The 71,897-nt window shown below is 38.8% G+C and overlaps 5 protein-coding genes across 7 annotated transcripts; 4 read left to right on the top strand and 1 right to left on the bottom strand.

Moving 5' to 3' along the window:
• The first annotated feature begins 22,954 nt into the window (after positions 1-22,954).
• Positions 22,955-29,667, top strand: LOC110884551 (NLR family CARD domain-containing protein 3). 2 transcript variants are annotated; one of them, XM_022132269.2, is made up of 17 exons: positions 22,955-23,362; positions 24,162-24,371; positions 24,475-24,533; positions 24,682-24,819; positions 24,948-25,022; positions 25,557-25,640; positions 25,725-25,786; positions 25,862-25,931; positions 26,042-26,117; positions 26,220-26,350; positions 26,469-26,528; positions 27,036-27,110; positions 27,285-27,389; positions 27,657-27,752; positions 28,484-28,564; positions 28,676-28,777; positions 29,359-29,667. In XM_022132269.2, the coding sequence occupies exons 1-17, from the start codon at positions 23,053-23,055 to the stop codon at positions 29,425-29,427; spliced, it is 1,803 nt and encodes a 600-aa protein (XP_021987961.1). In that variant the 5' UTR covers positions 22,955-23,052; the 3' UTR covers positions 29,428-29,667. The 2 variants fall into 2 exon arrangements, with proteins under 2 accessions (XP_021987961.1, XP_035842707.1); XM_035986814.1 differs by having other exon boundaries at positions 22,999-23,362; positions 24,155-24,371.
• Positions 29,668-42,392: 12,725 nt separating this feature from the next.
• LOC118489157 (protein PLASTID REDOX INSENSITIVE 2, chloroplastic-like) lies at positions 42,393-43,506 on the top strand. Its single transcript, XM_035986813.1, has 3 exons — positions 42,393-42,680; positions 42,816-42,911; positions 43,050-43,506. Exons 1-3 carry the CDS (start codon positions 42,447-42,449, stop codon positions 43,233-43,235), a joined length of 516 nt encoding a protein of 171 aa, XP_035842706.1. The 5' UTR covers positions 42,393-42,446; the 3' UTR covers positions 43,236-43,506.
• Positions 43,507-44,559: 1,053 nt separating this feature from the next.
• LOC110889306 lies at positions 44,560-48,450 on the top strand. 2 transcript variants are annotated; one of them, XM_035986812.1, is made up of 10 exons: positions 44,560-44,781; positions 45,798-46,185; positions 46,337-46,495; positions 46,694-46,777; positions 46,917-47,006; positions 47,154-47,246; positions 47,322-47,465; positions 47,556-47,663; positions 47,972-48,023; positions 48,140-48,450. In XM_035986812.1, exons 2-10 carry the CDS (start codon positions 45,835-45,837, stop codon positions 48,166-48,168), a joined length of 1,110 nt encoding a protein of 369 aa, XP_035842705.1. In that variant the 5' UTR covers positions 44,560-44,781; positions 45,798-45,834; the 3' UTR covers positions 48,169-48,450. The 2 variants fall into 2 exon arrangements, with proteins under 2 accessions (XP_035842705.1, XP_035842704.1); XM_035986811.1 differs by having other exon boundaries at positions 44,561-44,781; positions 45,755-46,185.
• A 2,415-nt stretch (positions 48,451-50,865) lies between these two features.
• Positions 50,866-53,811, top strand: LOC110889304 (nucleolar GTP-binding protein 1). Its single transcript, XM_022136809.2, has 3 exons — positions 50,866-50,959; positions 51,472-53,538; positions 53,625-53,811. Exon 2 carries the CDS (start codon positions 51,495-51,497, stop codon positions 53,508-53,510), a length of 2,016 nt encoding a protein of 671 aa, XP_021992501.1. The 5' UTR covers positions 50,866-50,959; positions 51,472-51,494; the 3' UTR covers positions 53,511-53,538; positions 53,625-53,811.
• Positions 53,812-55,060: 1,249 nt separating this feature from the next.
• Positions 55,061-56,129, bottom strand: LOC110889303. The gene is made up of 3 exons (XM_022136808.2): positions 55,677-56,129; positions 55,497-55,594; positions 55,061-55,395 (listed from the first exon to the last, which is right to left on the bottom strand). The coding sequence occupies exons 1-3, from the start codon at positions 55,942-55,944 to the stop codon at positions 55,288-55,290; spliced, it is 474 nt and encodes a 157-aa protein (XP_021992500.1). The 5' UTR covers positions 55,945-56,129; the 3' UTR covers positions 55,061-55,287.
• Between the last annotated feature and the right edge of the window lie 15,768 nt (positions 56,130-71,897).

Raw genomic sequence — 71,897 nt, 5'->3', positions numbered from 1 at the left:
ATAACTTAATAATGTATGGAAACAAGTTACATGAGTTAAAACAACAAAATTCAAACAATTTTCGGAATTTAGGGGCGTCGTGCTATGCTACGGGGTGTCGCGCGACGCCACGCCCCATTTTCGACAGAATGTTGCTTGTTTGCTGCTGCAGTTTCCCAGCTCCAACTTTTTATCAAATCCTAACTTAGAACCACCATAACTTTTGATTCGTAAGTCCGTTTTGTGTGGTTCTTTTTCCTACGCGTCCATAATAAAATTACGGATCTAACCATGTAAATTTCACATAACGAAACCCGGTTTATGAACGAATGCTTCACAAAATCCTTGTTTCGATTATACGACCCATTAGCTATGTGTGCATATTTTTCATCATTCAGTTCTTTGGCATACTAGATTTAATTACCCATTCACCGGGCTTGTAAATCTTGGCGTATCCGCGCCATTACATGGCTTTACGCTCGCATTAGAATTTCATGCTTGTTTTCTCAAAATTCAAGCATGCCGCTTCATGCAACTCTTGCAATTGATTTCTACCGTTCGACCCGATATCACGGATTCATAAACTTAACTTAGTATAACCAATCCACTGGCTTATTGCTATCTAACACTAGCACGATATGAGACTTTCGAGTCTCTACACACATGATCGTTTTAAAGACATAGTTTTGACCCGTTTGGTTGTCGAGTGAAAAACATCACTTTAATAACAAACCAAACTATTTCCAACCGTTATTTTGACCCGTTTAATTGTCGAGTGAGCTTCGCCACTTCAATGACACACCAAACGCATATACTACACTATGACACCATTAACAAACTAAATCCAAACATTTATGCATAATGTAACGGGACTAAAATCACGTACCCTTAATGCACTCCTTTCAAATGCGTATCCCATCCGGCTTGTCCACTTGACGATCCAGATTCCTTGCCTATAGAGTTCAACCAAGTATTGTTTAGAACTCTTTTCACAATATATCACGCATAATTTGCCATATCGTACAAACATGCGTTTTTATCTCAAATTCACTATGTTAGCTTTCTTTTAAGCATTTTAACAAACACTTTAAGAGCATGGTTTTTAAATAACCATTACCAAGTTCATGTCTCAACTATTTTAGCCGAGTGTTTATACTTTTTGCAAGTTCTTTGCTCCTAGCATGTATATCAATATCAAATTCGCTTCATGCAAACCGTTTAACATAAATTTTCTGATTACTTATTTGGTTTCCTTTTTATTCACAAACCTATTTAACACTTAGATAGGTAAACATGAATATTCATAATTTGGACATCAATTTCACAGATTATTGGCTAGGGTTTTACATCAGAACATGTCTCCAACCCTAATTTCATCTAAACATCAACATATCAAGCTCAGATTTTGATTTCACAATTTATCAAGAATCTGAGATGGGACTAAAATGATGGAATTTAGCATACCTTATGATCACTTCGCTGAGATGATCACTAATCTATGCTTGGAATTCGATTTGGAAAACTTTAGAGCCTTCAATTTGATCAAAAAGTTGAAACTAGGGTTTGAGGGTGAACTTGGTCGCCCCCTGCGTTCTTGATCGTTCCAGACACACTCAAACGTGTGTTTGGATTTTTTTTTGTTTTATTAAAACTAGTTTGATTTTTAACATATTTGGCCCCTCAACTAAATCCAAGTTAAACTTTACATGTTTTAATCAAGTTTCTTTGTTTTTACTAGGCTCATGACTAACTGGGTTATTTATTCCTAGTTAGTTTATTCTTGTTTATTTTATACTTTCTAATTCTAATATAAAGTTTTATATTTTCGGGGTGTTACATTTGTAATCCGAGACTTTGATCGTAATGGAATTCTAATTGATACTTATACATGTTACATACTTATGTTAAACGTTACAACCTTGAATACTTGTTTATATGCAAAAACCAACACTTGAAATGCTTGAATCCTCAATTATACGTGCTCTATGTTCATACATTACACTCTTATGCTAGAAATACTTAAAACTGATACTTATTATACGTGCAAATACTCATACATGCATTCACGATATTCGAATTATACTTCCATACGTTTTATATGCTTGAAAACATGTTAATTATGGAAGTTATTGAATAAAAAGATAAGAATGGAAGTCTAGGGGCCAAAATGTGAAAAACAAAACTTGAGACAGACAAAGAAGTGCCGCGCTATGCGACGCCCTTTCCTCTCCTGGTCGCGCGACGCGAGCCCCCTTAATTCGCAGCGAGTTGTTTCTCAGCTGCAGATTAGCCAACTTCCACTCTCTCATCTTTTCTCCAATCAACTTACAACCTTCATAAACACCAAACCCTACCTCCCCTCTATATAAACAAGCCTCCATTCACCAATTTTCACTTTCCAAACTCCTCTACACTCTCAAAACTCTCTCAAATCAGTTGCAAACATCAGAAAAGTCAGATTGTTCTAAGTGCCAAAGTGAGCACTTTTCTTCACCTCTTCTTCCCCATGAAAGCTTGGAACACCTCTAGGAGTGTTTCCACAAGATTACCATGGTAATCTAAGGTGGAACATCACCATTTTGAGGTCCAACTTTCTGCTTTGAAGAAGAACTTTACTTAAACTTGTTTATATTCAACTTTCTTGTAAGAATCTTGCACCTAGCTTATCTCTAATCTTATCTATGATTATGGGATTTGTTTATAGTAGATTCTCATCAGTTTAGAGGTCCAAGAACCTCATAAACTTTCTGTTTTGTTAGGGTTTAAACAACCCACAAGTGATGAAACCATCCAAGCTTGCCATAGTTCTTATGGCAAGACTTGTGTTTTGGTAAAGGTGTGAAACATGGAGGCCTTAGCTATCCAAACTCGTTCCACCACCTCGCTTGATGATTTATTTCATATCCACTAAGTAGTTTGCTAACCCTAAAGTAAGTTGACCCCGCCTCGCCTCCAACATTTGCCATGTTGGGTATGACACGCCCGGGTTGTCCTTATTTGGCTACTTAGCATGTTAATAGATTAGCATAGTTTTTCATTCTTGTTATTCATGACCAACCGGGTTACCAACTAAGTTGGTAAACTTTGTGCTTTGGTGAATCATACAATGTGGTGTTCCCACCTCCATGCATGACTTATATGAACTCTATATGTAACACCCCGTGTTTTCGAAAGTCAAAGTCAAAGTCAAGATTGAAGTCAAAGGAAGAAAAGATTGCTAATTGCAATCTGTCTCTCCCTGACCAAACCCTGTTTTGACTTCTTTGACTGTAATTAGTCTATTTTGATTTGTACGTTAGTTGTATTATGTGGAGTAAGTTGCTAAAATCGAAGTAATCGAATTAATTATCAGTACGAACCGCATTTCGACATTGAATAGCAGGAAGTAACAATGCGATAAAGACAATTGATCAATAAACAAACTACACTAATCAACATCGAACTCGAAACTCGAATGTCGCAATGATTGGTTATTGTTATATGTGTGTGTGCCTTATGTGTTACCTGTGCGTGTTTACTTTATGTTATGTGTGGTAATCAATCGAAACTCGACTCGAAATCGAAACTTAATCGAACTCAATCGAAATCGAATCATGACAATTGGTGGAGAAGAGACAGCGCGAGATATAGATGATTGTATGTTAGATATAGTGGTTGGGATTAAAAGTAATTTGAATAGGAAACTCTATCGTACTCGCCTCATCCTCAATCGAAATCGAAATATCAAAAATCGTTGCATCGAACACTCGAATCGTGCAGCTGAACGATCAGGCTACCAGCCGATAGAACAGCCAGCCGATCGGACTGCTGTCCGATCGAACATGCTGTCCGATCATGCTGCCCGACCGATCGGCCAGCACTTTCCTCTTATGGCATCCTATAAATACCCCTTGTCACTCTCAAACTTTCTACTTTTGGAAAACTCTGACCGACCACCTCGTGCTGCCCTCTTTTTCTCAGATTCCTCCCGATTCCGGTAAGATTTCATCCTAAATCTTGTACTTTCTTGATCTACACGCACTCCTACACTTTTATATCTTTCAAATCTTGATTTCTAACCGTGAAATCATCAAGATTCAAGTGTTCTAGGATGATGTCATCATGGTGTTCTTTAAGAACTTCATGTTTTGGCCTCAATCCACCAAGAATAACTTGAATCTAGCCGATTTCCACATAAACAAACAAAGATCTGTTATAGATCTAAACATATACACGGTGAAAAGGATTGAAAGAAGGTTTTTCCAACTTTCTTTCAACTCTTTTACACTCAATGCCTTCAAACCGATAGAAACAAAGCTTGAGCCAACTTACTAATCATCCTAGTAGCTGTGTGGCTCAGGATTTAGGTTCTATCCACGAGGTTCGTCGATTTCGGGTTAAACGTTAAACACTGTTCTGAACAGTTCACCGGCCGGATTTGGGTGATTCCTGTCCGAGTAGGAGGAACCAGTAAAAATGAGGGTTCTATGGTTCGACATGTTGTCAAAATACCTCGATATAACGACAAACAAACCAAAACAGCCAAGTGTTAGACGAACAGGCCGACCAGGTCAGGATGCTGACCGATCGGACTGTTGTCCGAACGGACAGCCAGCCGATCGGACAGTCAGCCGATCGACCAGGTCAGCCGATCGGCTAGCACATGGTCCCACACTTGAACAATCCATTGAAGTCTAGTATTGAACGAACTGCTGTTCGATCGGACTACCGTCCGATTGGATTACTCTTCGGATCATTAGATACTATGCTTCAACACTTAGTCGATTTTCAACATGTTAAACGCGTTTGGAGTGCCACTCGATCAGATAGCTGTCCGATCAGGTGACATTCTGCTGAGAACCTATTTATTGAAGTACCTAACCGATCGGATAGCCGGCCGATCGAACGACCGTTCGATCGACCGACCTGAAAGGTAAAGATACTTCAATGTTTTCAAAAGCTACAACGAAAACTTCAAAAGTCAAACCATCATACATAAACACATCCTACTCAAAGGAAGAAACAATCCACTCGAACAGCCATCCGATCGGACTCCCGTCCGACCGGACAACTGTCTGAATGGACTGTCAATCGAACGGACAGCCGTTCGATCGGACTGCTATCCGATCGACCCACTGTCCGATCCTTCGACACCTGTTTCCCGTCTTACGTATTGCTTATCGTTATGCTATCGAACTATTCAGACTAACCCTACTCTCAAGTGCTCCCTTCAATCCATCTATCACTGTGAGTATACTCGAACCTTTTTTGCTTTGGCACTTTTGGGTGTTACATACGTTACTTATTCTAAATCACAATCGAACACACTACTCAGTTACTTTAAACGCTAACCGTTACCGCATGTATTACGTGACTAAATGAATGCTTGTTGTTATGTTTACACGTGGAATGTTGTCTACCTGCCTTAACGACGATAGTACTATAGTTTGGACTCAGCACCCGTTCACACGGGGGTTGTTAAGGACAATTACTTGCATGGATTACGGTGGTAATCATGTATTGCGAACTGCCTCGGGCAGTCAACCCGCAGTCATTGGTATCGATAGATCCATGTCGATAATTAACATGCTTTGTTTTCCTCTGTGTACGTGCTGGTTATGCGTAAACTATTTCGAACTCTATATGCTATTATCAAACTTGTATGCTCACCTTTACATTTTATGTATTGACTTTATTTTAACGTATGTGACAGGTGTTTAAGATGCTTATCTGCTAGGAAGGCGAAGCTAGAATAAGAGTCTAGAGCATAGTTGTCTGTAGATCTTGCAGCTTGAGTCTCTAGACATAGATAAACAATATTTATATTTAAATCTGAGTTGTCGGAACAGAATATTTGACTAGATTTTATCTGTAATAATTTGTTTGCTATTTGAGGTACGGTATGGGACGTATTATATAAATTGAATAGTAATGATAGTTGTTATGGAAACTTCTAGACAATCTGTTTCGCTCAATGCCATGCCCCGATGTTTCCGCTATCGGTTGGGGTGTGACAGGTTGGTATCAGAGCCATAACTATAGGGAATTAGGCAGATTCGACCTAGTCCGGGTCGATGTCTTAGAGACTTAGACTATAGTTAGGAACCAACAGACCAAGTGAGAAATAGCAGGACTCGCTTACACTACACTATCACTGCACTCGAATTTTTGACTAAATGACGAGCGATTTAGTCGGGATTAGGTGTGAAAACCGCAAAATTCTCGACAAAATTTGCTTGATCCACCCGCATTTTTACTTATCAACGGGGAGAATTAAACCAAATCAGGAGTGAAATCCATATTTTGATAAATAATCTCCTCTATTTTACTAAAAACCAGGGAAAGTTGGCAAGACAGGGGTGAAACCCTAACCTTGACGACTTGTTCATGGATTTTGCCAAAACTCTCACCAAAGTCTCAACGGACTCCAACGATCTGAACTCACAGTACGATTAAAGGGATTTGCACCGGATGCCCAAGACTCGAGGCAGAGGCCTTATCCTGAAAGTCAACATGTGTACGACGGATTCTTGTGAATAGTCGTATCGCTTTGGGTAGTCAATGTCTAGTAGCCGAAGACAATCTATCTCTCGATTTTTATGTGCTTTCGATTCTGAGCCCGCAACTGCCGACTCTGATGACTCGTTGATTTCATGTGTTATGTGTGTTTAGCTGTTTATATGTTTAAAATTTTGAGATTTATTCGATTTTTACACCTATTTCAATCGACACACATGACCCGCAATGCTCTTCTATCTCAAAACGTTAACAAATCGTTACTACTAAGAGGAAACGCAGTACGCTAGGATACTCGCCATACTAATACGCATATACCATACTAATCGCTACGATAGACGAGATCGCTGTATTTGAGCAATCGCAGACTTTGAATGATAGGTTTATGTATTCTGACTACCTCTATGATTAAATGTGTATGTGTTTCTGTGCTTCTATGTCTCTGTGTTTCTGTGACCTACGTGCTTATGTGCTTATGTGATTACGTGAATCCGTGGTTATATACTTATGTGTTGATAAGAATACATGCTCCAACGTGTTCATACATGCTCCAACGTGTTCCTAAACTCTAGTAAGTAGTAGATGTGTGAGGTGAGATTCGATTACGATGTGTCTGAGACCGACGACAATGTCTGTTGCAGACAATGTCGTCATCTGGACACCGAACCCCACTTACCCGCCAAGAAAAGAGAGACAAGCATCTTGCTGCTATCATCGCCAAACAAGTGGCAAAGGCGGTAAGTGAAGTGTATGAGAACGTCAGCAAATCATCTGAGAAATCAAGGACTGAAGCTCCCGAAGATGCTACCAAGACTGTTTTCAGCTACAAACAGTTCAAGGCATGCGAACCAAAGGAATTAACCGGAGAAGATGGCCCAACAGCTATGTTTCAATGGTTCGATTCCCTCGAAGTCACTCTGCGCCAAAGCGGCTGTCCAGAAAATCTCCGTACCCTAAACGAAACCGGCGTCTTCCAGTCCAGAGCTCTAGACTGGTGGACGGCCGAACGAAACAAACGCGGGAAAGATGCAGCTTATGAGCTGACTTGGGAAGAGCTGAAAGCCATTATGATGGACGAATTCTGCCCTCCCCACGAACGCCAAAAGCTGGAGGACGAGTTTTGGAATATCAAACAGAAGGATGGAGACAACGCTGCCCTGACTGCTCGCTTTAAGCATCTCAGCATTATCTGTCCCGACCAAGTCAAGACGCCAGAGATAGCAATCAAGAAGTACATTCGAGCTTTACCCGATTGTGTTGCCGATTTTGTTCACGCCGCGAAGAACTCATCAATTGAAGAGACTTACTTGCTTGCTGCCGAAATCAATGACAAGCGAGTAAAAGCTGGTTTCTGGGATAAGCCCTCCAAGTCTCTGCATCAAGCCACCACTGCATCGACCGCCGTGCTCAACCATCCAAGTCATCACGCTGTAAGAAGAAGCACAACAACAGCAGCTCCAGCAACAAGAACTGTGCTGTCACTACCACTGCTGCTCCTCTGCAAGCCGTACCAGCTCAGCAGCAGTCTCATCACTGACCAGCACCAGTTACTCAAGCACCGCCAGCGAAGCGTGCTTACACAGGTCCCCACCCACTCTGCCCGACATGCTCATATCGTCATCCGGTGGGTCTTGCCTGTCGTTTCTGCGCTCATTGCAATCTGTACGGTCATTTCACTGCCAGTTGTCGCTACGGTCCCCGTAACCCCACAGCTCCTACCAATGCTCATCAAGCTCTACTCCCAGCCCCGCAAGGCCAACTAGCGGCTCAGGCACCCGCGATCAATGCTCGAGTCTGCTTTACATGTGGTGACCCTAACCACTTTGCAAACATGTGCCCGAACAGGGTTGTGAAGCAAGAGCCCCAGCAGCAGCAGCCTCAGCAGCAGCAACAAGCAGCACACGCCAGAACCTTCAACATCAATGCTTGTCAAGCCCAGGCTGACAACAACGTGGTTAATGGTACGTTCCTTGTGAATGGAATTTATGCATCGTGTTTGTTTGATACTGGAGCCGATAATTGCTTTGTGTCGTTCGAATTTGAAAAGCTCCTTAGTCGTAAACGCTCTTATCTCCCCTCGTCATTCGAAGTTGAAGTCGCTACTGGAAGAACTGTCACCGTTAATTCCGTTCTACGTGATTGTACACTCGAGCTCAACAATCACATCTTCCCAATCGACCTTATTCCGATGCAACTCAGAAGTTTTGACGTCATAGTAGGCATGGACTTTCTTCGTGAAAACTACGCTGAAGTTGTGTGTTTCGATAAGATGATTCGATTCTCGCTCGCGAATGGTGATTTACTATGTGTCTATGGCGAAACTGCTTCGAAAGGTCTCAAGCTCATGTCGTGTGTCCAAGCTAGCAAGTATCTCTGCAAGGAATACAGAGCTTTCTTGGCCAACATTGTAGTAGCGGAGAAGGAAAAGAAACGGAAGGCAGAAGTTAAAGACGTTCCCGTGGTCCGTGAATTTCCTCAGGTGTTCCCTGATGATATGCCCGGACTACCGCCAAGTCATGATATCGACTTCCGAATCGACCTCATTCCTAGAGCTAACCCTGTAGCCAAAGCCCCTTATCGACTCGCGCCATCCGAAATGCGAGAACTCTCGAACCAACTCCAGGAATTACTTGAAAAAGGCTTTATTCACCCGAGCACCTCTCCTTGGGGCGCGCCAGTCCTTTTCGTTAAAAAGAAGGATGGGTCGTTCAGGATGTGTATCGACTACCGGGAATTGAATAAGTTAACCATCAAGAATCGTTATCCCCTACCTCGCATCGACGATTTGTTTGACCAGCTACAAGGTGCTACGTGTTTCTCGAAGATCGATCTACGATCAGGTTACCATCAACTACGCATTCAAGAGGAAGATATACCCAAAACCGCGTTTCGAACTCGTTATGGCCATTATGAATTCGTTGTTATGCCTTTTGGCTAAACCAACGCACCCGCGGTCTTCATGGATCTGATGAATCGCGTGTGTAAACCATATCTCGACCGTTTCGTCATCGTATTCATCGACGATGTCTTGATCTATTCCAAATCGAAAGCCGAACACGCGCAACATCTACGTTTGGTTCTCGAACTACTCCAGGGGAATCAACTCTATGCCAAATTCTCCAAGTGCGAATTTTGGTTAGAGGAGGTTCAGTTCCTGGGTCACATAGTTAATAGTCAGGGTATTCATGTCGATCCTGCGAAGATTGAAGCCGTAAAGAGTTGGGTTACGCCAAAGAACCCGTCTGAAGTCCGTTCTTTTCTAGGATTAGCGGGCTATTATCGACGATTTATCGAGGGATTCTCCAAGATCGCTGTGCCACTTACCGCTCTCACGCATAAAGACAGACCTTTTGCTTGGGGGACTGAACAAGAGTCTGCTTTCCAAACTCTCAAGCACACGCTTTGCAATGCTCCTGTTCTCACGTTGCCCGATGGGAACGACGGTTTCATTGTCTATTGTGACGCTTCCAACCTTGGTCTTGGTTGTGTTCTCATGCAATGGGACAAGGTTATAGCTTACGCATCTCGTCAGCTCAAAATTCACGAGAAGAACTATACAACCCACGATCTCGAGCTAGGCGCAGTTGTTTTTGCGTTAAAGATTTGGCGACACTACCTATATGGTACCAAGTGTACGATCTTCACCGATCATAGGAGCCTACAACATATCTTTGATTAGAAAGAACTTAATATGCGTCAACGCCGATGGGTAGAACTTCTCAACGATTACGACTGCGAAATTCGTTATCACCCAGGCAAGGAAAACGTCGTTGCCGACGCACTCAGCAGGCGGGATACCCAAGCCCAATACAACCTCGAAACTCTAATTCGTGAAGCCCAGCATGCTTGTTTTAATGACCGCACCTTGAAGAGGGAACGAATCTATCACGATGGAGCTCAGCTTGTAAGCAAATCGAATGGAATCTTCTATTTTCTGGACCGAATTTGGATCCCGAAACGGACCAATTTACGACAAATTCTGATGGACGAAGCCCACAAATCCCGATATTCTATTCATCCCGGTGCCGATAAAATGTACCAGGATCTTCGTTACAAGTACTGGTGGCCGGGTATGAAAAGGGATATCGCTCTCTACGTTGGGAAGTGCCTGACTTGTGCAAGAGTCAAGGCTGAACATCAAAGGCCCTCTGGCTTACTCGAACAACCCCCAATCCCTATGTGGAAATGGGAGAGTATAGCTATGGATTTCATAACCAAACTTCCGCACACGTCATCAGGTCACGACATCATTTGGGTTGTCGTTGATCGTTTGACCAAATCAGCCCACTTTTTGCCAAACGGGAAGACTACAAGGTAGAACGATTAGCCCGAATCTACACCGACGAGATCATTTGTAATCATGGTACGCCTCATGACATCATTTCTGAACATGATGCTCGGTTTACCTCGCGATTGTGGGAAACGTTTCAAGCAGCTCTCGGTACGTTGCTTAACTTAAGTACCGCATTCCATCCTCAAACCGACGGACAGACTGAAAGAACGATCCGTACTCTTGAAGACATGCTCCGTGCGTGTGTCATAGACTTCGGTGGCAATTGGAATAAATACCTACCGCCATTCGAATTCTCGTACAACAACAGTTATCATACCAGCATCCAGATGGCACCATTCGAGGCTTTATATGGAAGAAGATGTCGATCGCCTATTGTGTGGTACGAGATCGGTCACTCGCAATTAACCGGTCCTGAGCTATTGCAAGAAACGACTGTCAAAGTCCTCCAAATTCGAGACAACTTGTTGAAAGCTCGATGTAGACAGAAAAGTTACGCCGGTAGACGACGCAAGCCCCTTGAATTTGACGTTGGCGACTACGTACTCCTAAAGGTATCACCTTGGAAGGGTGTGGTCAGATTCGGCAAGAAAGGGAAACTAGCGCCTCGATACGTTGGACCTTTTAAGATTCTGGAAAGGATCGGAAAAGTCGCCTACAGACTTGAACTACCGGAGGAACTTAGTAACATCCACCCGACTTTCCATGTGTCAAACCTCCGAAAGTGCCTGGCTGAGCATGATCTAATTGTACCACTCGACGACCTTCAAATAAATGAAACGCTACACTTCATGGAGAAGCCTGTCGAAATCATGGATCGCCAAACCAAGCAACTCAGGCGCTCACGCATTCCTATTGTGAAAGTCCGATGGGAAGGCAAACGAGGCGCAAAGTTCACTTGGGAACTCGAAAGCGACATGAAGGCGAAATACCCGCAGTTATTTAAGTGAAAGTCTAGAGAGAGAAAGTAGCAAAAAGGTGATTCACGGTGTTGTGCAGCTTTCAGCCTAATTTCGGGACGAAATTCCCTAAACAAGGGGAGGCTGTAACACCCCGTGTTTTCGAAAGTCAAAGTCAAAGTCAAGATTGAAGTCAAAGGAAGAAAAGATTTCTAATTGCAATCTGTCTCTCCCAGACCAAACCCTGTTTTGACTTCTTTGACTGTAATTAGTCTATTTTGATTTGTACGTTAGTTGTATTATGTGGAGTAAGTTGCTAAAATCAAAGTAATCGAATTAATTATCAGTACGAACCGCATTTCGACATTGAATAGCAGGAAGTAACAATGCGATAAAGACAATTGATCAATAAACAAACTACACTAATCAACATCGAACTCGAAACTCGAATGTCGCAATGATTGGTTATTGTTATACGTGTGTGTGTGCCTTATGTATTACCTATGCGTGTTTACTTTATGTTATGTGTGGTAATCAATTGAAACTCGACTCGAAAATCGAAACTCAATCGAACTCAATCGAAATCGAATCATGACAATTGGTGGAGAAGAGACAGCGCGAGATATAGATGATTGTATGTTAGATATAGTGGTTGGGATTAAAAGTAATTTGAATAGGAAACTCTGTCGTACTCGCCTCGTCCTCAATCGAAATCGAAATATCAAAAATCGTCGCATCGAACACTCGAATCGTGCAACTGAACAATCATGCTACCAGCTGATCGAACAGCCAGCCGATCGGACTGCTGTCCTATCGGATAGGCTGTCTGATCATGCTGCCCGACCGATCGGCCAGCACTTTCCTCTTATGGCATCCTATAAATACCCCTTGTCACTCTCAAACTTTCTACTTTTGGAAACCTCTGACCGACCAGCTCATGCTCCCCTCTTTTTCTTAGATTCCTCCCGATTCCGGTAAGATTTCATCCTAAATCTTGTACTTTCTTGATCTACACGCACTCCTACACCTTTCTATCTTTCAAATCTTGATTTCTAACCGTGAAATCATCAAGATTTAAGTGTTCTAGGATGATGTCATCATGGTGTTCTTGAAGAACTTCATGTTTTGGCCTCAATCCAACAAGAATAACTTGAATCTAGCTGATTTCCACATAAACAAACAAAGATCTGTTATAGATCTAAACATATACACGGTGAAAAGGATTCAAATATGGTTTTTCCAACTTTCTTTCAACTCTTTTACACTCAATGCCTTCAAACCGATAGAAACGAAGCTTGAGCCAACTTACTAATCATCCTAGTAGCTGTGCGGCTCAGGATTCAGGTTCTATCCACGAGGTTCGTCGATTTTGGGTTAAACATTAAACTCTGTTCTAAACAGTTCACCTACCGGATTTGGGTGATTCTTGTCCGATCAGGAGGAACCAGTAAAAACAAGGGTTCTATGGTTCGACTCGTTGTCAAAATACCTCAATATAACGATAAACAAACCAGAACAGCCAAGTGTTAGACGAACAGGCCGACCAGGTCAGGATGCTGAACGATCAGACTGCTGTCCGAACGGACAGCCAGCCGATCGGACAGTCAGCCGATCGGCAAGCACATGGTCCCACACTTGAACAATCCATTGAAGTCTAGTATTGAACGAACTGTTGTTCGATCGGACTACCGTCCGATTGGATTACTCTTCGGATCATTAGATACTATGCTTCAACACTTAGTCGATTTTCAACATGTTCAACGCGTTTGGAGTGCCACCCGATCGGACAGCCGTCCGATCAGGTGACATTCTGCTGAGAACCTATTTATTGAAGTACCTAACCGATCGGATAGCCGGCCGATCGAACGACCATTCGACCGACCGACCTGAAAGGTAAAGATACTTCAATGTTTTAAAAAGCTACAATGAAAACTTCAAAAGTCAAACCATCATACACAAACACATCCAACTCAAAGGAAGAAATAATCCACTCGAACAGCCATCCGATCGGACTCCCGTCCGACCGGACAACTGTCCGAATGGACTGTCAATCGAACGGACAGCCGTTCGATCGGACTGCCATCCGATCGACCCACTGTCCGATCCTTCGACACCTGTTTCCCGTCTTACGTATTGCTTATCGTTATGCTATCGAACTATTCAGGCTAACCCTACTCTCAAGTGCTCCCTTCAATCCATCTATCACTGTGAGTATACTCGAACCCTTTTTGCTTTGGCACTTTTGGGTGTTAGATACGTTACTTATTCTAAATCACAATCGAACACACTACTCAATTACTTTAAACGCTAACCGTTACCGCATGTATTACGTGACTAAATGAATGCTTGTTATGTTTACACGTGGAATGTTGTCTACCTGCCTTAACGACGATAGTACTATAGTTTGGACTCAACACCCGTTCACACGGGGGTTGTTAAGGATAATTACTTGCATGGATTACGGTGGTAATCATGTATTGCGAACTGCCTCGGGCAGTCAACCCGCAGTCATTGGTATCGATAGATCCATGTCGATAATTAACATGCTTCGTTTTCCTCTGTGTACGTGCTGGTTATGCGTAAACTATTTCGAACTCTATATGCTATTATCAAACTTGTATGCTCACCTTTACATTTTATGTATTGACTTTATTTTAACGTATGTGATAGGTGTTTAAGATGTTTACCTGCTAGGAAGGCGAAGCTAGAATAAGAGTCTAGAGCATAGTTGTCTGTAGATCTTGCAGCTTGAGTCTCTAGACATAGATAAACAATATTTATATTTAAATCTGAGTTGTCGGAACAGAATATTTGACTGATTTTATCTGTAATAATTTGTTTGCTATTTGAGGTACGGTATGGGATGTATTATATAAATTGAATAGTAATGATAGTTGTTATGGAAACTTCTGGACAATCTGTTTCGCTCAGTGCCATGCCCTGATGTTTCCGCCATCGGTTGGGGTGTGACACTATGATAATGCATGACAGACTTATTATTATTAGATGTACTATATAATATATATCTATATATATGTATGTATGTATAATCGGATTCTTGATGTTAATCGGATTATGATTACACTTCATGAATATAGGTTGTATTATCTAAGTTCTAAACCTCTCGTTACGATTCTAATGGGCAAGTTTCGACCCATGAAAACACATGAGAATTATAGTGTCAAAAACGAGTGTTTAAGACTAGATAATTAGTTTCGTATACATACTTTTGCATACTTAGAATTCCATATCCGAACCCTCCACAAATCCGAATACTCACACACATTCGTTTCCCCCATGTAGGGTGACTTCGGTGTTCCACCCTCCAAACTCAACGACTCGTGGATTGCTAGGAAACGCTTTGCAAAACCGTGAGTATACTCGACTCCCATTTTACTTTTAACACTTTTGGGTGCAATATGTATATGCTATCAAAATCACCAAATCACATACTTTATGCTTAATCACAAACAAAAAATCCTTTATACATGCTTAAAACGTCATACTTGCAAACTCGTATATGCTTGAATTCGTAAGCTTTATACTTTGTCATTAACTACGTACAATCCTCCCTTAATATGTATAGCGCTATAGGATTAACGCACCACCCGTATTCTTGAGGTCATGTTAAGTAAACAAAACGGTTTATTCATTGCTATGTTTAGATTACGCTAGCGGGAATCTTTGGGTTGACATGTATAGTTGCATGCTAGTATTGTATGATAGTTTTAAGTTAACGTTTATGCCATGTGGATTTGTTTAAACTTTTACATTATCTAGTATTCAAACTTGTATACTCGCCAATGCCTTGTATGTTGAACTATACTTTAATACGTATTGCAGGAAATTGATGATGATGAGGACGCATGGAATCTAGTAGGATGAACTAGAAACCCATTTTAATCTAGAACTCATGTTGTATTTTGTTTCTTTGATTACGTTGTTGTACTTTGTTTCCAAACGATGTATTTGATTCTAGAAATGAAATGAAACTTTGATTATTAAATACTTGTCGCAAATTAGTGTTATGAAGTCTCGAGCAATCTATTTCGTCCCGCCCCGATGATTCCGCCATAGGTTGGGGTGTGACACAATCGTCTAGCTTAATGATTATAGTGCTATAGGAGTAGCACCCGCCCTTATGTGGTAGTGTTACGTATTCAATCTTATATGGCCTGTTCCCTTATGTGGAAATGATATGCTAGTGGACACTTGATTTGATTGATAGTTTACACATGCTAGTAGTATACAAATTTCCATGTTAGATTGAGACCTTTTATTATATATTATGTAGACCAACTTGTATGCTCACCAACTATTTTGTTGACCTTTATTATTCATATATTGTAGGGAATTGATGATAATGTTTAAGAAATCTACAAGGTGGATTTAGAAACGCATGAATAAATTAGTTTTCTTTTGTTTAAATATTTGAATTGATGTAATTTCTTTTCTTTTAATAATGTACTAATTTGAGTTTATGAAATAAAAATGGTTTATTTAAATATTGTCATTTTCAATTGTTATAATGCTTTGAGCAATCATCCATTCGCTCATGCCCTGATGATTCCGCCATCGGTTGGGGTGTGACAGATTGGTATCAGAGCCATAACTATAGTGAATTAGGAAAAATTGCCATGATTGACCTAGTCTATAGTTAAGAACCGTATTTGACCATTCTTGATTATGATGTTAAAATTACCAATTTTCTTTTTAAATTGCTTCTATCTCTTCTTTTGTCTCGAGTTACATACCTTTCCTAAGGTACTCTACACAATGACATGGCTACATGAAGACACTCTTATTCCACAATCGAAATGACTCACCAAAATAGGGGTGATTCCCACATTTGGTGACGACTTTCAATTTGCCTTACATGTTATTTTCACAAAATTATACCATCAAGTTAGGAGTGATTTCTTTACCTTGATTGAAATTTCCCATTCTCACTCTAGTGGACCTTGCCAACGAGCCGAAATTCCCTTCTCATTGGTAAGAACTAACCACACTTAGGAACGACATCGTCAAGCTAGGGGTGAAATCCACATCTTGACAATTAGTTCCATTCCTTGATTTTCAATCTCACCAAAGTCTTGAATTTTCGATTGACTAGGGATACGTAGTAAGTGGAATGGTGAATGTCGTTAACCGATTTTTAGGCGAAAGTATCCTACCTATTAGGCCAAAGCGTATTCCCGAACTCAGGAGAACTTTCGAATACTTCGGCTTAGTCATAGTTTTGTTCCGAGACTCTCCATGTTTTACAAATCGAAATCTTTTTTTATGTTACATCAATTTCAATGTGTTTTACATTTGATCATTACTCGCTTAAAATTCGATTACACGAATCACGCCTCCCGCAATTTAAAACACTTAATAAAAATCAAGAACAAACTAAATTTATACTCCTTCATGTCCCATTATTTATGTCAACATGACTATATCATTCATTATGTGAAACTATTTGAAATCACATGTGCCTACATGCAATATTTAAATAACTACATGCTTATGTGAAACATGCAAACATATGTTATACACACCATTATGTCACAAATTGAATAAATCTTAATAAAACCCATTTGATCAAAGTCTTATCACCCTTTTATGTCCTATTGTAGATGTCTCTTCGTTCTAACGAACTTAACCTCCAATTTTCAATCTCTATCTCAAGCAAACTCAATCTTATCACCCCTCAATGGCAACACGTTCGATTCTCCAACTTCACCCTACTTTATTCTAAACTTTTTATGATCATGACATTCGATGCATTCAAACATTACATATTAGTCTTACATATGATTATTATTACACATACTTGAACTTATACATTCGTCATTGCATGTTATTTTTACACATGTTTATCATTATTCATACTTAAACTCATACATTTGACAATACATGATAGTCCTACATATACTTGTCCCTACTCATACTCGAACTTATGCATTTGATGTTACACGATTAGTTTTGTCCTTACGCATACTTTAATACAATCACATATACACGCGCTCGGTACTTCCATGTATTCATACGCAAATCCACGACAAATCACACTATGGGTCTTACCTAAAATAATCTCATATCCATATTTTCGATATTCTCATGCTTTGCGTTCAAATACCTTCATGGCCAAAACTTTTAATACTATACATTTTATTCACCAATTTTAGAAGCATGTCATCACAACTATCATATGTGTACTGTTTACTGTATTACCTTATCTGTTTACCATTTGACCCATACACCACTAGTACAGCCTGTGCGGATCATGCAATGATCGAAATAACTATGGATGCACACGTAATTATAACGGCAGGCGCATGAAAATCATAGCGAAGTTCTAGTATGTCGTGACGTGGAACGTAACATGACATCAAGTAACGAAACAGATGTGACATGGTTAGAACATGGTGGATACGCTGCTGGTACTTCTAATATATAAGTGTTCCTACCATGTTAACAAAAGTAACGTAAAATATGCCATGTGAAGTTCGATGTTATTTGGACCCTGCTTTTACTAAACAATATTATCAATCAAACAAAACTTCTTATTTGATGATCCTATCCCTTTTGTTTTACGTCACAAGTATTCTCGGTAACACGACATTTTTCCTTTTGTCTTATGACCTCCAATACTACGTTCCATCGTAACCAAGCATTGAGATTTTACTCAATATTCAAACCTTGATCAACCTTAGAAGTACGTTTTATACATATTACCATTTTAATAATAGGTTTTCCAATAACAAAACCTCACCCTCGAATCCATTAGCCGTTTGTGCTACAATCACCTTCAAAATTCTTCAACGATCTATTCCTTTTGGTCTAACACCCTCATTATTTTTGCCTCATGCGTTTGGTAAATCATTGTTGACTAGAAACCTTTTGACAAACCGTATCTACACACCCACTTAAACCGCAAAATTTTCTTACCAACGAAAATCGATTAACAATCTTCGACCATTTATTTAATTATACACATAGCTACCCAATTAACAACTTTCAAAACGTGTAGTCAGTCATCTTTATGCTAGAATTTGTTTCCAACTATTTGATCAAAATTTCATTTCAACCTTATCTAATGAACTTTCAGCCTAATTATCTATTGGAATAATTGCATATTTACCCTTAAAAAAAGCTTTCAATTGCATATTTACCCAAGCTCAAATTATAATTGCATATTTCCCCTTCTTTGGTAAAATGACTAATTTATCCCTTTCAAAACTAAAAGATTCATTTAGTTGTTGATATTCTTTTTCTAAATGCGAGCCAGATAAAGATGATAAATCAAACGGTCACCGGAAGTCCAACAAACGCGAAGCATCACTAGCCGGGAGCGTAGCAATGGGATTGTTATTCTCGCTATTTTGCATATTTGGAGTGATTGTAATCTTGGTGGAGATGAGGAAAAGGAGGCGGAAGATGAGAAGGTTGCCGCCGCCCCTGAAGCGTACACCGATGGTGGTGGCAATTCGTACTCCGGCGGTGACCGTGCTAACGCTAGCACTGCTTGGAAACTAACTACGACTCGCGAGGCGTTAAGCATAAACTTAGCCGCTTTTGAAAAGCCGTTAAAAAAACTCACATTCGCGGATCTGCTCGAAGCAACGAACGGGTTCGACAACAACAATCTAATCGGATCAAGCGGGTTCAGCGATGTTTACCGAGCTCAGCTAAAAGATAACACCGTTGCCGCGATCAAGAAACTAATTCAAGTTAGCGGGCAGGGTGATCGCGAATTCACAGCCGAAATGGAAACCATTGGGAAGATCAAGCATCGAAACCTCGTCCGGTTGCTTGGATACTGCAAGGTTGGAGACGAACGAGTACACCTGATTTTGATTTAATAGTTGTTTTTGTTTTGTCTCTTTATGCAAATTTGATAGATATACAAGCTGATATGTTCATGTTCTTAATCTATTAATTGTTCTAGATGATGATTTTGTGTCTTATTCTCTGTATCTTAGTAAAAACGCACGAAATGGAAAAAATAACTAGTAAAAAAATTCAAAAAAGTTGTTGTAAAGACAAAATCTAATAAAAAAATGGATAAATACTTAATTTATTAAGTTTTAGAAAAGTTAAGGGTAAAATAGTCATTATATAATTTGTTTTTAATAAAATAAATTAAAATGGGCAAATTTGCAATTTTATTAGTTAAGGGAGGGGATATATGCAATTTTAATTTGAAATTGGGTAAATATGCAATTAAGAAGTTTTATAGGGGGAAATATGCAATTGACCCTTATCTATTTTGTTTAAGTACTCATTCTCGCAAACTCAACTTAGTCGAGAGATTTTAAAATTTCTTTTTCTTTGTTTTTTTCACAATTAGACTCCAACTAATCAACCTATTTACCCGATAAAAATCTCTCCCTATAATTACAATTTTTTTACCATCTCATTTTAAACCGATAACATTTTATTTCCTACAATTGTAAATGGTTACCACTTGTTTTTAAACCAATAAAACCTTCTCTTACAATTGTAATTTTTACCAACTCATCCTAACTGATAGAACCCTTTCTCACAATTTTAAACCATCTTATTCAAACACTCAATCTTTACCACTTGCAAACAGTGAGTATACTTGAACCCTTTTTCTTTTAAATACACTTTGGGTTGCAATATATGAAATTATAAGAACTTAAATACACACAATCAATCATATTATTCAAACACTCAATCTATGAATATATGTTATTTGTCATACATACATGCTAGAAGTCAATCTTGTGTACTCAATCGCCTAGCTTAACAATTATAGCGCTATAGGAGTAGCACACCACCCTTATGTGGTATTGTTACGTATTCAATCTTATACAGCCTGTTCCCTTATGTGGAAAGGATATGTTAGTGGACACTTGGTTTGATTGATAGTTTACACATGCTAGTAGTATATAAATTGCCATGTTAGATTGAGACCTTTTATTCTATATTATGTAGGCCAAACTTGTGTGCTCACCAACTATTTTGTTGACCTTTATTATTCATACATATATTGCAGTGAATTGATGATAATGTTCAAGAAATCTACTAGGTGGATTTAGAAACGCACGAATAAATTAGTTTTCTTTTGTTTGAATATTTGAATTGATGTAATTTCTTTTCTTTTGACAATGTATGAATTTGAGTGTATGAAATAAAAATGGTTTATTTAAATTGTCATTTTCAATTGTTATGATGATTTGAGCAATCATCCATTTGCTCATGTCCCGATGATTCCGCCATCGGTTGGGGTGTGACATTAATCGGCATCTAGTCGGGTTTTTTTTTGCAACCATGGTTCCAATAATAACGATACCGATACTGATATTGTTCAATTTGAACCACCATGGTACCAATATTGCAATATCCCAATATGGTACCATAACATTGGTTAGAACAATCATGACACCAATATCGTAATTTCCCAACATGGTACCATAAAAGTAACCTTTTTAGTGTAGATGTGGATTCTAGTACTTTACATTTGGCTGCCTCATCTATCAAATGCAAAGTGAGTAACTTTTCATTTTCATACTTAGGCCTCTCCCAGTCAGTGCTAATATAAATCTTGCGAAAAATTGTTATCACACACATTCTTAGTCACGGTTAGCAATTTGGAAGGCTAGATCACTTTCCATTGGAGGTTAGATCACCCTAATAAAGTCGGTATTTAGTAGTCTTCCCATCTACCATTTCTTGTTGTTTAAAGTACCACTCCGTGTTATAAAAGCTTTGGAAAAAATTCCGTAAGTATTTCGTATGGATCGGGACCTTAAATACATCTAAGATTCATTAGGTGTAATGAGAAATGTATTGGCTCGAAAGAAAAATGGGGGGCTAGGTATCGGTTCATTAACGACAATGAATCTTGATCTTTTGGGAAAATGCTGGTGTCGAGAAAAAAAAGGGACAACAATGGGCTATCGTTTAACGTTATCACCACAATTCATCATAACTCTAGAATTTTATGTCTACGCCTCTCAAATTTAAAAAGGGATTGGGGCTATAATTTTATAATTTACATTCATACCTTCAAATAAAAACCTACAACCTTTAATAGGCTTACAAAAACCTACAAACTTGGAAAGGAAATGGAAACATGACAACTAATTAACTACCCATTAAAAAGGTGAACATAAAACATTCATCAACATGGGAAATAAGGAAACGTGCATGGTGATCATGATGAAGTTGGCACACATCAATCCCCAATGCTCAAACAATCATTGACCTCAAGGATAAAGTCGGCTAGGTCAAGGCGGGGTTCCACGATGGCCGCCACTTGATCTGGTTAGTAGCATTCAGAGTCTTCTCAATAAGGCTCCACGGAGGGTGCCATTCGCGCCTTCCCACTACACATTTAGTGGTTTGGTTGTAGACATGGGAGTTCCGGTTAGTGTGCTCAAAGGTTGGAACACCTTATTCAACCTCAATGACGGTAAGGACCCGTGTTGTTGTATGCGGGTTAGATGAAGGCAACAAATTTGGTGTTGGTGCATACGGTGGTGTGGGTAGCAGGAAATCAACATGGGGTGATGGTGTGTTTAAGGGAATTTGTATTTGTGGAAAGATGGCTAATGATGTAGGTGGCACAGAAGCAGTTTTCGTTGGCGCAGTTACGGTTATATGTGGGGTTGTTTCTCTTGTCGGTGCAAACACAAGGGGTGAAACAGGTGGTGCAGTGCAAATGCGAGTTATGGTAGATGGGAGAGGTGGTGTAATGCAAATGCGGGTTATGGGATATGGGATAGGTGGTGCAGTGGTGTAAATGGGTGGTGGAAGTGTAGGAGATTGGAGGGCTACCATTGCGGTTCGAATCAATTAGAGCTCGTTGAAGATTGTTTGAAATTAGTGTTGGATATGAGGTGTATGAAACACGACTAATTAACGTTGCTAACGAGGTACGATCCAAAGAGTTACACTTTGGATGACAAACAAGGAATACGCGGTATCTAACGGATATGCCCGATACCTGACGGGTAATAGGCCGAATACATGACAAGATTTTACAACCGGTATGAGTATCAGATTTGCCATAACTGTGGGATTTAGTCATGCCTGAGATCAATTGTTGGTGAAATTAAAAGATAGCTTTCATTTGGATTAAAAATAGAAGTAGCCTAACATGGTTGGATTAGTAACTTTAGTGTAATTAGTCTCTTGTAAAAAGGCTAGACGAGTAGAAGGCCCATAGTTTATCATCAAAAGACCCAGATTTTGATTCAACCCACATTCTCAAAGTCTCACAGCCCATAACTTATCATGAAAAAAAAGCCCAAAATCTTAACCCAAAACCACATTTTCTAGACAACAACTTCATCGTCTTCATCTAATCATCTTCGTCTTCTTCTTCTATCCTTTTCCGGTTTTCCCCAAATTTGCTTTCTTCATTCATTCATGGATTGTGCTTCCACTCTCTCTATCTACACTCAGCCTAAACCAACCAGCTTCACGCCGGCCGGCTATCTGCTGCTTCGCCGGCGGCTATATTTCTCAACTACACCGAACTATGTCAGTTCACGACGACGTCGTTTGCAATTCCGAACGTTTGTTGTTAGAAACGATTCAGCTAATTCTGGCCGTTCAGGTAGAAGTAGGAGAGTTTATAGAGAGTCGCAGTCGGAAACGGCGCCGGTAACCGCCGTTCCGGTGAAGGAGATTGCTTCTTTTGTGTTGCCGGTCGGCAGCTTCGTTGTCGTCACTTTTGGTATTGTTTTTCTGTTACTCTTTCTTCTGTTATTGAATGAATATGTTTGTTACATTCTGTTGAAAATGAGTTGTATGAGATTTAAGTTGTAGAGATGCTGTAGAAATGTCATGACTAAATGAAGTTTAGGTTTAGGTTTGATTTGATGTGCTAATTTACTGATAGTAGAATGATTTTGTTCCGATTATATTGAATATGTATGGTCTCACCTTTTTCCTCAGTACCTTATAGTGTTCCAGTTAGATAATGTAATTTCTGTAGAACTCAAATCAATCAATCGTAGCGGAATTAGGTTATATTCTTTGCTAGAGGCTTGGTTTTAAAAAGTGTGTGGTGCTCTGAAGCGTTTTGATCCCGAAAGCGGATGTGTGATGTGCAATGTGACACTAAAATATAAGATAATGTCATCTCTGGTCGGATTTGTTCGGTCGATGGTCTAATTTGTTCAGATACTCAACCTCATTGTTCAATCGGTGGTCAAAATTGTTCAATCGATGGCCAGATTGAAAAAGTCAAGACTCTTCGCAACGGATGGTCAAATTTGTTCAAATATTGGTTGGGCAACTGCATAATGCACCGCCTCACGCATCAGATCGCAGCGCATAATGGAATTGCATTGCATCACTGCAGTTGATACGAACTCATCAGCGCATTGTGCGCGCATTTTAAAACCAAGGCTAGAGCCTAGAGGATTATACATATGACGTTATCAGTCGTTAAAGCTAATGTTTTCTACATAAGAGTTATGCGAAAGATAGAAACTTCTCATTGGTTCACTAATTATGTCTTCAGCTGACAGTTATGTGGAAGTTGGTGGAGAAACTGATGATGCCCAAGCAGGCAAAAGCTCCAGCTGCTGATAAAAAACCAACCGAAGGAGTGAAATGGTCTTTTGCAGCAGGGACAAACTTGTTACCTAATTTTGGTGCAAAGATCGAAAGGGAATCCAAACTCCGACTCAATGACTTTGCCAAAGAACTTAGGTCATTCAGTATTGTTGACATGTCAGGTATTTGCAAACTAACATTATACAACAATGTTTCATCATTCATGTCAGTTTTATACTCCCTTCGTAAAGCTTCGGGTATTTGAATCTCGTACCATTTTGGCAGGTCGTAACTTTGGAGACGAAGGTCTTTTTTACCTTGCAGAGAGCTTAGCTTACAACCAGGTTTGATTTTAAGATCATGCTCATTTTTAATCTGCATTATTTGTCATGTAGCTTCTTATACCATGATGAATGATAGTATTATAAACCTCTGAATTAAAGTTCTAAATTCTGTATTTATGACATGACATCCTTACTTTTGGTTTTCCAGGTTGCTGAAGATGTGAATTTTGCTGCTAATGGAATAACTGCAGAAGCAATTAAAGCATTTGACGGTGTTCTGCAATCAAACATTACCCTGAAGACGCTTAACCTATCAGGCAACAATATTGGCGATGAAGGAGCAAAGGTGCACTAATTTGTTACCTGTTAGTATTAGCTGGTCTTGGATAGTTGGATATGATCGCAATCATGAAATTTTCTTATTTTTCCCCTTCTAGTTTCGACATTTTAACGTACAGATATAAATCTGTGCAGATTTTAAGTGAAATTCTTGCAGAAAATAATGGTATTCAGAAGCTCCAGCTGAATAGTACTGGGCTAGGGGATGAGGTTAGTTTATTATTATTATTTTTTTTTGAGTAAAATGCCATTTTCGTACCTGAGATTTGGCCAGTTTTGCGGCTTTCATTTAAAGGTTTGTTTTTCCGCATCTGCATCCAGCAGGTTTGAAATCTTGCCATTTTCATCTGGCTCGTTAACTCCATCCATTTTTCTCCGTTAAGTCAGGGGTATTTCCGTCTTTTTTTTAACTTAAAGGGCAGTTCAGTCTTTTTCAGAGATATTCGGTCTTTTTATGTAAAGTGAAAAGGGCCGAATTGCCCTTTAAGTTAACAAAAAGGATGGAAATACCTCTGCCTTAACGGAGAAAAATGGATGGAGTTAACTAGCCAGATGAAAATGGCAAGATTTCAAACCTGTTGGATGTAGATGCGGAAAAACAAACCTTTGGATGAAAGTTGCAAAACTGGCCAAACCTCAGGTACGAAAATGGCATTTTATTCCTTTTTTTTAATGTCAGTCCAAACTTCCAACTAGAGTTTATTGTTAGATGTTAATAGCCTCCGATGTATGTTCTTGTTGCAGGGAGCAAAGGCTATTGCTGGGATGCTAAAGAAAAACTCAACTTTGCGTACACTTGAACTGAACAACAATTTGATCGATTATTCTGTAAGTCTCTTTTCGTGTTTACGTAAGCATGTATATTATAATATAATTGTATAATTCTTATTTATTGTTTGGATTTGTGGACAGGGATTTTCCGGCCTTGCTGAGGCACTTCTTGAGAACAAGTCTCTACAAAGCTTGTATCTAAAGTGGGTAAAAATTATATGGTTACAAAACATATTTCATGGTTATTTTGTAACTCGCAACATGTTTTATTATCTTAGTGGAAACTATGGGGGTGCTTTAGGGGCTTCTGCACTTGCTAAAGGGCTTGAGGGTAACAAAGCTTTAAGGGTACTTACAAGTGTTGATATTTTGTTCGTTTAAGCTCTTATATGAACTTAAACTCCCATATCGTAGTATCGTACACAATGGTAATGTGAAAATTTTTACTATATATGCAGGAACTTTTTTTGCACGGGAACTCCATTGGCGATGAAGGAGTTCGTGCATTGATTGCTGGGCTGTCTTTACATAAAGGTTTCGATTCTTAATGCATAATTTTCCGTTCTTATTGTTATTTTCTCTTTTAATTCCATTTTTATGTATTGTGTAAAGTTGACACGTATAGTTCATAAGCAGGAAAACTCACAGCTCTGGACATTGGTAACAATATGATAACCTCAAAAGGCGCATTTCATGTTGCGGAATACATCAAAAGAACTAAATCTTTGTTGTGGCTGAATGTATACATGAATGACATTAAAGACGAGGTATTCTGATACAAATTAAACTTTTGTTTATTACATATTCATCTATTGTTAGTTCAAACCTTTAAGCAAATTCACTTATTAACATTTTACTGTTTTTTTAATTCTTATAATGTTCAAGGGAGCTGAGAAAATAGCTGAGGCTTTAAAGGAGAACCGTTCAATAACAAACATAGACTTGGTGAGTAGAGGGCCCAAGTTTACCTTATTACTATTAACGATAGTTATAATCATTATTAGAGTGAATTTCAAGGATTGTCCTTTATCTTTATACCCATTTTCAGGCACTGCCCTTTATGTTCAAAATTGATGAGTTTTGTCCTTTATGTTTTCATATCATACACGTTTTGTCCTTTAGGCCTAACCCAATTAGTTTTTTCAGTTAAATTTGGTCGTATACTTTGCACATGAGGGCATTTTTGTCAATTCAAAGGTAAGTTCAACGGCAGATTTACAGCTCAAAGCTTCTGCAACCTTTGAATTGACAAAAACACCCTCATGTGCAAAGCAAATGACCAAATTTAACTGAAAAAACTAACTGGGTTAGGTTTAAAGGACAAAACGTGTATGATATGAAAACATAAAGGACAAAACTCGTCAATTTTGAACATAAAGGACAGCGCCTGAAAATGGGTATAAAGATAAAGGACAATCCTTGAAATGCACTCTCATTATTATGTACTTACAGGGAGGAAATGACATTCATGCTAAAGGGATCACTGCAATAGCCGAAGTTCTAAAAGATAACAGTGTGATAACAGCTGTAAGTTTCTTGCCTGTTTTACCTGATTCCGTCATTTAATGAAATTTGCAATGATTATATTTTCAAGTTTACCTATTTGCAAATGGTTATCGTTGCAATTTCACGGGATGTAGGAAGTATTATTATACTTTCTTTTAGAAAACCGAAACTTAATCTTTCTTATCATGTAAACAGCTTGAACTTGGTTATAATCCCATTGGACCAGATGGGGCAAAAGCGTTGGCTGACATTCTCAAATTTCACGGAAATATAAAAACTCTCATGATTGGGTGGTGTAAGGTAAACACTTTCTCTGTCAATAAGTTTTCACTAATAATTAATTTGTTATATTTGATTACGAAAACTATATATCTGGATAAAATGATATTCGAGGTTGTGTTCATTAAAATGTACTTCTGGCAACTTCTGACGCATTTAACCTACCCCTTTGAGATGGAACATTATCTGTTCCTACTCATAAGTAAACGGGTCAAAATTATCACGTTTTTGAAGTTGTAGAATCTGTTAGAAAACACAGAGGATAAATTTCATCTGATCTCATAACAGATAGGAGCAAAAGGTGCAGAATTCATAGCTGATACTTTGAAATACAACAATACAATCTCCACTTTGGATCTACGGGCTAATGGGCTTAGTGATGAGGTACATATTCCTAAATGACATTTTGTATTATTACTTACTAGCTTACAACCCCGTGTATTACACGGGTTGAGTGACGAAAAATGTAAATTATAAACTTGTATATAATCCTTATTAATGAAATGACTTATTTAGATAAATTAGTAAAAATAAAGAACAGTTATATTTTCGTTTCTTGTACATGTGATTTGATACTTTATTATTAATTATAATTTATATCCAAATAATATATTTTATCTTAACAAATATATATGGATGGGGTAAAATGAAAACTTCTACAAGTTGTGAGAACTTAGAGAACTCAACCTTACAAAAGGTTTCTTGAATTTTTTTACAGAGGGTGTGAATGAGCGGTTAGAGACTTAAAATGTTAAACTTTTTGATTTTGGATTCAAGTGGTTAAAACCACTAAAACATAGGGACTCAAAAAGTAATTTACTATTAATTAAATTTGAAATTATACGTTTGATCTCTAACTATATTAAATAATATTATATTTATTATATTATTTGATACATTTATATTTGTTATAGATAATTATTATTTAAATTTGAATTTAGACGTTTATCTCTAACTATATTAATTAATATTATATTATATTTTGTGTATAAAATTAATATGTAATACTATTATTAAAAGTGAGAAGGCACCAGAGAGTGACACGTGTACAAAAAGATTTTTGTTTATTAGTATAGGAAGATTTTCAAAAGGCTAATGACAAGTTGTTCATGCAGGGTGCCAAATCTCTAGCTCGCAGCCTGAAGGTGGTCAATGAAGCTCTCGTGTCGCTCGATTTAGGATTCAATGAAATTAGAGTAGGACCCACCTTCAATCACCTTCCCGATAATACTTTCTCATCTTAATAAAGCTTGTTTTTGATTTACACGATGAATTTTTGCACCGTTTTGAATTTGATTTTTCAACAGGATGAAGGGGCTTTCTCCATTTCTCAAGCGTTGAAGGCTAATGAAGATGTGAGACTCACATCACTGAATCTTGCTAGCAACTTCCTTACAAAGTTAGGGCAGGTATATTCTATCACCATTTTTATTTTACTTTCACTCAAGAGGTAGGATAAGCCCATTTACTTATGAATGGGCCCGCTAATCTTCAACATGTCACATGGGTAGAGGTGGGCAAAGAAACTGGTTAATTAACCGGAACCGGTTATTAACCGGTTACTGGTTAATTTTAACCGCCGGTTAGTAACCGGTTATGGATATTTAGTATAGGAACCGGTTCCGGTAAACCGGTTAACCGAAAAATAAAAAAAAGGCAAAAAAACGGTTATTAACCGAACCAGTTAAAGTGATTAACCAGACCAGTTAAAGTAATAACCGGTTAAAGCATTAATCGGTTAAAGTAAAAAGGTGAAATTAACCGCCATAACCGGTTAACCGAACCGATTATGAAAATTAACCGGTTTGTGCACCTCTACACATGGGTAAAACGGAACAAAGATTGTCTGTAATGCGTGAAACCCTTTAAAATCATTTTATATAAAAAAGGTAAGATTATTGCGAAATGATACATTTTTTGTACTTAATAATTATAAAAAGTATTCACCCATTCTGACCAGTTACCCAACCTTAAATCAAATATGTTGCAGAGTGCCCTAATTGATGCAAGAGACCATGTATACGAGATGAACGAAAAAGAATTAAGCATCGGTTTCTAAACAAGCATCTTTGAGCATGATGAATATTTATTTAAACTTGGTGTGGGCGGGCATCCCTCAACCGCAGGGATGTTTAGAAATTTTGGTACAGAGATTTCAGCTTTTGTTGTTGAGGAACTTTCACCCTTAGCGGTAAACATAGGGTTGGTGTTATCATTTTGCTTTAAGATCACGATTATGAAGGTAAAGATTATTATTGTTACTACCATTCCGCACCCCTTGCATTGGTGTATTAGGTTTGAGCATACGACTTTTTTTAAACAACTTATTTTAAGGCTCGAGCTCGTTTAAGTTTGGCTAGATTTGAGCTTTTAGCAAAAAAGCTGATCTCAAGACGCTCGTTTAGTTGACGGGTAACCGTTTTTAGGGTTGTCATTAAAAAACTAAAAACGGATTAAAGTGCTAGTTTACTTGCCATTATAAATAACACAACGAAAAGTTGCAAGTATACTAGAACTTCATAACAAAAAATTTAAGTAATTTAATCTATGACGTGTAAATAGATGTAGAACAATTTTGAAATAGAAACATTAATGGGAACTTTATAAATGTTTTATAAACACACTTGCGTCAGCGTGTTTCATTAAGAACTATAATTATTTTAGAGCTGTTAGAAACAAGTAAACATTTGTATATCATATTTAGGGATGGTATCAGTACCGGTATGGCGGTATACCTACCATGTAGTACTACTGAAACCGATTTTGTATAAATCTAAAATCCAAATTCCATATTATGTAGGCACGTTTGGGAAAGGCAGACCCATCTCCGAAAATGTTAAAAAAAAAAATGGGCCCTCAACGAGAGGGAAAAAGGGCCTTGCCACCTCTATGATATCAATCATCAACTACATATATAAAAAGTAAAAACTCATGATACGGTGATAATTGTTATAAAACATTTAACTTGGGTTTGTTGTTTGAAATCTGAGTGTTTTAAAACTGAGTGAGTCATTTAGCAGTAGTTATTTAGTTTCGGTTTAAATTTTGAGCTTTTAAAATGGTTTTAACTAAGAAATTATATATAATAGGTAAAAAAAGCGAGGGCTTTTTTAACTACACCCGCCAATTACTTCCTCTTGTAATCAGTCTATACTTTCTCTTTTATAATAGCCATTTCCTTTCGTCCCTAGCATTCAAGAAATGACTTTACTTTCCTTGTTCTAATTTAGCTTACATGTATACCTTTGAGCAATACAAAGCCAAACACTAAACTTTTATAATGACACCTAAAGTAATACGAGTGGTGATGGAACTCATCTTTTATGTTAACAATTCTTATTTGGTTCCTGATGGACCTTTTTTATGTTAACAATTCTTATTTGGTTCCTGATGGACCTCATCTTTTATGTTAACAATTCTTATTTGGTTCCAATTCATCCTTCAATAGATTTCAAATGTAAGCTTATCTGAGGGTTTTGTTATCTTTTATACAATGTTACCAAACAGCCCCTAAATGTAGTTCTCTCTAGTAATGGAGTTTGGATACATACATTCTAGTGTTTTGCGAAATCTAATTGTTTGAAAAGTTAGTAATTAAAAAAATTAGAAAGAACGAATGGAGTGATGATCCATTGACAAAACTTTTAGACACCTATGGGAGTTAAAAATAAATTAGTCGTTCGGAAAATAATTAGAAAGAAGTTGTTCAAGCATTTAAACTGGTATGTACCATAATAGCTCGACTTCTTATTATAAAAAAAAAAATCTAAATGTATACTTTAACAGTTTTATAAAAGGTAATTAGATATATTGTTTTATTGTTATAACTTAAAAGTAATAAACTTGATATTCATTACAAGATTAAGAACTAATAAGTTAACTGGCAGGCTATACACACACCATTAATAGGTTACACAACCTTTATTAACTTTTTTCCACATATCACATGTAACACCCCATGTTACAAAAGTCAAAGTCAAAGGGAGAAAAGATTGCTAATTGCGATCTGTCACTCCTTGCTTATCTACTAACTTGACTTTCTTGACTTGTAATCGAATCTTTGTATTATGTGGAGTATCTATTAATAATCGAGGTTTTATCGCATGTTTTATCGCTTTATCGGTAATCGCATCGCAATCGCATTCGCAACTTGATTGATAGGTTATGTATATTGTTTTACGTGTGTGTGCTATTTATGTGTTACTTGTGCATGTTTACTTTATGTTTGTGGTGATTTAATCGAAACGCAATCGCAACTCTATCGCAACGCAACTCAATCGCAAACGCTAAACGCAAGTTATTTAGAATGATTGTATGTTAGATATAACTAGTGTCGATTAAGCTAATTGTAATCAATGTTTAATACTATCGCGTCGCACCCTCGCTTAGACGCATCGCAACGCTCAAAACGCGAAACGAAACGCCGAAATCCAACTTGCCGGATATTAGACTGAATATTATTACAGCTGGCTAATTGTATTACCTTAATTAGATTAGGTCTAGAATATCTATATATATCTTGTCCTACATTGTATCATTCACACAATTACAATCAATATACAGTTGATACCAATCTTTATGGTATCAGAGCTAGGAAAACCCTAGTCTCTCTATAGCAGACATCATCACAGCCTCTGCTGTGATTTTCGATCAACCCCTGTTCTTTCTGTTCTTTATCGAAACAATCAGAATGTCTTTGATTGAGCCCTTCTCCTCTACTGATAAAACCACACACAACTCCCACAAGTTCGGGTTTCTCTCACCCCGACCAACTATGGCTATTGGAAGGCCATGATCCAGCCGTTTCTCACTACAAACGGGTTGTTTGGTTATGTCAATGGCACAATACTCTGTCGAGAACCCCTGATCCAGCCACCTGCTGCCACTGGAAAGGAGACAACTGCAGCAGCCTCCACTCCTAACCCTAGTTACACGGCTTGGATTTCCAACGATGCACACGTTCGTATGCTGCTGATGTCAACTATTTCTGAAGCATCTTTCCAACACGTACAAGGTACAACATCTCGTGATCTCTGGCTTGCTCTTGAACGCGCTTATGCACCTCATACTGCGTCACGAGAATTTACCCTTAAAACTCAGCTGGTGAAGATACAAATGAAGGGCGATGAAACTTATGGTGCATATCTTGCTAGGGCACAAGAGTATGCCTCTGCCTTAGCAAACATCGGATCTCCAATGTCAGACAAAGACATTGTGATGCTTGTGGTTTCGGGTCTCCGTGATGAATACAACCCGATTAAACAAAACTTGGTAACACGTCAATTCACGGCTGTCTTTTCTGAACTCCCTAGTCTTTTAGTAGACTATGAGTACATGATCAAGAAATCAGCCCCCGAGGTTGGTCCAGCGCAGGCTTTTACAACCTCCAGCAGTCAGAATCCTTCTCTTCCCACCGATACAATGCAAGCCCTTCAACAGCTTGTTTCCAAACTAGGGCTGCAACTTCAGCCCGCTACTACCATGCCCTCCTCGTCCTCAAATGTTGTTGGACCAGCGGCTTTCTATACAAATCGAGGGCGTGGACGTGGCAACAATTACAACAGGGGACGTGGACGTGGATCACATCAGAATCGCAGCCAAGGAAGTGGAGGTTTTCGCCCTAATCCAGGTCAGTTTAGTTGGGCATCTAACCAGAATACTGTTTATGGCACTTGCAACAGGTGCGGAATTGGCCATCTTCCTTCTCAATGCCCGAACCGCGACCCATCTACCTTCCGATCCAGGCAGCCCTCGGCTAATTATGCCGACACTCGGTCACAAGCATCCTCTCAATGGCTCCCTGACACCGGCTCTAGTAACCATGTCGCTCCGGATATGACGAATTTTGACTCTGCCGAGCCCTACTACGGTGAAGACAATCTACATGTTGGCAATGGTACTCCTCTTCCCATCTTACATATTGGTTCTAAACAGTTTTACTCACCCAACAAAACCTTTCAATTAACCAGCATCTTACATGTGCCTGAAATTAAGAAAAACCTCCTCTCTGTTCAAAAATTCTGTCACGGTAATCATGTCTTTTTTGAATTTCACTCTACCTTTTTTGCTGTGAAGGACAAGTTTACACGCACTACCCTCCTCATGGGTCCAAGTGACGGTGGGCTCTACACAATTCATCTTCCCAAAAATCAACCAATCCCAAAAGTCACTTTTTCAACAACCCGTGCACCGGCTTCTACATGGCATCAAAGATTGGGACATCCACACTCCCAGCTTTTTCATTCTATGCTTTCTAAATATTGTTTACCAGTTTCCAATAAAGATTCTGTTTTGCATTGTGACTCTTGTTCCATTGGAAAATCTACAAAATTACATTTGTCATCTTCTGAAAACAAAAGTTCACATGTTCTTGATTTAGTGTTTTGTGATGTTTGGGGACCCGCACCTATCCTGTCTTTCGATGGTCATAACTATTTCTTATTATGTGTTGACCATTTCTCTAAATTTATGTGGCTGTTTCCATTAAAACGTAAATCTGATGTCTTTGAAACCTTTAAACAATTCGTCACTATGGCTGAAAGACAGTTTTCAACCAAACTAAAAACTTTCCAAACCGATTGGGGAGGGGAGTTCAGGAACCTCTCTACCTTTTTCTCCTCCATAGGCATCATACATCGCCTATCTTGCCCTCACACAAGTGAACAAAACGGTGTCGTTGAACGACGACACCGTCATGTTGTTGAAACCGGTCTCACTCTCATGGCATAGTCGGATACACCACAACGGTTTTGGCATTTTGCATTCGAAACTGCTGTCTACCTCATAAACCGTATGCCGTCACGTTCCAATTACATCGTCTCACCGTTTGAACACCTTTTTAAACGGAAACCAATCTTTTCCTTTCTTCGTGTCTTTGGTTGCCAATGTTATCCCTATTTGCGTCCTTACAATCCACACAAGATGGATTTTCGGTCCATCCCCTGTATCTTTCTTGGATACAGCACATCTCATCACGGGTACCGATGCTTTGATCCCGTTTCCGAACGCATCTACATTGCCCGTCATGTTCGGTTCAATGAAACCTCTTTTCCTTTCAAAGCTCAACCCTCTATTCCTTCACCTTCTTCACAACCCGATTCTAGCCCGTACATATCCTCATACCCTACACCTCCTACTCCTACTCCTACTCCTAAACCTGATTCCCCTACCCAGCCACCTCCATCCCCTCCTGTCGACAATCACCTTACACCTCCCATCCCTCCACCTCAAACCTACTCTCGCCAAACTAACACCCTTCCCACCATCCCTGCCTTTTAAAAATACTCCCAAACACACCAGAATGTCGATCCTCAAACGACATCCTCCTCACCATCTGATCCCACTCCTCTCCCTATACCACCAACTAACGCCACCATTGAACCTATCTCAACCCAGCCACCGCTCTCGTCCATCTAACTTACGACAAAACCCTAAACAATCCAAGCCATACAATCTCTCATCCTTTCATACCACTCCATCTCCTTCCACCACCGAACCCACCACCTTCGCCACTGCCAACACAGATTCTCATTGGCGTAAGGCTATGGCAGATGAATATTCGGCCCTTATATGGAATGGCACTTGGACACTGGTACCAACTCCACCTAATGCTATTATTGTTGACTGTAAACGGGTTTACAAAATCAAGCGTGATCAACATGGAACAATTACGCGCTACAAAGCGCGCCTGGTGGCTAAGGGCTTCAATCAGCAACCTGGTATTGACTACACAGAAACCTTTAGTCCCGTGGTCAAATCTACCACCATTCGAGTTGTCCTTTCTCTAGCGGTTACCAAACAATGGCCGCTCCGACAACTAGACGTGCAAAACGCCTTTTTACATGGAGACTTGAAAGAAAAGGTCTATTTAAAACAGCCCCAAGGGTTCGTTTACCCACTTAGACCAGCCCACGTGTGCCTCCTTCATAAGGCTTTGTATGGTCTGAAACAAGCACCTCGTGCTTGGTTTGAGCGGCTATATTCAACATTGCTGTCTCTTGGCTTCAAAGGGTCTAAGACGGATCCCTCTCTGTTTATTTATTCCTCTCACGGGACTCTCATGTATATGCTGGTATATGTTGATGATATTATCTTGACATGGAATAACAATGCCGCCATCAATAAAGTGGTTAACAGTCTGAGCCATACATTTGCAATACAAGATATGGGGCCCTTATCCTACTTTTTAAGTATTGAAGTGGCCCGCCGAGGTTCTGATATTATCCTATCTCAGAGAAAATACATTAATGATCTATTGGTCAGGGCATCTCTTTCCAAGGCGAATCCAGTTCCTTCGCCATGCACCACTACTGCTCCTCTCTATCTTGGTGACAACTCTCCTTTTGATGATCCGGTTAGATACAGACAAATGGTGGGGGCACTACAGTATGTTACTTTGTCACGTCCTGATATTACTTTTGCAGTTAACAAGGTCTGCCAATTTATGCACGCTCCCACTGAAAATCATTGGTCCGCAGTTAAACGTATTTTGAGATATCTTCATGGAACTGTCGATCAGGGTCTTTTCATTACCCGATCTGCATCCTCTATTTTGCATGCCTACATGGATGTTCATTTCAATACCTTGAGTGCCTACTCCGATGCTGATTGGGCAGGTTGCCCAGATGACCGTCGTTCTACAGGGGGCTATGTTATCTATCTTGGATCAAATCTCATCTCCTGGTCTGCAAGAAAACAAAAGACTGTCTCGAGGTCATCTACAGAATCGGAGTACAAAGCTATGGCTGATACGGTGGCAGAATTAACGTGGCTTGAAAAATTACTGGCAGAATTTCGAGTTCTCATGCATTCTGTTCCAAACTTATGGTGTGACAATTTGGGGGCAACATACTTATCCGCTAATCCTGTCTTTCGTGCTAGAACAAAGCACGTTGAAGTTGACTTTCACTTCGTTCGTGAAAAGGTTGCTCAAGGAAAACTATGTGTTCAACATATCTCTACAAATGATCAAATCGCTGACGTCTTCACAAAGCCGCTGCCATCAGATCGCTTTCTCTTTCTGAAGACCAAGCTAAGAGTCGGTCCCCGGCCTTAGCTTGAGGGGGAATATTAGACTGAATATTATTACAGCTGGCTAATTGTATTACCTTAATTAGATTAGGTCTAGAATATCTATATATATCTTGTCCTACATTGTATCATTCACACAATTACAATTACAATCAATATACAGTTGATACCAATCTTTACCGGACCACTCGATCGAATGACCACTCGATCGAATGGTCGTCCGATCGGATTGCCATCCGATCGAAGTGTCATCCGATCGGTGTGCTATCCGACACCTGTGCCACTTTCCTCTTTTGGCAACCTATAAATACCCCCTGTCACATCACAACAGTGATGTGACAGCCCTCTCTCGTTTGACCAGCGTTCCAGACCATCTTTCTCTCGATTTCTCGCGATTCTTGTAAGTTTTCAACTCAAATCTTGTACTTCTATGATCTATACACACTTCTTCATCATTTTCACCTTTGAATCTTAACTTTTAACCGTGAAATCAGCGGATTTGAGGTGTTCTAGGGTGATGTCATCATGGAGTTCTTATGAACTTCAAGATTTGACTTCATTCCACCAAGAATAACTCAGATCTGAAGGATTTCCACAAGATTAAACAATGTTTTCTCATAGATCTAAACATTTTCAAAGTTAAAAGGATTGAAAGATACTTTTCTAACTTTCTTTCAACTCTTTTACACTCAATGCACTCAAAACCGATAGAATCGGAACTCATTCAGGCCTTCTACTCTTCTCTAGTGATGTGTCGGTTTGAGGTCTGAATTCTATCAAAGAGACAACCGATTTCGGATTGAACATGAACAACCGTCAAGAACAGTTAACTGATCGGATTTGGGTGATTCCTGTTCGATCGGACGACTTGGGACTTGACGAGGTTCCGTTGTTTAGTACGTTGTCATACCGTCTCAAGCAAACCGCTAAACTTTCAAAATGATCAAGTTCAAGATGATCAGGACGTTGGGATCGGATTGCCATCCGCTTGAATTGCCATCCGATCGAACAACAATCCGATCGGATTGCACTTGGTTCCAACACTTAAACAATTTTCAAAAACTTTCAAGGGATCTGAATGTTGATCGGATTGCCATCCGATCGAACGACAATCCGATCGGTGACATTTGAATCTCCGACACTTAAACATTTTCATAATTTTCAAGGATCATTAGTCCCTAACGGATTGCCATCCGATCGGATTACCATCCGATCGAATGATCATCCTGCTGTGAACTTGTTCTCACTAGTAATGTCTCGCTAATCGGATCGCTATCCGATCGAACGATCGTTCGATCGACGACCTGAAAGGTAGAGATACTTCTCTGTTTTCAAAATGCTACAACGAAAACTTCAAAGCCATCATACACAAACACATCCTTCCCAAACGAATGTCAATCCGACCGAATGGTCATCCGATCGGATGACCATCCGAACGGATTGACATCTGATCGGATTACCACTCGACACTTAGTCACTATGCACCGTTTAACGCTCTGTTCTTCGCTTATGCTATCGTTAACTGTTCAGGCTAATCTCTCAGTGCTCCCTTCAATCCAAGAGAGTGTTTATTTACTTAAACACAATCTGTGAGTATACTCGAACCCTTTTCGCTTTACGCACTTTCGGGTGTTACATACGTTACTAATTCAAATCACAATCAACACACAACGCAAACACTATTTATACGCTGGCCGTTATTGCATGCTACGTGTTATTCGATGAATGCTTGTATGTTATGTTAACACAGTGATTGTTGCCTGACACCTTAGCAACGATAGTACTATAGTTTGGACTCAGCACCTGTCGTGGACAGGGGTTGTTAAGGGCTTTACTTCACGTGTCCCAGTGGGGATATGTGTTGCGCATTCTACAACTCGCAGTCACGTCTGTGCATATTTCTCTTTCGATAACCTACTAGCCTTCACTTTGTACATGTTACATGCTGGTTATGCATAAACGATTTCGAACTCTATTATACTATTAAACTTGTATGCTCACATTTACACTATGTGTATTGACCTTTATTTTAACGTATGTGACAGGTGCTTGAATGCTAGGAAATGCTGTGCTTTGGTGAATCAAGCTAGGGGTCTAGTTATGTCACGCTTAAATCTGAGTTATCGGGATAGTGTTTGTTTTGAGACAATTATTTGTAATAACTGTTTTATTTGGATATGTTGTGGTATGGGACATGACGTTTAATATCTGGTAATTAATAGTTGTTATGGATACTCATGGACAATCTGTTTCGCTCAGTGACATGCCCCGATGTTTCCGCCATCGGTTTGGGTGTGACATCACATGGGCCGTATTAGATTATTCGGGTCCGTATTAAACAAAATAGAGTTCTATAGAGACAGCTATACGAATCATTTAAGGTGGTCTATAAGAGTTTGCAACCCGTGTAACCATATACAGTCGGTATAACCAACCATATACGGCTCGTATAATTTTATTGAACCTGAATGATGTCACATTGGTATGTTTAACTAGGAGTTACACGCTCATGTAACATGTGGGGTGGGTGTGTGCATATAGCAACACGCTAATTTAAATCCTAAAAACCATTAGCGTGCCATCAAGTCTTAATAACTTTAAATCCTAAAAACAATTAGCGTGCCATCAAGTCTTAATAACTTTAAATCCTAAAAACAATTAGCGTGCCATCAAGTTATAATAAATAGATACGATAATACCTCAAACAGATGCGATGAAACCTCAAACATAAGTAAGATGCGATTGAATTTACATACATATGACCTCTTAGTCCCAAAAGAACAAATAAAAACCAATAATTCCCCACAATTCTAAAGAAGGTCCACAAATCTATAATGCTAACAGAGCTAAAGAAAGGGAGCATCACAAGTTAATTGGGTTAAGTTACGATCTACAAATAGTTATAGTAACCATCTTTTACATCATTCTAGTGTCCTGTTCCATGGTTGTTTGGCAATTCTTTTTGAGACGGTGTGGAGTCCCCCCTATATTTCTTGGTTCGTGACTTCGTGATTTACTCATGTTTCATAAAACGTTGGGCCAAAGGAAAGATAATGTTTTTCAAGGGACGACTATCTTCACGGCTTGTCGTGTATTTAGAAATTTAGGTGGCTCTTATCTCTAAAACCGTGGAAGACGTCAAATTACTTTGTTATCTTTGGATAAGAATAGATCTCATGGTTTTTGTCACGAAAAGATTGGGGCAAATTTATTTTGTAATTTTGTGGCTCTACCGTTGGTGTCTTTTGTAGTGAAACTTGTCGTTCTAATAACTGAACTAAAGAAATAATATAATAAAAATAAAATATATTTTTATTTTTTCAATAACTCTAAATTCTAAAACCCTAAAAAGTCTAAAACCCAGCTCGTATTATACCTTAGGGTGTACGGTGTGGGAGTCGGCAAAGGGTTTGCCGCTCGGCAAACACCGCCGCCGACCCAATGCCGACGCGGCAAACAAAAGCAATCGGTGACAGGTTGCCAACTCAGGAACAATGAAAATTTGACCGTTGGGGAATGTTACAACGGTAATAATACCGTTCAAGGTAAAAAAAAAAATTTATTTTTTGTTTTAAAAAATTACACTATAAATACTAAACCAAGTATCTATTCTCATCCACTGTTTAAAACTTTTAAATATTTTGAAAAATTACACTATAAAAAATGGAAGGCTCAAACAAGGGTGAAGGCAAGAAGAAAATGATAGGGTCCGGTTCGAAGTCGAGAGCTAAAGATAAACGTGGTTCGGGTGGTACTAGTGTCCCGTTTCATCCGCACCTTGGGTTTGCGAATCAAACCCAACCTCCATTTTATTATAACCAACCCATGCATCAACCTTTCGGTTATGATACCCAACCCACCCAAAATTGGATGCAACACGGTCCGACGATGACTCGACCCGGTTATTATGAATACTCCCTAGAAGCACAAAATGCTTTTGACTCGTTTTCTTTTCAAACCCCAATGTCACAATCACCGAGAGACGTACAACATGACTCCGATGAGGAGTTCGTGCAAGAAACCCAAGAACAAGAGTTAGATGATGATGATGAAGATGTTGCGGTTGAAGAAAATCCCGTGAACGAAAATGTAGCCGAACCGGAAAGAAAAGCAAAAGCCAAACGGGAAACTTGGACGCCTAGACAAGAAGAGGCGTTAGCAAAAGGTTTTGTTCATTGCACTTTGAATAAAAAGAAAGGAAATCAACAAAAGGCGGATGGGTTTTGGAAGAAAGTTCTAAACCACTACAATGAAACGGTCGGAGGAAGTAACCGAACCCACCACCAAGTTCGCTCAAAATGGATGACGATGCAAACAAAAATTAACACATTCAACGGTCTATATCATCAAGCGGTAATTTTTTTATACGGTTTATTTTTTAACGAAATGTTTGGATTTAGTTGTTGATAATTTATTTTTTTAGGATCGTTTACGTCCTAGCGGGAGTGACGATGCTTATGTAATGAAACAAGCGCTAAAGGATTACAAAAGCAAAGAAAAAATTGAATTCGCTCATGTTGCGGCTTGGGAGGTTGTTAGAACAAATCAAAAGTGGTCGCCGGTACCTTTGTTGAATGAAGAAAGCTCCGGTTCGGGTCTAAAAAGAAAGTCTTCGGATTCGGGAAATTATACACGAGGATCACCGAATGTCGAAATCTCGAGCGGATTCGGATTCGATATTCCCGACATAAACGAGGATCCTTCACCACCACCACTAAGACGACAAACGAGAAAGGAGAAAAAGGACAAAGGGCCGTCTTCAAGAAACGAAGATCCAAGAGATATAACACACAAATTCGAAGAGTACAAGGTCATGAAAAAAGAGATAATGGAAATTAAACGTATACGAGAAGAAAAATATTTGACCTTGGCGGATGAGCAACGAGAGGCGTTGCGACAAACAATGTTCGACAAGGACTTGGAGACGTATAATCGGCCTACTGACAATATTCACCCTGCGATGTTGGAAATCACACTCGCTAGAAAATGTGAGATCGCAAAAAAATATGGATGACCTTGTGATTTTTAGTTTTTTTTTTAAGTTAGATTTTATTTGAAATGTAATGTTTTATTTTTATTTAAGATGTAATGCTTTATTTTTAATTAAAATGTACTGCTTTATTTTTATTTTTAAAAAGTTTATGTTTTTTCCATTTTAACTTAAGTATAAAAAACAGAAAATAAAAAAAAAGTTTGCCACTCAGCAAGTGTTTAAACCATTGCCAACAATTTTCAGCAAAGTTTAAATACTTTTGAGTGATTGACATGGCGCGTTCTGATTGGTCGGTTTTTTAGTTTGCCACTTCAAAGTGTTTAACCACTCCTTAGACCACCCGTAGTGGGGCGTGATTTTTAAAAAAAAAATTGAAAAAAAACGCCCCAAAACGCCCCCCATCCATTACACTAGGCGTTATTTTAAAAAAAAAATTCAGAAAATTGATTTTGGCGTTATTAAGAAAACGCTGCATGTGGCCAATAGGCATTATTCCCATGTTTGACTAGCCAATAATCATTTAGGTTGCCTTTTTTTTTTTAATGATTTGAATGGGCATTATTCCCACTACACCACTTTTGCAATAACGCCCCATGCTGACTGGACTGCCACGTGTCGAATAATGTCCCATGGTGGGGGCATTATTTTTCTTAACCACTAAACATGGTCTTAGAGCATTCTCATCCAATCCATCAAATTATACATACATTCCACTAAAAAACAGCTCCTATATCAATATATTTTCACTAAAAACAAATATTTTTTTCTCTCCTTTTCAATTAAATAATATTATCATTACATTTTTCTCTCTCTTCACTCACAACCACTTTCAATATATATTAAAAAAATTATACTAGGTGAACAGTATCCTCCCAAATATACAGATGAACAGTAACATTTTCTCTCTCCTCCACTCACAACCATTTTTTATACCCTTTATAATATAAAAACTACCCCTTACATATTTTGATGGTTTAAATGAGAATGCTCTTACACCAAATTTTATTATTTGGGATAAAAGGAAAGAGGGTTGTGGATAATATACAGGTACAAAAATGGCGACTGCTTCTTCTCTAATAATCACCTCAAGAATTCCACTTTCTTCTTCCTTAAAATGGGTGTCAATTCCCATCCTTCGTTCCCCAAATAACTGTTATAACAAACAATCCAGCCTCCATAGAACCCCTTCTACATATTCCATAAACCCTACTAGAAGAAACCCTAAAACCCTAATTGTTAGAGCTGCTGAATACAAATTCCCAGACCCAATTCCTGAATTTGCTGAAGCTGTAAGCACACCCAGACCCAGTTTTCGTTTTATGTTTTATGTTTTATGCTTTATGTTTTATTTGATTGTTTTTTAGAATGTGAAGGAATGCATACCAAGTGTTTGTTAAAATGTCTCTGTGTGTTTGGTGGTTTAGGAGACTGAGAAATTCAGAGATCATCTTATTGAGAAGCTGTCAAAGAAAGACGTATTTGAAGATTCTGTTGATGAAGTGGTTGAAATCTGTACTGAGGTATTATATACATCCACATATATGCAAACATTTACGGCAGAAAGTTATGATTTTTAAGTGCTTTTTGCTTGTAAAATGATTTATTTGAAAACGGAATTAAGAAACAATGGCTTATATTTGAGTTGGGTTTGTGAATAGATATTTGCCAAATTCATGAATGAGGAATATGGTGGCCCGGGAACATTGTTGGTTGATCCTTTTTGGGAGATGGCTGATACTATAAACGAGAGTGATTTACCTGGAGGGCCACAAGCTGCGCGCGCCGCGGTTAAATGGGCTCAAGATCACGTTGACAATGACTGGAAAGAGTGGAACGGCAATTAGCAAGAACCATGGTCCTACACTATGAATTAAACGTGATTGACTGGCTCATCACGTCAGCTGCATCGTCTGAGTAAGATTGATCTTAAAGAGGCGCGGAGTGGCAACAAGAAAATGGTCAAATGGTGTGCGTTTAACGTGCTGGTCTGTTGTAGTTATCATAGAAGTAGAACATCTTTTATTTTCGTAGTGTATTGTCATGGAACAAGTCTTTCATGTAATTGAACAAGTTTTGTAGTCCAATGATTATATGTTGTCACAGCATCCAAATTCATAAAACCTGAGTAGGTTAACTTATTTAAGCCTCAAATAACATTAGTGGGTTTTTACATGATCATATGGATAAAAAAATTGTTTATTGATCCTATTGGTGGTCTACTAGATTGATTGATCCATTCAGCCAGATTCATACTTGGATCGAGAATAAGACACCCGCCATTGTCATCTATCGGTCACCATGGTCTGTCTTGGCCATCACCGCCCCAACATGTGACCCCACTAATGTCATCGGTGGCTTCCTTTGCCCCAACACTACCACCATCCACTGCTGCAACAAGCACCACCTCTATCCACTGCCATCACCACCCGCCCATCAGGCGTTGCAGCCACAATCGTCACTTCCATCATCACCATAGTCACCATCACCGTTATCAGCAAACAAGTTAAAAAAAAAATACTATTAGATCACCCACAAGGAGTTTGTGGGGAGATCTGTGACCCACATGACGCTAACGTGGAGGCGAGAGATTAAAAGAGACGGGTTTTGTATATGTCTACGGACGGCTACAGATGGTAGAAATGGGAGGACTTCGAGAGAGGGGAAATGGCGTTCTTCGAGTGGTTCATGGACGTGGGGTCCTTAGCCGACGTGGCTTCGTGAGCTTCCAACATGCCCTTATGCTATTGTAGGTGTGTGGTGGGGTGGGTAGGATGTTAGGTTGATGGTAGAGGGGTGGCATATGTGGTAGGTTGTTTGGTGGTGGTGGGGTTGGGGAGTTGGAAAAAGAAAGGTTCAAACATAAAGGGTAGCCATGTTAAGTAAAACAAAAGATAAAAGACCAATCCATCCAATTATTTTAATTTTGATCTGATTATTTAGTAAAAATAAAATGGTACCAACTCAAACAAACACTAATATTGTTTTTAATATTCTAAATTTACCAATTAGAAACATTACATGATGATGCTAGTGGAGATGAATATGATCAGGTGGTTCCGCTAGTGACACAATGATACTCCAGTGATCCGTCAATGATCGAAATTTGCCGTTAAAAAAAAAAGAAACATTACTTGTACATATTCTGTTCTATATCTTTGGAGTCCAACTCAAACATGATTATTATTGTTTGAGACCAAACTTGTCATACAACTCGTCTTCCCTGTGCCGCAAATCCGGTTCCGCTGCTACCGCGGGCTTTACGCAATCGATCGGATATACCGTTTCTTTTTTATTTGCACAAAACCCTCAAATTCACTTTACAAATAACAAAACAAACCCCTCAAATCTTCCATCTGTGATCGTTGCCACTCTCGAAGGAAGAATAATCTGGTATCCATTTATCTTTAACATCTTCTTCTGTTCTGTTAATTCCAACTTAAATTTCATCTATTTTGTTACGCTTTAAATGTTGGTTTTCATTGTCAGTTGAACGAAACCTAATTAGTTGTTGAAAGAAACACTTTAGAAATGTAGTAGTAGGTAGAACAAGATTAAGGAAATATCTCAACTTCATCTTATTATCTTGATCAATTTAGGTATTTTCTTGTTAGAATCTATAGCAATTTGCTCTGTCTAAACATTTATAAAAGGGGAATGAATGTGTTTAGTTGGTGATAAGAAGAATTTGTTGTTAAGTAAGGTATGAAAGGACTTTGGGAGAGACTGCTTTGTCATGAACACGCGTGTTCGTCGGCTTTATTCTAACAATTTCTGCCAACCCAAGTTGATTCTGTGCTAGATTTTCTGCATTTGGTTGTGTTTCAAATGTTGGTATTTAATAGATTGTTCAAAATCGTTTCAACTTCGGATTTTGCTTTTAAATGAAACCTAATTACTTGTCGAAACACTTGAGAAATGTAGTTGGTAAAACAAGATTAAGGAAAAATCTAAACTTGATCTTGATTAATTTAGGTATTTGCTTGTTAGAATCTATAGTAATTTGCTCGGTATTTTCTTGTTCTAAACAATTGTAATTTGCTCCTTTTTAACGCGTGTTCATCGGCTTTATTCTAACAATTTCTGCTAATCCAAGTTGATGATTCTATGCTAAAAGTCTTTCATTTGGTTATGCTTCATATGTTGGTATTTAATATTTATTGTCCAAAATCGTTTCAAGTTCAATTTTTTCTTTTAAACGAAATATAATTACTTGTCGAAACACTCTGGATATGTAGTTGGTAGAACAAGATTAAGGAAAAATCTCAAATTGGTCTTTTGACTAATTTGGGTATTTCCTTGTTCAAATTTATAGTAATTTGCTCCGTTTTTTTTTTTTTTTTTTTTTTGTATACAATCATAAAAGGAGAACGTGTTTAGTTGGCGATAAGAAGAATTTGTTGTTACAGAAAGTATGGAGAGGACTTTGGGAGAAACTACTTCGTAATGACCTCCTTGTTTAAAACATGTTCATCGGCTATATTTTCAAGGACTACAGGCAATCTTGTTGCAAGATGTTTGTCTAGTGGGGTCACCCGTTTATCTTTTAGAAGAAGAATCGATCATCATGCTGCATTCGTTACCGCAGAAAACGGATTTCTTTTAACACGGTTTCGAGTTTGTTGTTACTCTACGCGTAAAGCCACCCGTGCCGGTAAATCCAAAACAAAGAAGCCAGATCCTAAATCGGAGAAAATGTTGGGAGACGAAAAAAATGCTTTCTTTGTTGTCCGTAAAGGGGATCTTGTTGGCGTGTACAAGAACTTAAATGAGTGTCAAGCTCAAGTTGGATCATCGGTACAGTCTTTTTAACTCATTCATTGTATCCCTAGATCGTTAGTTTATGTCTTTGTTTGTATGTTTTATATTTCGAAACAATTTATAAGAGTTAAATGTAGATATTTTGAAAAGCTTAACAGATCGTAATGCATTTGTGTGGTCCTGATAGGTATGCGATCCACCTGTCAGTGTGTATAAAGGCTACACGATGCCCAAAGAAGCCGAAGAATATATGATTTCTTGTGGGCTTAAGAATGCACTTTATTCAATCAAGGCTGCAGATTTAACAGAGGAGCTATTCGGAAATCTTGTCGCATGTCCTTACCAGGTAAAATAAAAAAAAATCTAAAAGTGAAATTTTTTGTATAGTGTTCACTTGATACCGTTTTAGTTAAGATAGATACATGTCGCAAATAAACGATTCTTGTTGAATAAACATCTCATACAAAATATGCTACTTTCTTCCGGCAGTTGAATTTCATACGGTTTATATCAGATATTCATACAGTTGATTTTTTTTCTGCAGCCACCACGTTTTGCCTTAGGTGAACCGTCAAGTGATCATTTGTCCAAAAGAAAATTTCCGGAAGTTTTGGGATCTCAAACTGGGGTAAGTTAGTAGGCAATATCTACAATAACTAAAGGTATATATTATGTATATATTGCTTTTGTCTCTATGTTTCGTCATTGATGTTTTTTTTTTTTTTTTTTTTTTTTTTTTTTTTTTTTTTTTTGTAAATAACTTGCAGGAAGCCTTTGGGTTGAGATCTATTTCAAGTGATCCTACAAGGAAGCTTGCTAAGTTGGAACAACTTACGTCTCAAGCCGTAACTAATACGGTGAGTACTGATAGTGATACGTGATGTATGCATGAAAACTAATATATTTCTTGTTCAAGTGCTGAATTTCTATTTCTTATTTTCCTTTATATGAAAGTCACCGTTTTCCTATATAGTGACACGTGACGGTGCATAATTATGTTACAGCGTACGTGTATTCTTGAGTTTGATGGTGCGTCTAAAGGAAATCCTGGGCAAGCTGGGGCAGGAGCTGTTTTAAGAACTGATGATGGAAATTTGGTATGATCGGTTTTCGGCGGGTATTTTTGAGTTCTTTTTGTTAGTCGATGATAGCTATACTTTTCTTTTTTATAGATCTGTAGATTGCGTGAAGGATTGGGTATTGCTACGAATAATGTTGCTGAATATCGAGCTGTTATACTAGGGTTAAGATATGCTCTTAGCAAAGGGTTTACAAGTATACGAGTTTTGGGTGATTCCAAACTCGTTTGCATGCAGGTAGGTATCTTCTATTTTCAAACTAATAATGTTGTATTTTTCTTTATAATTCGATGATGCGTATATTATAAGAAATATTATATGGTATAGGTTCAGGGTCTATGGAAGGTGAAAAATCAAAACATTAGCAAGTTGTATGAAGAAGCAAAGAAACTAAAGGATAAATTCCTTTGTTTCCAGATCGATCATGTTTTAAGGGTAACATCGCACATTTCATATTCTTTTATCTACTTATGGTAACTAACATGTACTCTTATGCAATTTAAACATTTGCAACATATGTTACTTTTGTCGAGTGTATTTAGATAAATAAGAAATCGGCAAAACAGTTTATTTTATTGTAGTGTATAGCTAGCTAATTGTGACATACAAAATTTACCAGAAATGGAAATGCAACAATCTTTTATGGAACATCCCAAAAACATGAAAAATTGTTGCGGTTTTATCATGTGACTAATGCAGGATTTATTTTCGTAACCTGTGTAAACTTGTTTTCCGTTTTTTAGGACTTAAACTCTGACGCAGATACTCAAGCAAACTTAGCCGTTGATCTTGCGGGTGCAACTTCTTCTCTCTCATATATCATTATGATTACACAAAACAATGTTATTATCTTTAAAATTGGCACCTCTAGTTTCTAGCTATGTTGACCAATGCTTACCATGATGTTGCAGTTGGTCAGATTCAGGAAGTTGACTCATAGTACATTTCTACCATCCATTCATCCTTCAAGCCAAGTTTCAAACAAACAATCAAAAACTTTACGAGCTTATTTTCAAGATTTAAACGATTGATTGATTTTCTACAGTTAAACAAAATGTTGAACTTTTGGGGTATACTTTATGTCAATGGTGTCAAGTGTGATAGTTTTGCACACTCTTTTAAGTTAGTTTCTGTAGTTGTAGACCAGCAGCAGGCGCGTTTGTGATGCGAGTTGGATTAAATTAAAGTTTTATTCTATTTTTCCTGCATTGTAAATTTGTAATTTGGCATGATGTGTTGACTGTTGATACAAGTTGGTAGAGAAAAAGAAACAATATACATCACCGAAAAAGAAGCAAACCATCTAAACACTCCTTTATGAAACATTAATCGTAGATGATAATAAACGAGTGTTGGCAATCATCAGGCAAATGAGGCTACACAAGATGGTGATGCGTGTTTCACACAACCCCCTAACTCTTCATAAGGTCATCCGTAGTCATAAGGCCCTTTTGGGGGGCGTTATGCGATATGTGGCATGCCACGTCATCACGGGGCTTTATGGGGCGTTATGCAAGTTGAGGCCATAGTCATAAAGCCCCTTTGTCATCATTACTCATTATTTTAATTTTCATTTTTTAATTAATTTCTAAGTTTTTAAAAATTAAAAATCATTTCATTAAATAAAAAAAAAGAGTACAATAAAATAAAAAACAAACATTAAACACAAAAAAACGGAAAAACATAATTGGAGGGACCAAATATTAAATAAAAAACATTAAATAAAATAAGTTTTCATAATTGCAGGGACCAAATATGTTTAGAAACCAATTTTGTAAGGACCAATTAATAAACCATTCATCCTTCATCCTTCTTCAATACCTGCAAGGCTGCAACAAACAGAAATAGAGCATGAGCATTATATGTATGTTGAGAAAACCAGAAAATAAAAAAAAACAAAAAAATATTCAAACAAACCACAAAACGCCGCTATAATTCTCGCGCCACACCCCCATTTTTCATTTATAGCGCCGCTAGTTTTGGTGTTTGGGGCGTTTTTCCGGCGCCATCTCCGGGCATAGCGCCCCACTACGGATCGACTAAGGTTTGCACGGGAGTTGGGTTGACTCGTCATGTTTAGCAAGAAAAAGACACTAAAAGGCGAAATACTTAAAGGAATAAAAGTAGAGGGATTAGACATGTATATAAGCAAAGTTAACTAATAAAAAATATAGTAAATTACTTTTTTGAGTCTATGTTTTAGTGGTTTTAACCACTTGGATCCAAAATCAGAAAGTTTAACGCACTGAGTCCCTAACCACTCATTTTATAACGTTTTGAGTCCAATTTTTAACACTTGTACTTTTGATTTTGGACTCAAGTGATTAAAACCACTAAAACACAGGGACTCAAAACGTTATAAAATGAGCGGTTAGGGACTCAGAGCATTAAACTTTTTGATTTTGAACTCAATTAATTAAAATCAATAAAACACAGGGACTCAAAAAGTAATTTACTCTAAAAAATACTTTATTAAAGTAAAGAGACTAACATGTATATTGTGAAAGTTAAAGCAGAAAGAAGACTAAACACATATATTAGCAAAGTTAAGGGTGTAAACGAAAAAAGACAAGGGTTTAAAAGAAAACAAAAGGAGGTCGCTATTTGGCAGCTTCTTAGTAAGTATAATGAATAGTGAGATGCGCGTTGTGGCGTAAGTCAATTTGGTTCGTCATGTTAGCAAGGAAAAACACTAAAGGCAAATTACTACAAAAGATATAAAAATAGAGGGACTAAAAATATATATTAGCAAAGTAAAGTTAAGGGTGTAAAAAAAATACAAAAATCTTAAAAAAAGAAAAAAATAAAAAAATATGGAGACTACCACGTGGCAGACTCTGGATGTCTACCATGAACGAAGAGAGCAACCATATTCTATAACATCTTAAAAGACAAAGTCGGTGACTTTTACGCCACCGACATCCTAACTTTCAAACTTTGACACCACAACCCCCTTTATTTTCAAATTCCATAACCACACCCTCCTCTTTCAAACCTTGTCAGCACCACCTCTCTACTTTGTCTTTTCACCATCACCTCCTCAACTTTTACACATTTACGCCACCACTCCTCTACTTTTACATTTTCACCACCACTACCTCATCTTTTACATATTTTTGCCACCATCCATCTGCTTTTACAATTTGCCTTTTTTTAGACTTTGCGTTTTTACCCATTGCACTTACACATTTTCGCCACCATCTATCTGCTCTTACAATTTACCATTTTTAGACATTGCGTTTTTACCCCTTGCACTATTACTCCATTTTTATATCTGCCCAAATTTAAAAACTTACAATTGTAACCCCTAGACTACTACTCCTACTTTTGCAAATGTCATTGCATTGTGTTTTACGAAATGTCTTAAGCATTATGTTTTACATTTCGTGTCTACCTTTGTGTTTTACACTTTTTTTTATAATTGTTTTTTACGCATTCTCTTTTGCACTTATTTTATAATCTATAGATTTTCATTACTAGCTATCTATTTGATTTATTCAATAGCTATGACGAGTTTCTAAGCTAGTAAGCAAATAAATATATAATGCTAACTGGGCCAACGAAACAGAGCATCACATGCTAACTGGGCTAAGATCTACAAACGGGCTAAAGTAATATTTCAACATTTTGATTTAAAAGTCCGGAAAAAACACTTTGTTTAGGGTTTCGAAGGCTCAAAGCATTGTAACCAGCAGCTCTAGGGTTTTAGACCTCATTCTCACTTCTATCTGGTAACTCTTTCTTTTCCTTGTTATTGCTCAATTTGATTTTCTTTTAGCTTCTGATGCATTACTATATACTTACGAATTTCTATCTTTAATTGATCTGATCCTTTGTTCTGGTAATCACTTAATTTTGTTCTTCAATTCGTTGTCTTTCAAAATATAATTCAATTTATTTTACTTGTTGATGAACTGGAGTAATTTGTTGCTTCATTATTTTCAGCTTATCTATACTGTCTGTTTCTTTGATATATGTAGGTTTTTAGCAGAAATTTTGAATTTTTATTTATGTTAAGTTATTGTAACAGATGCTAGGATTGAATTTATTTATTTAGGGTTTTGCTAATTAGATGATGAAGAACTTCATTAGTAACTAGATGCTTATTTTCAAAGTTTTTTTTTTAATTATTTAACTTGTTATTTTGTAGTCAGTGACTCATTTATACCGTGTTCCGAATCCGATTACCTACGTAATGTTTTTGTATTGTGAGATTTATGGTATATTATCTTTTATTTTGCAGCATTTTATTATAGATCTGCAGATATGGTGCAGTATAATTTTAAGAAAATTACGAAAGTACCTACGGGGAAGGATTTTGTTGATATAGTACTCAGTCGAACCCAGAGGCAAACGCCTACTGTCGTTCACAAGGGCTATGCAATCAATCGCATTCGTCAGTTTTACATGCGGAAAGTGAAGTTTACACAAACGAATTTTCACGAAAAGCTCTCTACCATCATCGAAGAGTTCCCGAGGCTTGACGATATCCATCCTTTCTACGGTGATCTTCTTCACGTTCTTTATAACAAAGATCATTACAAACTCGCCCTTGGTCAAATCAATACCGCTAGAAATCTTATTAGTAAAATCGCCAAAGATTATGTGAAGCTGTTGAAATATGGCGACTCGCTCTATCGGTGCAAAGCGTTAAAGGTTGCTGCTCTTGGTCGTATGTGTACTGTAACGAAAAGAATTGGTCCTAGTTTGGCGTATCTTGACCAAATTAGACAACACATGGCGAGACTACCGTCGATCGACCCCAACACTAGGACCATTCTGATCTGTGGGTATCCGAATGTTGGGAAAAGTTCGTTTATTAACAAAATTACTAGAGCCGATGTTGATGTCCAGCCGTATGCTTTTACCACAAAGTCGTTATTTGTTGGTCATACTGATTATAAATACCTGAGGTATCAAGTTATAGATACCCCAGGGATTTTGGATAGACCGTTTGAAGATCGTAATATTATCGAAATGTGTAGTATAACAGCGTTAGCACATCTAAGAGCCGCGGTTCTGTTTTTTCTTGATATATCTGGTTCTTGCGGGTACACAATCGCGCAACAGGCGGCACTTTTTCACAGTATCAAGTCTTTGTTTATGAACAAACCGTTGATTATAGTCTGCAACAAGACCGATTTGCAGTCACTGGAAGGAATATCAGAGGACGACAAGAAGTTGGTTGAGGAAATGAAATCAGAAGCGATGAAAACATTAATCGGTCAAGGTGGCGAGCCGAGAGAAGGTGCTGAAGTGCTTTTAACGATGAGCACGTTGACCGAACAGGGTGTGATTGCGGTTAAAAACGCTGCTTGTGAACGGTTATTAGATCAAAGAGTTGAAGTTAAAATGAAGTCTAAGAAGATAAACGATTGTTTAAATCGATTTCATGTTGCTGTTCCGAAACCACGTGACCAGAAAGAAAGACCGGCGTGCATACCGCAAGCTGTGCTCGAAGCGAAAGCTAAAGAAGCAGAAAAAGAAAAGAAAAAGCTTGAACGGGATCTCGAAGAAGAAAACGGTGGTGCGGGTGTTTATTCTGCTAGCTTAAAGAAACATTATCTGCTTGCGAATGATGAATGGAAAGAAGATAACATGCCGGAAATTCTCGACGGGCACAACGTATACGATTTTGTAGACCCCGATATTTTACAACGGCTTGAAGAGTTGGAGAAAGAAGAAGGTCTTCTGCAGGAGCAGGACGACGATGAGGTGGACATGGATGTAGAGGATTTGACCCCACAACAGCAAAAGGAGCTAGCGGAAATCAGGAGAAAGAAAAGCATACTCATCAGAGAACACAGAATCAAAAAGAGCACTGCGGAAAGCCGACCTATCGTGCCGAGAAAATTCGATAAAGACAAGAAGTTCACTTCCGAGAGAATGGGTCGACAGCTGTCATCTTTGGGACTTGACCCGTCTAAAGCAATCGAACGGGTTCGAAGCAAGTCTAGGGGTCGTAAGAGGGAGAGGTCAACTGATCATGGCGGTGATGATATGAATGTGGATGATGACGGTTCGAATAAGAAGATGAGGTTGAGGTCATTGTCTAGGCCCAGGTCAAGGTCGAGTTCAAGACCGCCAACGGATGTGGTGGTCCCTGGTGAGGGGTATAAGGATTCGGCTCAAAAGATTCAGGCGTTTAAAATGGGTAAGAAATCTGTTTACAAGAGGAACAAGGATGCTCGAAAGGGTGAGGGTGATAGAGTTATTCCTAATCTGAAACCGAAGCATTTGTATTCTGGCAAGCGGTCTAATGGCAAGACTACTAGGCGTTGATGATGATGTTAAGACTTTGAATGTTATGGTAAGCGTTGGTTATGTTTAAGCGTTTATATATATACAAAACAAGTTATGATCTCTAATGAATATTCATTTATTTGGTTATTTCAGGAAGTGAGAGCCTGCAATTTTGGAAGTTGTTTGGATGTTATTTGTTTAGTTTTTGCTTATAAATTTTTGAACTTTTGAACTTGAAATTTACATTTAAATGTTTTTGGTGAAATTATATACATTTATTACGGGTGCGTGTCTGAATGAAAATGTTATGTTAGGCAATTTGAGTTGAGAAGTAAGTCTAATATTGGTTATAAGGTATTGTGAAGTCATTTGTCACTTAGAAGTTGATGTTACGGGTGTGTGTTTGGTTTGGTTTCGTTTCGTTTTCATCGATCAATCATATGATTTACGACATTGGTTTGGTTTCGTTTTCATCGATCAATCATATGATTTATGACATTGTATATACGAATGACTACTGGGAAATAGATTCGAGGGGTAGAATTAAAATACCGTTATCCTACAAAAAAATTGAGTATGTAGTAGGGATGTAAACTAGCTGAGCTGAACCAAGCCCGAGCCTAGTTTCACGCTTGGCTTGTTATGTTTTTGTGAAACTCAAACCTGGCTCCGTTCGAGCCTACTTATTTGAACTCGAGCTCGATCTCGGCTCGCGAGTAAAACCCTAAGCTCGAGTTTGGCTCGAGCTAATTTGAGAACAACCTCAAACAAGTTAAAAGCTCAGCTCGAGCTTGCTTCAATATCGCTTAAACGTGTCAAAGCTCAGCTCGAGCTTAGCTTGCCAATATTATCATTATTATATTATATATAAAAAAACTAAAACTTTGTTTGGGCTCGTTAAGGCCCAGGCTCATGAGCCTAAATGAGTTTTGTACATCAGGCTTGATAACTAAACGAGCTCTATTTCCGGCTCGAGCTTGGTAAGACTCGGCTCGTTTGAGCTAATTTACACCCCTAGTATGGAGACACTCAATGTTGTGTTCCAGTTAAAAACATCAGATTTGGCCTTCATCTGGTTTCGTTTCAATGATTGATTGTTAAATGACTTTTCTAGCCCTCCCATAAGACTTAACTGTATAGACGTGTAATGTCATATCTCAGTTTTTAAACATTAACTAATCTCTGGGATGCATACTTTTTAATTACCCTTAAGATTTATGAATGTAAATAAGATGCAATGGGCTAATAATCTTTTTATGTCTTTGGCTCTTGCAGTGTCACTATCAACCAATTATTTTATGGCAGCTTGTATGGCCGGCGGACCTGTTTTTGTGTACACCCTCTTAACTAGCATCTTTGTAACTACGCTTTGAGTCGTCGTCACATGGTGCAATAAGACCAAACTACCCTCGACGCCTTATCGCTTTTTTTGGGTGAAGTTAACCAGTTATCCAGTGAGTTTCTGCACAAGGAATATGTAGGACCGAAACATTATTGGTTGAACCGGACATGAACATGTTAATTAGACTTTAGCGAATGAAGCTTCCGAGTGCCATCTTAGCAACATCCATCATGATTGGCATATTTGAAACTCAACAACACTTATGATGTGACTAATAATTCTTGTTTACATGTTCTTGATATCAATCACTAAAAGGAGGCAACTTTTAACTCCACACTAATATACATATTTCTTCAAAATCAATACATATCTTTTAGTGTTGTTGCTTATCCTTTTTTAAAATGTTCTTAAATCTTAACTATACAGATGGTTCTTTAATCTTTTTGATCCAAACATATTTTTTCAAAACTATGATCAGCTAGCACTAGCAGCCTCAGAGATACTTTGCAACGCCGGACGCCATGATTTCGACCTTGAAAACGATCCAGACCTTTGCTTGATTGTTCTTTCATGTGTCATCACCTGATAATTCATAATAAAACACATAAAAATCAGTAAAACTTCATCTTTTATCCTTTTAAGTCAAAGTTATATTTTTTATATAAATGATAGTAAATATTCACCTGGCTTGTATTCTCCAATCTTGAAGTTTTTTCATCTTCACTATGATTTTCCTTTTTCTTCTTCGCTTGTCGTTTCGCTTTTAGCACCTTCATAACTTCTGTAAAACAAAATAATTCCAACCATCAAACATAACTCCAACAAATATCCAAACTAAAATACAAAAAAAAAATGATACTAACCATGAGAGGTGACAAGACGATAAGCGCGGCCAAGAACAAGAGTGTCACTTGGCCGAAGCAGCTTAACTCGTGTAAACCGAACGGTTTTATTCCCGGAACCATCTTGATCATTCTCGGTACCGGGCAATGGAATAATGAGAGAAACATAATGTCCAGGATTCATCTTCATGACTTGACTAACAGTTACAGACCAATACATCCTTTCAATCTTCCCTGATGGATGTTGGATCACCAAAGCAGCTGCATCTACTGCTTGACAATTCCCCATCTTTAATCTGATCTTCAACAACAAAGATGGAGGATTGTTGTTTGAAGAAGAAGATGATAAGAAAATAATGGTTTTCTTTTGCTAGCCTCTACCTTCACCCTTTATATAATATATCCATATGGCATTTTTGTAAATAGTTAAAAAAAACTTGTTTGAATAAAATTATTCTTTATGTCTTTGACTTCAAATGACTTGGAAGGTGAAATTTTTAAAATTAAAGGTCACTCTCTCTCCAACGAACTTGTGTGTGACCTTTATATTATTTTATGTATTAGATTATTAATTTATTGATAAAGGCATATCCCTGTTTTGAATTTTTAATAATATATGGTCATAAAACAAATTAGAATAATAATGACACCTTGATTACATTTAATGTTATGTGTTTTTTTTGTTTGTTTTCATTTTATATAATTAATGTGTCTCATGAAGTGTTTAATGATTCTCAATGTATTGCAACAATTTGTTTAGCTAATATTAGCAAAATACTCACTTTTTAAACTTGATGTATTTATGGTGTTGTTTGATTAATATAATTATTTGTATACTTAATTGTTAATTAAATTTTAAAAGAGTTTAATAGTAATAATTGTACATGTTATGATGCTCATTGTTAATAATTTTGCTATAGATGTTGGATCATGTTACATGTTATGATTAAAAGCTTTTCAAGTTGAACATCTTGTCTTATTGAAGATGTCTCTTTATACATTTGGGTACTATTATTTTATACGATAATCTAACTTATATTAAATCATTTTAACCCGTTTATTAGATCGATATTGACAATTTTTTATTAGATATCTAACAATTTTTTTATTAAATAAATTTCATTGAACAACTTGTATAATTTGTTATACATAACTAGTTTGAATTTTTGATCATAACATCTTTTTACACAACTAGAATGTTAGCTATCATCGACTGTTAAGCACGAGCGATAGTTACCAAAAGATTACCAAAGGAAATTAGAAAATCAGAAAAAATAGACACAAATTAGTATTATGAATATTCATCATTGATCCGTTGACAATAACAGAAGAAAAAACATACCAAAAATAAAAAAAAACGAAATTATATTAATCATTTGCCGTTGATCCATCAGTAACTACCGATAAGTTGCCGATGGTTTCTTTCCATCGGTAGGAACTCGGTTGCTACCGAAGGCTGCCTTGCATCGACACAAGCTTAGTTCATACCAATTAATATATCACCGATGGTTTTTAACGCAACTTATGGATATGATTTCAAATAGGATTTCAACCCAAGCTTTTCAATCGTTTTTCGGGGAGAGTATATTGTTACCGACAATATATCATCAATCACTAAAGTATAAGACTCGGATACACTTTCACTCCAATCACTCTTGTAAATAATACATTTTCGACTAATATGTTGTACAAAAATCATAAACTAACCCATTTCATTTTTTGTTGTTTTAGTAAACCGTATGAGAGGTATACCCAACTATATAATGAAAAATATGTTGAGAGGGCGCCAAATGCTCGACCTGCTGAAGACCCACACCTATGAAAGCAGACTATTGAAGGTTGAAAGAATCGTTGCACCCATAAAAGCAACATTCATTTTATATGAAATTCAAGAATTTTTAACATGTTTGAATTCAAACATATTACAAATCGACTATCACATATCTTTAATGTGCAAACTTACTATCAAGTTGTCACACCCCGTTTTCCACGTGTATCACCGGTGGGCCCGGTGGGGGATTACCGTGACGTATTTGGCAACAATATAGTCAAACCACACAATTATATAAATGCACAGCGGAAGCTTTAAAGATAAATATATACTTCAACCTCTGGTTGTAATATCAAATGTATTACAGAAGTCGAATGTATCCACAGCGGATCAAAATAAATAAATATTGTTCATTCAGATACGGCATCGAGTTTGCGAGACTATTCGTGATGCTTAGGAAGCTAATACCAGCCAATTTCGTATAGTACCTGCACTTAATCTTTTTGGGGAAAATACGTCAGTTTACACTGGTAAATACGTTCAACTGACACATTTGAAAATGTTTATTAAAATTGATTTGAATGCACAAGGCACAAACTCTTTTATAACTTAGGAAAATTATTAAAATCTTGTGAACGTATTACATGTTCTTTTATGCGTTCAGTAGCCCGGATCGTGCCGGGTTAAAGATTAATAGACACACCACATTGCGTAAAACCGTAGTATAGAAACCAACGGCTACGTCTTTTAATTAAATGTCGACAATATATACCGGGTGTACGCCTACACCGGGATGTCGATGGTCGTGGCCATTTCGTAAAATGATGCCAAGGATATCCGGGACAACGGTCATTAACCCCCCAAAGGCTTTTAAGAGACAAAACTGTTTAAATGAGCCGATCATAATATTTAATTAACCACCTAAACGATGGAAGATATGATGCTCAATCAAGCGGTAAATATTATACCGTATCCCAAGCCCATATAGGGGAAATAAGTTAAAAGTATTTACCTTTGCAAGTATTACTCCTTAATTTGATTAAATCACCGATAGCTTTTACTGGGCTCCTAATCTGGAACGAAGGTTTTAATTAACCTCTTAGAATCCTAACGGGTCTTTATATTGGCCGTAGCCTAGACCGGTTGGTTCCGGAATATAAATAGGGTTTAATCGCGCGAAAAGGCGAAAACCGAGAATGGAATGTGATTCTGCCCCAAACAAGTTCAGAGACTTGTTTTATATGGGTTCAAGGTTCACACTCTGGATTTTGGGGTCAAAATAATATAGTTTGACCCGTATCGGCTAATTCATGAAAACTAGTTTCACAAGCCGAACCGTGTGCGCAATAGGCGAAACGGTTAACCATGAGAGTCTTACGCTTATTTCCTAAGTCAATATGCCATAAAGAGGTTGTGGTATCAGTAGGATACCTTCCGTGATGCCCGTATCGAGTTTGAGTCAATATTACGCCCCGTAGGGACTTTTCGGTCATTTTAAAGACTTTTAAAGAGCTTTTCGAGTTCTACAGGAAATCTGAGTTTCCCGAACAGTTTATAAAGTCTAAAATACTTTATTTATTATTTAAAATCAGTAGCAACTGGAATCGGGTCAAAAGACCTTGTAGAACTCAAGTTTTGGCCGAAAAGGGCATATTCGGTATTTACCGAACCGTAGCCATAACCGCAGGTTATGAGCGAGGTAAAAATTATTAAAAATCTTTAAAATTCCAAAAATATTATTTTATAACAGTGGGTAAAAGTTTTGTTGACGAAATCTTGGTTTAGATGGGCGTTATGTTAATTGCGCCGTTTATTACAAAAGTTTCTTATAATTGCGCTATTTAGCATAACTCTCATTCTAGACCTCGGATTGACGTGAAACTTTAAGGACATGCTTATAATTTAGTAAGCAAGGTTATGGTCCGTTCACGTGTCCGAAATACTCGTTTTATTTTATAAAGGCCGTTACGGTCAACTTTTTAGGCGATTAACGGAAATGCGTAAAAGACTCGGACAATTCATGAACCGGTCACAGAGGCTTATACCACCATGTAACCTGGTCCTAAGAGAGTCCTAAGGCATATCTATACCTCACTAAAACGGGTCAGAACTGAAGTCAAAGCAAAAGTCAAACTTTTGCGACATTCGGCTCCGAATCGGGTCAATATAGCAAATGGTCGATTCAAACGAGCGTAAACAAGTTTATATACTTAATATCATGTTTTATGAGTGCCAAAACAAGTTTCATAGCATATACATTACAGATTATGCATAAAACGGCAAAATAGCTTTCTGTTGACTTTTTAAGTGCACGTTTGACTCGACATTTGACATAGTTAGAGTGGTGATCAGAGGGAACCCTTTTTGGGGTTTATTACCCACATAAATACCAACTCATAACTACTTTTGATCCGACAATTCACTGGACCATTTGTGAATTATCGCTATAACAACCGTTGGTTACGACGGTTGGGTTTATAAGCTAAATCTATGGAAATACAAGACCAAAATGGATTTGAACGACTTACAGAAGTTGGGTCTTGATTAGGGAACAGAGAGGAATGCTTGAGAGCTTTTAGAATGATCAGTAGTTGAGTGTTTGAGTTGTGTGAATGTTATGAAGCAAACATGGCTATTTATAGTGAAACAAGGCACTCAAGATCATTACACAACACCTACAACTGATCATGGATGATGGGCAGGTGTCCCATGGAGCTATGGGTCGAGTATAGGGTGCCCATGCCTCATTTATTGATGTTTGATCGTTCACAAGCTCAAAAGGCATGCAATTACAAACTTTCTGCATCTGGGCGTCTAATGCGGCCCGCATGGGAGTTTCCATGCATTTGTACGCGGGTCGCCTGAGATTCAAACTTCAGGCGCGTATATTAGGTGGCTCGCGGCCCGCCTCAACTTAGGCCAAAACATCACGCGGGTCGCGAGAGGCCTGTTTTTCAGGTTTTTAAAATCTTTTGTAATGATGAACAGAATCCGGTAATTAATAACGAAATCTTTCGTAATTATTAACCTGACCTTTCGGGTTTGAAGGGGTAACTTTGCGGTTTGGCCCTCGGTTAATTACAACTAAGGACCTCGTGTTATTTACCCGCATTATTAAGTCCCTGGTTAATTTATTAGTTATTCGGAAAGCCTTAACTTTCACTGTTGACGCTTTTAACCCTTCTCATACGAATTCGATCATAACTTTCTCGTTTTAAAACGGAACTTCGCGGAATTTATACAGTATATTCTAGTGAGCGAATAATACTGTTACAAAGCCTCGGGAGCGTTAAAGGGTCGCTCAGAGGTATAATTAAACATGTTGACACGGTTAACCCCTGTAGCTTGTAATCTCTCACTTTCTTCCGCGTTTCGCTTCTGTACGGTCCATGATTCATTCGTTTGAAGGTACGAGCACCATTTAGGGTTACCATACAGTATATTTACCCTTTGTTGACATTTATAACCCTCGAATTTACATACTTTCAAGGTTTGTCAAAATTAGTCCTTTATTTAATATCAATGCCACGTGTAAACTAATGACACGTGTTAACACATTATTGGACACAAAAATTCGAGGTGTTACATCCTCACCCCCTTAAAATAAATCTCGACCCGAGATTTACTCAAATAAATAGGGGTATTTTTCTTTCATTGTGGCTTCGACTTCCCACGTATATTCGGGACCTCTACGAGCATCCCATTTGACTTTTACAATCGGTACGTGCTTTCTGCGAAGTTTTTTCACCTGTCGATCTTCAATCGACAACGGTTTCTCTATGAATTTTAAGCTCTCATCTATATGCACATCTGTGTGTGGAATCACCAATGATTCATCGGCGAAGCACTTTTTGAGATTGCAGATGTGGAACACATTGTGAATTCCATTGAGCTCTTCAGGCAAGTTCAACTTATAGGCAACTGATCCGACACGTTCAATGACCTCAAAAGGTCCTATGTACCTCGGACTCAGCTTGCCCTTCTTGCCGAAACGCATCACCCCTTTCCAGGGCGACACTTTAAGCAACACCTTTTCACCTACTTCAAAGTGAAGGTCCTTACGCTTCGGATCAGCGTAGCTTTTCTGCCTATCACGGGCAGCCTTGAGACGTTCCCGTATCTGGACAATCTTGTCCGTTGTCTGGAAAACTATCTCTGGTCCCGATAATTGGACCTCTCCTACTTCCGCCCAACAAACAGGCGATCGACATTTCCTACCGTATAATGCCTCGAAAGGCGCAGCCTTTATGCTGGTATGGTAGCTATTATTGTAGGAGAATTCGATTAGGGGTAGGTTCTTATCCCAGTTACCACCTAAATCGATCGCACATGCACGAAGCATGTCTTCTAGCGTTTGTATAGTACGCTCACTCTGACCGTCCGTCTGTGGATGGTAAGCCGTACTGAAGTTCAAACGCGTGCCCAAAGATTGCTGGAAACTCTTCCAGAAATGAGACGTGTACCTGGTATCTCTGTCGGAGATAATAGTCACAGGTATGCCGTGCAAGGCTACAATCTTATCAACATAAAGTTGGGCTAACATATCGGAGCTATACGTCTCCTTGATGGGTAAGAAATGAGCTGATTTAGTCAGCCTATCGACTATGACCCATATTGCATCGTTTCCTTTCCTCGTTTTAGGTAACTTGGTTATGAAGTCCATAGTTACGCATTCCCACTTCCACTCGGGAAGTTCAGGCTGTTGTAGCAAGCCAGACGGCTTTTGGTGCTCGGCTTTGACTTGAGCACAAGTCAAGCACTTTGCTACGTGGGCGGCCACAGACTTTTTCAAGCCTATCCACCAATAATTTGCCTTTAAATCTTGATACATCTTGTCAGCTCCAGGATGGACCGAATATTTGGAACTATGGGCTTCCTGGAGGATAACATCTCGTAGTCCTCCATAAATCGGAACCCATATTCGTCCGTTTAATCTAAGGATTCCATCCTTGCTAAGAGTCAACTGCTCTTCAGTCACTCCTAACTTTTCATTAGGATAATTAACTTCCAACACAGCCTCCCGCTGCGCAGCTAATATCTTTTCAATTAAATTGTTTTTGACCTCAATGCTCTTGGCATTGATTCTAATAGGTTTTACCCTTTCTTTCCTGCTCAAGGCATCAGCGACTACATTCGCTTTGCCGGGATGATACCTGATCTCACAATCATAGTCATTCAAGGTCTCCATCCAACGGCGCTGCCTCATGTTCAACTCTTTCTGATTGAACAGGTGCTGGAGGCTTTTGTGATCAGAATAAACCACAAATTTAATACCATAAAGGTAATGCCTCCACAATTTCAGTGCAAATACAACTGCACCCAACTCCAAATCATGGGTGGTGTAATTCTTTTCGTGCACCTTTAATTGTCGTGAAGCGTAGGCAATAACCTTGCCCTTCTGCATAAGCACACACCCCATGCCTGTGTGTGATGCATCGCAGTAAACTACGAATTCTTCTGTACCCTCAGGTAAGGTCAACACAGGTGCGTTGCTCAGCTTTTGCTTCAGGATTTCGAAGGATTCTTGCTGCTTTGGGCCCCAAATGAACTTTTCTTTCTTCTTGGTTAGGGAAGTCAAGGGCGCAGCAATCCTCGAAAAATTTTCAATAAACCTCCTGTAGTATCCTGCTAACCCCATGAAACTACGAATTTCGGTAGGCGTCTTTGGCTCTTGCCAGTTCATGACTGCCTCTACCTTAGCGGGATCCACTTGGATACCACGTTCACTTACAACGTGACCTAAAAACTGAACCTCTCGTAGCCAGAATTCACATTTCGAGAATTTGGCGTAGAGTTTCTCACGTTGTAGTAATTCGAGAATGCAACGGAGGTGCTTCTCGTGGTCGGCTTGGTTCTTGGAATATATAAGAATATCGTCGATGAAGACGATGACAAATTTGTCCAAATACGGCTTGCAGACGCGATTCATGAGATCCATGAACGCAGCCGGCGCATTTGTGAGCCCAAAAGGCATCACTAGGAACTCGTAATGACCATAGCGAGTCCTAAATGCGGTCTTATGTACATCTTCATCTCTGACCCTTAGCTGATGATAGCCCGACCTCAAGTCGATCTTTGAGAAGTAGCTCGCTCCTTGCAGCTGATCGAACAGATCGTCGATCCTTGGCAAAGGATATCTATTCTTTATGGTAACTTTGTTCAGCTCACGGTAATCGATGCACAAACGCATCGATCCATCCTTCTTCTTTACAAACAGGACAGGTGCTCCCCAGGGAGACGAACTAGGTCTGATAAAACCTTTTGCCAACAGTTCATCCAATTGGGTCCTTAATTCCTTCATTTCAGTAGGAGCTAGCCTGTAAGGTGCTCTTGCTATGGGAGCTGCTCCAGGTATGATATCTATTCTGAATTCCACTTGTCTATCTGGTGGCAAACCAGGTAGTTCTTCAGGAAAAACCTCGGGATATTCAGAAATGACAGGAAGATCCTCGATCTTCGGCTTAGGTTCTGCAATTATCACCTGAGCCATGTAAATTACACAGCCTCTGTTCAAACATCTAGAAGCTTTGAGCATAGATGCGTCCTTGGGTAATCCGTACTGCGTGTCTCCTCGAATGGTGAGCGATTCACCACTCGGAGTCTTTAGCACTATAAGCCTCTTGTTGCAAACGATTTGGGCCTGATTACGGGATAACCAATCCATGCCTAAGACTATGTCGAAACCCGCTAGATTGAAGGGAAGTAGAGATAGAGGAAAAGAATGGTTCTTAATGGACATTTCACATCCCTCTAGCACAGTGGAGACGGTTTCTATCGTGCCGTCTGCTAACTCTACCTCGTATTTCATATCTAGGGTTTTGATCGGCATGTTCAATAGTTTACAAAACTTTTGGTCTACAAAGGACTTATCAGCGCCAGAATCGAAAAGTACTCTTGCAAATATATTATTTACGAGAAAAGTACCTGTAAGCACATTGTCGTTCTGTACTGCCTCCTTTGCATCCATGCGGAAGACTCTCGCATTAGTCTTCTTTGTCTCCTCCGCCTTCCTGGCATTCTTAGGGCAGTTACTCTTGATATGCCCCTTTTCATTGCAACCGTAGCAGGTTGCGTCCTTGATCTTCTTGCACTCCACGGTCTTATGATCCTTGGACTTGCATAGTCCACAGGAAAAAGTCTTTGGCTGCGACTGTGAATTCGACGCAAACCTACATTTCCCGGAGTGGGGTTTCTTGCAGATTTTGCAATTGGGTCTTTCACCCGTTTGCCCATCTTTCTTCGTCTCCGACCCTCCTTTGCCATCACCGTTCCCATGGTGCTTCTTTCCTGACCTTCGTGAGGTATCATCCTCACGTTTCCTCTTCTCAGCCTCCTTGGTCCTTAGCGTCCTCAGACGGACAGCATCTAAAGTGAGAGACAAGGAGAGGTCAGTAACTGACCTGAAGGTCGTCGGCCGAGAGGCCTTCACACTCGCCTTTATCGCAGGCTCCAAGCCCCCAATGAAACGGGCGATTCTTCTAGACTCTGGTGTCACAAGGTACGGAACCAGGCGAGACATCGTATTGAAGCTCGTCAAATAAGCCTGGCAGTCCAGGTTCGTCATTACCAGTGACACAAAGTCAGCCTCGATCTTCTCAACCTCATGCTGAGGGCAGTAGTTTTCCTTAATGAGAGCAATAAATTCCTCCCACGTCATTTTGTATAAAGCAGACTTACCTGATGCCTGCACCAACGCCCTCCACCATGCCAGGGCCTCGCCCTTAAATGACTGGGACACAAACTTCACCACATCCTTCTCTGCGCACCCACTGATGTCCACAATAGTGTCCATCTCATCTAGCCAGGTGATACAATCAACAACACCTTTCTCCCCCGTAAATTCCCGGGGCTTACAAGATACAAAATACTTGTAGGTGCAACCCTTGGCACCGGATGCATCGGTGTATTCTCGTTCACGACGAATACTATTTTCAGCTGACGAGTGATTGTCGTCATCTTTCTTGGGTTGAGAGGGTGGTTTGGAGTGTGTCTTTGGTTTGGAGGGTGGTTTTGATACGGTTCTGCCTTGGGACTCGGTATATTGACGATCCAGAGCTGCCTGAACAGCATTGTCAATTAGAGCCTTTAACTGTGCGCCTGTCAAATGTACTGGCGCATTGTCGTAGTCATCTTCATTTGTATGGCTATTCTCTCCATTGGGATCCGCCATTTGTAACTTGAATCTGTTACAGAAGATAACAAAATTTTATTTAGAAGCTTATTATGGAATTGTCTTTTATGACAATTCGTTAACCATGGTAACAGAGACCATATTTGGTTAACTTATTACTCACTTAGTTTTTAGGATCTGAATACATCCTATTTTAGCTATAACAATAATATTGGCGGCATAAATCCTAATCACGAGGATGTTTTATAATATTAGCCGAGATTTCAGAGAATCAAAGGCATAGAGGTTTGAACCGTAGTTCTCCTACCCCTTTTCTGGCAGGGAGTCATAGACCACCACTGTCTTTTGTCTTTATAAGACAATTATTACGACCCATAGGCACTACACCCCTAATGGATGTTTTTAATATGGTTGGCCCGTAGGCACTACATCACTTAATGGATGTTTTAATAAGATTGGCCCGTAGGCACTACATCACTAATGGATGTTTTAAATAAGATTGATCACCTTCATTGGTGATTTAACCCACGATTTATAAATCATTTAGTTGGGTTTTGAAATCCTTAAAGGATTATTGTATAAAAATGACGTACGTGATTTTAACGAATCACATCTGCCATGATTGTTAACATGTTTGCAGCGGTTAACAGGGAATCTGAATCTTTTAATTAAGTCCTACCATCTTGGCCGGATCTTTAAAAGCACCAGGCTAGGTTTCACTCGTAAGATTCTTTATTTAGGCAGATCAATTTAAAAGGAATGGTCTTGATTTATTTCATACATATTAAAACAAAACTCATAACATACATTCCATAATCTCAATTACAATCACATATTGCCCTAAACGGGTTTTTCAAATAGTACATGCCTCCTTAGAGGTTTAAAAATAGGTGACAAGTCCACGCAGGGACTAACATAAGATAAGTGTCCGTGCAAGGACTAAAAGATAAGTCCACATAGGGACTGAAATATGATAAGTGTCCACGCAGGGACTTATTTCAAAGTAGAAATTACATTAGTACAACTATTAAGGGCTAGTGGTTACGTTTCTTCTTTTTGCCCTTTAGTAGGTTCGCCAAGCCTTTGAGAAATCCTCGGTGGCTCTTTTTCTCTTCCTCGAACTCTCTCTCCACACGATCTAGTCGATGGAGTATCTCTTCCTGTTCAGGAGGAGAGAAACGTGGTTGTGGCGCTTGTTGCGGAACTGGAGGTCTGGGTATTGGATACCCATGAGCTGAGTAGTCCGGTGCTCCCATGTTTCCATGTGCTCCGTCAGGGTAGCGTGCATTATATCTAGCCGATACCACATATGGGTCGCGCTCATAATTGTAGTTGTAATGTGCTTGTGACGGTTCGAACGGGTTGTAAGCCGTTGGACCCGTGTAAGCAGGTATGGGTTGGTCGTACCCAAATGGTGGCGAATTTGGTGCAGCTGGTGCGGAGTTCGCCTCCTGTATAGGACTTGAAGGTCCTTCTTCTTGTAGTGGCGGATAGTGGCTACTACTAGAGTGTCGAGGGGTGCTGAAGTGGATACCCCCTCCTCCTCGTGTGGACATACGCGCATTCGTCCTCCTACGCCTTGGCGGATCAGGCATTACTGGTTGCGCCGGTGGCGGAGGTGGTGGCGTAACTGCCACAAAGCGTGAATCCTCAGAGGGATCCTGTGGATGTCGCGGTTGTTGTGATGTCTGTTGAGGTGGTGTGTAGTACCATTCATGTCGGTCAAACAACGCTTGGAAACTGTCTGGCCCCTGATAGGGTGTGCCATGGAAGGATGACCCATCAGAGACTTCTATTGGATGCGTGGGCGTACCACGAGCAGGTTCTGTTGGATCAGTATCTTCGTCCATATGATCCTCGGAGAAATGATCTTGTGGCCCTAATGGAACAAAGCCTGAAGGTTCCTGTATATAGTCAGCTGGATTAAACTGACCTATGAAGTATGGAGTAGGGTCGTCATAATTCCGGTGCGATACCGAACGTTGTAGGGGTATGAAGGAAGGTTGTGGGTTGTTGGGATCATTCTCTGAGTTTGGCCCGAATGAGTGCCGGTATGATGGCGTCGAGCTGTGCGAGGTGGAATGCCTCGCGGGTTCGTAAAGGTCTCTTCGTCGTTGTGGTTCTTCGCTCCTTGTCATTGAAGGAGGTCTTGTACCTGACGGTCCAGCTTCGTGATCGTGATGTGTCACGATATCTCCTCTGCCTCTTCTTCCCCTTCCTCTTCCTCGGAATATAACAGGTGGCATGTTTCCTGCTTTATAAAACTTTAAGTACCAATAATAAAAGAAAAAGACAAAATTGGAATAACAATTCGAATTTGTCCTAAGTTCTTGTCTAGACTCAAGTATGTGCAATTGTGTCATTGAGATTAAACACAATAGGATAGTGTTTAATTCACTCAATGTTGGCTCTGATACCAACCTGTCACACCCCGTTTTCCACGTGTATCACCGGTGGGCCCGGTGGGGGATTACCGTGACGTAGTTGGCAACAATATAGTCAAACCACACAATTATATAAATGCACAGCGGAAGCTTTAAAGATAAATATATACTTCAACCTCTGGTTGTAATATCAAATGTATTACAGAAGTCGAATGTATCCACAGCGGATCAAAATAAATAAATATTGTTCATTCAGATACGGCATCGAGTTTGCGAGACTATTCGTGATGCTTAGGAAGCTAATACCAGCCAATTTCGTATAGTACCTGCACTTAATCTTTTTGGGGAAAATACGTCAGTTTACACTGGTAAATACGTTCAACTGACACATTTGAAAATGTTTATTAAAATTGATTTGAATGCACAAGGCACAAACTCTTTTATAACTTGGGAAAATTATTAAAATCTTGTGAACGTATTACATGTTCTTTTATGCGTTCAGTAGCCCGGATCGTGCCGGGTTAAAGATTAATAGACACACCACATTGCGTAAAACCGTAGTATAGAAACAAACGGCTACGTCTTTTAATTAAATGTCGACAATATATACCGGGTGTACGCCTACACCGGGATGTCGATGGTCGTGGCCATTTCGTAAAATGATGCCAAGGATATCCGGGACAACGGTCATTAACCCCCCAAAGGCTTTTAAGAGACAAAACTGTTTAAATGAGCCGATCATAATATTTAATTAACCACCTAAACGATGGAAGATATGATGCTCAATCAAGCGGTAAATATTATACCGTATCCCAAGCCCATATAGGGGAAATAAGTTAAAAGTATTTACCTTTGCAAGTATTACTCCTTAATTTGATTAAATCACCGATAGCTTTTACTGGGCTCCTAATCTGGAACGAAGGTTTTAATTAACCTCTTAGAATCCTAACGGGTCTTTATATTGGCCGTAGCCTAGACCGGTTGGTTCCGGAATATAAATAGGGTTTAATCGCGCGAAAAGGCGAAAACCGAGAATGGAATGTGATTCTGCCCCAAACAAGTTCAGAGACTTGTTTTATATGGGTTCAAGGTTCACACTCTGGATTTTGGGGTCAAAATAATATAGTTTGACCCGTATCGGCTAATTCATGAAAACTAGTTTCACAAGCCGAACCGTGTGCGCAATAGGCGAAACGGTTAACCATGAGAGTCTTACGCTTATTTCCTAAGTCAATATGCCATAAAGAGGTTGTGGTATCAGTAGGATACCTTCCGTGATGCCCGTATCGAGTTTGAGTCAATATTACGCCCCGTAGGGACTTTTCGGTCATTTTAAAGACTTTTAAAGAGCTTTTCGAGTTCTACAGGAAATCTGAGTTTCCCGAACAGTTTATAAAGTCTAAAATACTTTATTTATTATTTAAAATCAGTAGCAACTGGAATCGGGTCAAAAGACCTTGTAGAACTCAAGTTTTGGCCGAAAAGGGCATATTCGGTATTTACCGAACCGTAGCCATAACCGCAGGTTATGAGCGAGGTAAAAATTATTAAAAATCTTTAAAATTCCAAAAATATTATTTTATAACAGTGGGTAAAAGTTTTGGTGACGAAATCTTGGTTTAGATGGGCGTTATGTTAATTGCGCCGTTTATTACAAAAGTTTCTTATAATTGCGCTATTTAGCATAACTCTCATTCTAGACCTCGGATTGACGTGAAACTTTAAGGACATGCTTATAATTTAGTAAGCAAGGTTATGGTCCGTTCACGTGTCCGAAATACTCGTTTTATTTTATAAAGGCCGTTACGGTCAACTTTTTAGGCGATTAACGGAAATGCGTAAAAGACTCGGACAATTCATGAACCGGTCACAGAGGCTTATACCACCATGTAACCTGGTCCTAAGAGAGTCCTAAGGCATATCTATACCTCACTAAAACGGGTCAGAACTGAAGTCAAAGCAAAAGTCAAACTTTTGCGACATTCGGCTCCGAATCGGGTCAATATAGCAAATGGTCGATTCAAACGAGCGTAAACAAGTTTATATACTTAATATCATGTTTTATGAGTGCCAAAACAAGTTTCATAGCATATACATTACAGATTATGCATAAAACGGCAAAATAGCTTTCTGTTGACTTTTTAAGTGCACGTTTGACTCGACATTTGACATAGTTAGAGTGGTGATCAGAGGGAACCCTTTTTGGGGTTTATTACCCACATAAATACCAACTCATAACTACTTTTGATCCGACAATTCACTGGACCATTTGTGAATTATCGCTATAACAACCGTTGGTTACGACGGTTGGGTTTATAAGCTAAATCTATGGAAATACAAGACCAAAATGGATTTGAACGACTTACAGAAGTTGGGTCTTGATTAGGGAACAGAGAGGAATGCTTGAGAGCTTTTAGAATGATCAGTAGTTGAGTGTTTGAGTTGTGTGAATGTTATGAAGCAAACATGGCTATTTATAGTGAAACAAGGCACTCAAGATCATTACACAACACCTACAACTGATCATGGATGATGGGCAGGTGTCCCATAGAGCTATGGGTCGAGTATAGGGTGCCCATGCCTCATTTATTGATGTTTGATCCTTCACAAGCTCAAAAGGCATGCAATTACAAACTTTCTGCATCTGGGCGTCTAATGCGGCCCGCATGGGAGTTTCCATGCATTTGTACGCGGGTAGCCTGAGATTCAAACTTCAGGCGCGTATATTAGGTGGCTCGCGGCCCGCCTCAACTTAGGCCAAAACATCACGCGGGTCGCGAGAGGCCTGTTTTTCAAGTTTTTAAAATCTTTTGTAATGATGAACAGAATCCGGTAATTAATAACGAAATCTTTCGTAATTATTAACCTGACCTTTCGGGTTTGAAGGGGTAACTTTGCGGTTTGGCCCTCGGTTAATTACAACTAAGGACCTCGTGTTATTTACCCGCATTATTAAGTCCCTGGTTAATTTATTAGTTATTCGGAAAGCCTTAACTTTCACTGTTGACGCTTTTAACCCTTCTCATACGAATTCGATCATAACTTTCTCGTTTTAAAACGGAACTTCGCGGAATTTATACAGTATATTCTAGTGAGCGTATAATACTGTTACAAAGCCTCGGGAGCGTTAAAGGGTCGCTCAGAGGTATAATTAAACATGTTGACACGGTTAACCCCTGTAGCTTGTAATCTCTCACTTTCTTCTGCGTTTCGCTTCCGTACGGTCCATGATTCATTCGTTTGAAGGTACAAGCACCATTTAAGGTTACCATACAGTATATTTACCCTTTGTTGACATTTATAACCCTCGAATTTACATACTTTCAAGGTTTGTCAAAATTAGTCCGTTATTTAATATCAATGCCACGTGTAAACTAATGACACGTGTTAACACATTATTGGACACAAAAATTCGAGGTGTTACACAAGTCGTTGGGTCTCATTGGAAACAACATCTCAATTCCTACGGAATAGAGGTAACACTGTCTACATCTTACCCTCCTTAGACCATATCTTAACTTTGCTATCGGTGGGATTTACTGAGTATTAACATTTTTTTTAACAAACGAGGGAATTAAATTATGAAGAGTAAATTGCCATTTTGGTCCCAGTGGTTTGGACACTTTTGCCATTTTAGTCCAAATCTCAAACTTTTTAAATCTGGGTCCCTGTGGTTTCACTTTTATTGCCATTTTAGTCTAAAATCCAAAACCCTCCTATTTTGACTGTTGAAACCTGATTGTTTTGTCTTCTTGTACAGGGGCATTTTGGTCATTTTTATTTTGTTATAACATATTAAAGCAAGATCTGCAGACAAACCACATCTCCACTGTCACTTTCAACCCAAACAAACCCAAACCACAACCACTACCTCCACCGTCACTTTCAACCACCACAACCTCCACCTCCACCGCCATGACCCCTACCGTCACCTTCACCACCCCCTGTCACTCTGT

The sequence above is a fragment of the Helianthus annuus genome, chromosome 17 (assembly GCF_002127325.2).
Source record: "Helianthus annuus cultivar XRQ/B chromosome 17, HanXRQr2.0-SUNRISE, whole genome shotgun sequence".
Classification (NCBI taxonomy): domain Eukaryota; kingdom Viridiplantae; phylum Streptophyta; class Magnoliopsida; order Asterales; family Asteraceae; genus Helianthus; species Helianthus annuus.
Note: the sequence above shows the minus strand (reverse complement) of the source record. Positions and strands in the feature narration are given on the sequence as shown.

Coding starts and splice junctions, on each gene's coding strand:
- LOC110884551 (XM_022132269.2), top strand. CDS start 23,053: ATGGATTGTGCTTCCACTCTCTCTATCTACACTCAGCCTAAACCAACC. Junction 24,534..24,681: donor AGAGCTTAGCTTACAACCAG/GTTTGATTTTAA, acceptor TTGGTTTTCCAG/GTTGCTGAAGATGTGAATTT. Junction 25,023..25,556: donor GTACTGGGCTAGGGGATGAG/GTTAGTTTATTA, acceptor TTCTTGTTGCAG/GGAGCAAAGGCTATTGCTGG.
- LOC118489157 (XM_035986813.1), top strand. CDS start 42,447: ATGGCGACTGCTTCTTCTCTAATAATCACCTCAAGAATTCCACTTTCT. Junction 42,681..42,815: donor TTCCTGAATTTGCTGAAGCT/GTAAGCACACCC, acceptor TTGGTGGTTTAG/GAGACTGAGAAATTCAGAGA. Junction 42,912..43,049: donor TGGTTGAAATCTGTACTGAG/GTATTATATACA, acceptor GTTTGTGAATAG/ATATTTGCCAAATTCATGAA.
- LOC110889306 (XM_035986812.1), top strand. CDS start 45,835: ATGACCTCCTTGTTTAAAACATGTTCATCGGCTATATTTTCAAGGACT. Junction 46,496..46,693: donor TTGTCGCATGTCCTTACCAG/GTAAAATAAAAA, acceptor TTTTTTCTGCAG/CCACCACGTTTTGCCTTAGG. Junction 46,778..46,916: donor TTTTGGGATCTCAAACTGGG/GTAAGTTAGTAG, acceptor AATAACTTGCAG/GAAGCCTTTGGGTTGAGATC.
- LOC110889304 (XM_022136809.2), top strand. CDS start 51,495: ATGGTGCAGTATAATTTTAAGAAAATTACGAAAGTACCTACGGGGAAG.
- LOC110889303 (XM_022136808.2), bottom strand. CDS start 55,944: ATGGGGAATTGTCAAGCAGTAGATGCAGCTGCTTTGGTGATCCAACAT. Junction 55,595..55,676: donor TCGTCTTGTCACCTCTCATG/GTTAGTATCATT, acceptor TTTGTTTTACAG/AAGTTATGAAGGTGCTAAAA. Junction 55,396..55,496: donor GATTGGAGAATACAAGCCAG/GTGAATATTTAC, acceptor ATGAATTATCAG/GTGATGACACATGAAAGAAC.